Source organism: Maylandia zebra, linkage group LG18 (assembly GCF_041146795.1).
Source record: "Maylandia zebra isolate NMK-2024a linkage group LG18, Mzebra_GT3a, whole genome shotgun sequence".
NCBI classification, from domain to species: domain Eukaryota; kingdom Metazoa; phylum Chordata; class Actinopteri; order Cichliformes; family Cichlidae; genus Maylandia; species Maylandia zebra.
The window spans coordinates 30,913,556-30,985,644 of NC_135184.1; the positions used below are offsets into that span (position 1 = coordinate 30,913,556).

Sequence of the window (72,089 nt, forward strand, 5' to 3'; positions counted from 1 at the left end):
TTTGTAACTTTGTCTACCAGAGACATTGGCGATGTTTTCGACCAGACCAGCTCATCACCTGCACGACCAGCCACGGCCTATGGCTTCAGACCCGATGAGCAGCCCTTTTATCAGTACTCATAGACACTTTGAGTCTGCTTTGTTCACATCGTCTTTGTTTCATTCCTCTCCACCAAGTGCATATTCACACATTATCTACAACTCCACTCTCATTGTTTAATTTATTAAAGTGACAGCCCCTTGCAGTGTAGCATTTCATATGCCTCATCTTGACATGTTAAGAATAGTTGTAGTTATTCAGACAGTGCTTTCAAATGCTGAAATTAATAATACAGACCACACTAACACTGCAGATTGCATACAATTTTCACTTAGCTATTTCATCTATTTACAATCATCTCAAGCAGAACTAGTTACGTCTTTCTTTAAAATTTGCTTCTGTATGTTGGTAGGTTTTGCTTTTCTTTTTTTTTCTTATGTGATAATTAATATTTATACAAAAATATTCAGCGTCTTTATTGAACTGTTTGAGATCCTTCATTTTGGCTCCTTCAAAACCATGTCAACATGTGACATTTATTTAATGAGTTTACAGCATGTTTCTTTTATCTATGTCACTGTAAAATGGGAACATTGTTGTTACAGCCTAGGGTGCTTTCACACTGGCCAGCTAGTCTGGATCTCCACAAAAAGACTTCCTCCTTGTGTATTAGTCGGGGATAGATTTCAGTTCATGTTAAATGTTGCATAAGTAAATTTGTGACTGTTAAAAGGTCCAAGTTGATGTAGGAGCTGAATGCTGACCAACAGATAAAAGCCTGGTGCCTACATTACCTGCAGGGCAGTGTAGTTGCTGACAGTTTGTTCAAATCATTCTGTGATCCGCTGGTATACCTTAAGTCTGCAGCAGAGAGGAGAGCAGGCTATAGTCTGCTGAGCCGCATTGACATTTTTTTTTAAACTGTGAAATTCTTCAGCTCCTTAAGTGAAATTCTATGTTAGCATTATTAGAAATTAGGAAACTGCAAAGGCTTTAAACACCTGTCCCCCTGCCCCCTTGTTTTTTTTTTTGTTGTTGTTGTTGTTGTTGTTTTTTTATATTGATGTGCAATAGTGAAGTGCTGTCTGTTTCCATCTCTGTTACTACAAGCTGAAAAATAAAATTTCGTCATGTCTTTCATGATCTCATTGGCTAATGATTTAAATTGTAAGAAACAGCAATGACTTCAAATACAATTCCCAAGAAGGAAAATTGGTAAACGATGCTTGTTTCTTATTTTTTGTAGCACTCCCAGGTGGTACTGTGCCATTAGTTCATTTTCTTAGTCTTTGCCATTGTCCTCTAGTTTTCTGCATGCATTTCAAAGTGTATGTACATCACATACAAATTAATATTTAAAAAATGCAAACCCAGTCTCAAAGCGCCCTAAGATTTATTGTAGTTTGAAATTTGGCTTATAACAGATGTCAAAACCACAGCAGTATTATGGGGAGCTCTTCTTCTAACCACTACATTTATGTGATGTTTCTGACCTGCTACCCCACAGACTTGCTAAATCGAAATCTGTCCTGTCAGACCACACTTAATGCAGTGTTCATAAAATGAGGCCAGAAATCCTTTCCTTGAGGAAAGATAGCTGTGAACTGAAAAAATGTGTTTCAAAAAGAAACACAAAAAAACCCATCCATGATCATCAGTCACCTAGCACATCATTTCTCGTGGCTGTTTAAATAGAAACAAGAGTGTACGTTGGGTATTCCTCATAATGCTTCTGGGTGTTTTTTAACAGCAATGAGATCTCAAAAGAGTTGTCTCTGTGAACATGCACTTAAAAAATAAAACAAAAACAAACTCTAAAAAAAGAAGCTAAATATAACATGCCTACTTTGATAACATGGTTTAACATGTATATTTTAAATACATGGTGGCATATTAATATTAAATGGCACTGATTAAACCACATATGGAAAAGATGGTCTGTTTGAAGAAAACTTTTACATACAGTATTGGTTTTAGTCCTATTTGCACATATGTACTTGTGTTTTTGTTTACTTTACCATAAGTTTGTTTTTGTTTTTTCTCTTTCTCTCACCCTCTCTCTCGCACTTTTTTTCCCACTTCACTCAGCATGCGAGCCTTGTGCTTTACGCTGGGAAGCGGGGGGAGGGGCGGTAGCAGTAGCACTGGAACAGAGCAGGAGGGAGAGAGAGAGAAAGAGAGCCAGGGACAACAAGGTCACATTAGAAAGGTATAGTAATCATCCACAACTATTTTCAGTTGCAGATGATAAAGGATTCGGAAAGTTTATTCATGCAGGTCCATATGACAGAGAATATGCATCTTCTTTTTGTTTTCATATTATAATTTATATTTAATTGTGTTGTGGTTTGCAGTGTTTTGTGTTGTTTCACTTTAAATTTGTAAAAGGAAAAAGCTGAAAATTTAAGTAGTTAAAAGTTGAAATGTGAATAGTTGAGTTTTGTATTATGATTTATTTATTACATTTTATGTGGAGTGAATAAATAAAAGTATATTGACGATGGCCCCTACAGACAAAGCACATACAAACTTCAAATCACGTACGAACCCTGAAGCACGTACAAACTCCAAAACACGTAAAAACACGTACAAACTCCAAACACATAAAAACTCAGAAGCACATAAAAACTCAAAACACGTACAAAAGACAACAGAAGTACTCCAGGATGCTAGGGGCAGTGTTGAACTTTTGTTACCTAGTGGCTACACAACCCAGCAAGTACCAACAACCGGATTTGGTGTGTGGTAATAACAGGTAAACGAACATTTTTTTAATTTTTTTATTAAAATGGTAAATGGCCTGTATTTATATAGCGCTTTACTAGTCCCTAAGGACCCCAAAGCGCTTTACATATCTAGTCATCCACCCATTCACACACACATTCACACACTGGTGATGGTGAGCTACATTGTAGCCACAGCCACCCTCGGGCGCACTGACAGAGGCGAGGCTGCCGGACACTGGCGCCACCGGGCCCTCTGACCACCACCAGTAGGCAACGGGTGAAGTGTCTTGCCCAAGGACACAACGACCGAGACTGTCCAAGCCTTGTAACCTTCCGATTACAAGGCGAACTCCCAACTCTTGAGCCACGATCACCCATATATATTTGACTATATATATGAATGCTTGTGTATAAATACACAAACAATACACATATGCTTTCAATTGTGTAATTTAAGTGATCTAGGTAGCTCTGGTTTGGAAGTTCAGAGCTACCTAGATCACTTATGCTAGAAATGTGTTTTGGAGTTTGTACGTGTTTTGTCTCTAGGGGCCACCGCATATATTTATATATAAACATATATAAATAAAACCACTTTTTTTTTTTTTACATTAGTAATTTCTTTTGTGCATAATTTTATATTATTGTTAATAATAAATTAATTAAAGCAACAAAACAACCTGAAGAGCCGGTTCGGAGCCGAAAGAGCCGGCACTTTTTAGTGAGCCGAACCGAAAGAGCCGATTCTCTAAAAAGAGCCGGAAATCCCATCACTAGTTGTTAGAATTTATTTAATATTACTTTCTAGACCAGGATCCTTTTCTACGCAGCTGATGGCTGGTAACTGTGCAGGGGCGGATCTAGCAAAGTTTAGCCAGGGGGGCCAATAGGGGATGAACAGGGAAAAGGGGGCACAAAGACATACTTTTCATTTTTATTCTCATTTAAAATATCTAGCTTTTAATAAATAATTATCTGAATCTGATGTAAAATGTATAGAAGTCCATTACTGTATATAGTAACTATTAAGTCTAATATACCCTAGTAAGCTAGTATTTTTTCCTTTGGGAAGGTACCATCTGTGCAGTCTGCAATTCTTTTGAAGAAAGATGTTGAATCTATTTAATTATTCTTGAAAAATAATTGATTTCTGTGCATTTTTTTTCACCCTGCATCAAATTAAAGTTGATTACGTCGATTAAGCATCATGAGGTGGGGGGTGGGTCCGTATTTTATTTTTTTTTGCTGGGAGTTTGCAACCCTATTAGTTAGGTTGCTTACTCTTTAAAATACCAGAATAGGGAGGATGGAGTAGGTTTAAGTTTATTAGATTGATTAGTATTGAACTATGAAATGTTTTGGGTGCAGTGTACTTTTTTGCATACAGGTATAACAGAATAGCTTTAGTGTTGTTGTTTATTTAAACTTGAGTATGAACTTATACAAAATTCAGCAAGATATTAAAAAAACAGTTTTATTGATTAAAAAACACTATCGGATTCATATCGGTATCGGCCAATATCCAAATTTATGATATCAGTATCGGACATAAAAAAAGTGGTATCTAGTATCTTGCCCAAGGATATTTGGCACACAAACTTGAGGAGCCAGGGATCGAACCACCAACCTTCCAGTCAGCAGCTGACCTGCTGTACTACTGCTCCTTAGCTACAGCCAACCCAATACTTCTGAAAGTACTTTTATTGCACCATGTTCATTCACTCATGAGCTGCTCTAACATGAATCAAATGGCTGAATTGCTGCCTTATTATGCAGTCAAGTTCTTTAAAATCTAGCTAAAGACCTACTAATTTTGTTCAGGTGTGTCACAGCAAGGACACATTTAAAAGTTTCAGGACATTGGCCCTCAAGGACTGGAGTTTGACATCCACGATCTACACTAAACCTGTCATATTTAGTTTAAATCTATTTTCACAGTTACAGGAAAATCAATTCTGCATCTATCTATAATTATCAGACATTAACTTGTTTTTGTAAAACACTTTTAAACAAGAATAACAAAGAAATGTTGTAAATGACAATGCAATGAAATAATAAATCGAGGTCAGGTAGCTTTTTTTTTTTTTTTAATGTTTTAATGGAATGATTTTTATGAAATAGGTCTAGAGAGGAACATTTTTATCCTTTATAAATTAAAAATAGATCACACACCTCCTAGGAGAGGTAGTATCTTCTCTTGCTGATATATGGTATAGCAAACACACGTATATCTGTCTGAGTGTAAGGGCCTTTTGTTCAGATACGCTAGACTCCTGGCACCAGCTTTGGGGAGTCTTCACGGGGTCACATCTTGACCCCCCGCCCACACACACACACAGACACACACACACACACATACTTACACGACACACACACACACACAAGGTATTCTTTGTCCACATGAATACCTATATGAAATGTCATATGTTAATGTACCTATGCATATTCATGTAACCACAATAAAAGGAGTGCTATGGGGAACCTGGCTGAGAGTCTGATGGAGGTCAAATGGGTGGAACGACACTTGGCTCCAGGCAGGTCTCCCTCATGAGTAACACAAAGAACTTTGCCTACTTGTGTCTTGCTTTTTGCTGTGTAGTAAATTGTCTTGAACGTTCCAGCAAATAGGTGTATGCTACAAACCTATCAGCTGGCTTCTCCCTTAGAGACAAGGTGAGAGGTTCAGCCATCCGGGAGGGGCTGAACCAGGAGGGGAGAGTAGAGCCAATGCTCCTCCACATCAAAAGGAGCCAGTTGAGGTGGTTCAGGCATCTGACAATGATGCCTCCATGGGCATCTCCTGGGTGAGGTGTTCTGGGCATGTAACCACCAGGAGGAGGCCCCGGGAAGACCCAGGACACGATGGAGAGATTATATCTTGGTGTTCCCCTGGACAAGCTAGAGGAGGTGGCTGGGGAGAGGGAGGTCTGGGCTTCTCTGCTTAGGCTGCTGCCCCCCCAACCCGGCTCCAGATAAGCGGAAGAAGATGGATGGATGGACTTAATTAGCAAGATAAATTATAACAAGTTGTACAAGCAATCTTCCAGTAACAGTCATGTTCAGCATCCCAATATGTAAGCGTGAAAATACAAAAACTCTTTCCCTGTTTTGTCAACAGGAATGTCTGTTTGGGGCAGTGTGACTTTCCAGTGGCTAGACTTTAGAATATTCCTGTAGGTTTACAAAGTACCGAATGGTTTAGGCCCACAATATATTTCTGATATGTTATAAGCCTATTACTGTTAGTGTCAAACTACCTTGAGGCGACTGTTGTTGGTACTATATATTTATGAAATATAGTGCTCCTTTTTACACTTATATTTCAGAAAAATAAAATGAATACATACATACATTTAATTAGTTATTTATAAAATATAATTTAAAACTTAATTACCTTGCACAACGTTTCTGATTAAGTTAATTTTATTTTGTGTTAAACAAAAGTGTTTCATAAAAACAAATGTTGGTTGTCACATCGGTTGTAACTACAACATTAGAGGACACTGTGGGATATGGTTCATATCACACACTGGAACTGACAATCTGTTCATTGTCAGTTTTGTTCATGCAGTGGTTAGTTTGTGGAAAAAGCACAAGACTTTGAGGGCAGGAGGTATTTGGTAATTTTCACAGATGAGAGCAGGGCCAGTCTAGGTTCTTTAGGAGTTTTAGGAGTGCTCAGCTCCCACTCAGTTCCCGAGCACTTAGGTCTTCAGGTCAGAGGTTGCTTTTGGTCTCGTGTAATAGGTTCAAAACACGGGGATGGGGCTTTTCAGGCAGTGGCACCAAGATTGTGGAATTCTTGTCCATTGTCTTTACGCTGCACAGACTCCACTGACTCTTTTAAAAAGCAGCTGAAGATTTCAATACAGACAAGCTTTTAATTAATTTGTTTTATTTTTTCTATTTATTGTTTTTATTATTATTTTATTCTTATTTCTGATTTTATTTATCTATAAAAAGGGCTATATAAATAAATTTTACTTACTTACTTACATATAATCTAGTGCATACAATGTCTTCCAATTAATATAAAAGGAATATGCCACTAGTAGTCAACTCTGTTCACATTTGCAAACCTCATTTTAGCTGGTTACATACTATGTTACTACTTCTTAAATAGTTGGCTGACCTATTGCTGTCTAAGAATGGTTCAGAATGAATAATCACAGTTTTTATTACAATACACCAGTTTTGGGGTGAAGACCTTTGTTATCAAGGCTTTCGGTTTTTCAGCTGTATTTTTGCATCTTTGAGAATTACAAAGCAGCTGCTTTGTTTAATGGCTACAGTTAGTAATGTTTTCCTGTGGCATTGTGTGGCGCTTCATGGCTGAATGAGTCTTTTGCTGAGCACTAGGGTATTTGTAATCCTCCACCATCTCCAAACAAACAAAACAATTATGTATCATCTGATCGTATTACTAAAATACTGCAGGAAGAATGGTAAATGGACTGGTTCTTATATAGCGCTTTTCTACTCTTCTGAGCACTCAAAGCGCTTTACACAACTTGTGCATTCACCCATTCACACCCATTCGCACAAGCACATTTTTCTAAGTGCTTTCTAAGTAACTAACTCACACACACACTCATACTCCGATGGATGCATCGGAGAGAAATTTGGGGTTAGTATCTTGCCCAAGGATATTTGGCAAGCAGACTAGGGGAAGCCAGGAATCGAACCACCAACCGATCAGTAGATGACCTGCTCTACCGCCTGAGCTACAGAAAAATTCATAAGAGATGCTGAATTAGATTAAGCTGCAAAAAACCAATCTACCAGCATAAAATATAAGCTTTTTATTCAGAGTAGTCCAAGGATGTCACTTAACAATAGTGGTTATCAAAGTTTTCTTAAATGCTGGCCTTTATACATCTATTTCCTGCACAAGAATATGTGAAATACAACTTAAATTAAATGATTAATTAATTATTTAAACAGACTTTAAGTTATAATTCAAATTTAGATCAACAGGACATTTATTGTTTGCATTTTTATGATAAAAACAATAAAAATATGTATGCCTTTTGCATTCAATGTGATTAAAAGATGAAATGTACAATGCATCTGTTCAAATGTTCGTCAGGAAGAAAAGAATTGATTGACTTATTCATTATGTCTCAGATTTAGGGTCTTCCACACATGACTTGGCCAATGTCTTGATTGCTCTATAAAGTATAAACAGTCTACTGGCAGTAGGCTGAGAAGGCAAAGTCATCTTAAAGTTAAAATAGTGTGTTTAAAATTTACTAGTTAAAGCAAATATGACTTTAAATCGTCAAAGGAGCTTGCAAAGAAAAGCGTCTGGATTTCTTTAAGTTGCTTGAAGATGTTTCACCTCTCATCCGAGAAGCTTCTTCAGTTCTAAGGTCAAATGGTGGAGAGTCCCAGATATAAACCTAGTGGGAGTAACCCCCCACAGAGGGACAAAAGGACCCCCTGATGATCCTCTAATCGCCTGAGCCAAGGTGTGAAACTGGGCGTGGGTCCCAATCAGCCAGAGTTTTGGGTGTGTTCATTGTGAAACCTGGGATGGGAGTCAAAGAGGAGGTACTGGTCCGTGTGTGTGGGCTTCCGGTAAACTTCGATGTTGAGTTTGCCGTTCTCTTCAATGTGCACAGCGCAGTCCAGGAACGGCAAACAGTTGTCCTTTGTGTCTTCCCTGGTGAACTTGATGTTTTTATCCACAGCGTTAATGTGCGCAGTGAAGTATTCCACTTCTTGTGTCTTGATTTTGACCCAGGTGTCGTCCAACATATCTGTACCAGTGGCTGGGTACTCTTCCTTTGAAAGAGCCAAGAGCCTTCCTTTCCACTTCCTCCATGTAAAGGTTGGCTACAATAGGTGACACGGGGGAGCCCATGGCACTCCCATCACCCTTTAGAACACAAACTTGGAGTAATTAGGACCCTAATTACTGGGGCGACCGTGGCTCAGGGGGTTGGGAAGCGTATCTGTAACCGGAAGGTCGCCGGTTCGATCCCCGGGCTCTCTGTCCTGATCGTTGTGTCCTTGGGCAAGACACTTCACCTACCGCCTACTGGTGTTGGCCAGAGGGGCCGATGGCGCGATATGGCAGCCTCGCTTCTGTCAGTCTGCCCCAGGGAAGCTGTGGCTACGTAGCTACCTCCACCAGTGTGTGTGAATGCGAGAGTGAATGAATAGTGGCATTGTAAAGCGCTTTGGGTGCCTTGAAAAGCGCTATATAAATCCAATCCATTATTATTATTATTATTATTATTACACCACCGGGCAGAACATGTTCCCTCTAAGCCTGAAGGAAAAAAGAAGGAACACACACATGTAAAGGAAGCACTCAAAACGTGCGGCTATCCTAAATGGGCGTTCTTAAAGTCAGCAAAGAGGCACAGAAAAGAAGACCAGACACCAGCGAGGGAGGATAAGAAGGACAGACGCAACAACATTGTCATCCCCTATGTAGCCGGTGTATCAGAGAAACTCAGGAGAGTTTTCTCCAAGCATGACATCCCAGTGTATTTCAGACCCAGCAACACGCTCAGACAAAAACTGGTTCACCCGAAAGACAAAACGCCAAAACACAAACTTAACAATGTGGTGTATGCTGTACAGTGCAGCGAGGAATGCCCAGACCTCTACATTGGAGAGACCAAACAGCCACTTCACAAGCGCATGGCACAACACAGAAGAGCCACCTCCACAGGACAAGACTCAGCAGTCCATCTGCATCTTAAGGATAAAGGTCACTCTTTCGAGGATGCCAATGTTCACATTTTGGACAGAGAGGACAGATGGTTTGAAAGAGGAGTGAAAGAAGCCATCTATGTCCACTGTGAGCGACCATCTTCGAACAGAGGCGGGGGTTTACGACACCAACTCTCTGCCATCTATAATCCAGTTTTAAGATCCCTTCCCAGACGCCTTAACGCCCACTCACATCCTGGGCCATCTGACCTCAGGAATTCGCATGATAAGGTGGGGCCAGGTTTCACAATGAACACACCCGAAACTCTGGCTGATTGGGACCCACACCCAGTTTCACACCTTGGCTCACGCGATTAGAGGATCATCAGGGGGTCCTTTTGTCCCTCTGTGGGGGGTTACTCCCACTAGGTTTATATCTGGGACTCTCCACCATTTGACCTTAGAACTGAAGAAGCTTCTCGGATGAGAGGTGAAACGTCTTCAAGCAACTTAAAGAAGTCCAGACGCTTTTCTTTGCAAGCTCCTTTGACTACGATGACCTGGATGACTGAGAACCTTCACAGACATGACTTTAAATCAAAACTTCAATCTTCATCTTAATCAATCTTGTTTTTTACAGTTCCTGGAGTGGCATGCAGGTAAGCCAACACTTAAAGGAGGCACAACTGTCATATTTGGAATATCAAACTATTCATGAACCAACTTTGCATTTCATTTGAAATTTCGTGTTTCAAATGTGTGTCACCTTGTGTGTTGACACACGAAATTCAAGGTGCTTGAAGACCAGTGTGAAGTTTAGGTAGTCTGTTTTGTGGTTTGCATGTCATCTTGCTAGCATTGGTGGGAGTTGGTCCACTGTGTTTTCTCGAATCTAAGGCCATCGCAGCTGTCCACCAGGAGATTATAGAGCTCTCCATGCTTCAGTCTACTGACAAGCTTTATAGAGATGCAGATTTCCTTTCCAGCAGGGCTTTCCGCCTTCTCATAGTGCCAAAACTATTACCAAATGGTTTGCCGGTCATTTTATCATTGTGCTTGATTGACCATCCAACTGAATTGACCATCCAACTGAATATTCATCCTGGTACACCCCAGGAGTGGTTACATGCCTGCCACAACAGCTTTAGAAAGGTCTCAGAAAGATCTCCGTGCATTAGTTGGAGCTTATTGGTTAAAGAGGACCAAATCAAATGAATTATTAAAGCGACTTTTTAAAAAAAAAATCACAAGTTTAACATCTTTATTTGGATGATTCAATGCAATTGTTATAGAAAATATAGAATCAAAAAAAGCAACAAAAGAGTTACAATAGAATGACAAACTATTCCATTTTTCAGTTTACTGTTGTATGAAAACACAGCACATTAATTAAATCAGCACAAATTTCTGTCTGGAATAATTAGAAAATGTAAGGCTTATTGAAGTGACTTTTATCTGGTTGGGAATCATTGGTCTGGAACTGCTCTTGCTGTTTTAATGCTTGTTTCAGAGATTGTTGCTACTGTCAGCAACAGGGGAGACTGTTGTTTCTATCTCAATAATCTCAACCACAAGTTCTCTGATGCAAGCCACGCTGTCCGAAGGTAGCTCATTAGCACTCTCTACTGGTGTATCCTCTTCTTTTTTTTCTTCTGTAGAATCTCCTTTCTCTGTGACTGCTTCATCTTCATCCTTTTTATTTTCAATCCTGAGTTCACTGCTTGGCACTTCTTCCTCCATCATCTCTTTATTCTTTTTCTGCTCTGTGTTTAAGGCAGTGGTGGTCTCCACTGGTGATCCAGATGAGCTGTCATCAGCAGGCTCACCTCCTGTTTGGATCTCCATCTGCCCCTCACCTGTTTCTTTCTCTGTTACCTCTTCTTTCTCTCTCTGTTCTTCCCGTGCTTGAATTGTCTCACGCCCCTCAATTTCTGCTTCATCTTTGTGTTTCTCCTCTTTTACTCTCTCCACCTCCCAATTGTCTTTAAGTTCTCCTGTCAAATAGACTGCTCTGTCAGTGGTCTGCTGTCCCATCATTGGCATAACAGAAGGTTCTGAGGAACTGCAAGCAATTGCCTCACTTAGTGATCCGAGGCTGATTTGTACTGGACTATCTGCATCAGGTGGGTGTGATGGTAAGGCAGGCTGGATGGAAGAATCCTCTTCTGATGGCTGATTTGAGACTGAAAGGTCAGGCATAGCAGGTTCACTTTGAACTTGGATCTCTGTTGTCTGAGGTGAGACCAGAGGGGACGACTCCAGAGAGTCTGGGATGGTCGGTCCTTGTTCAGCAGATAACTTGGGTGCATTGACTTCATATGTAACATTTGCATCTGTGTCTGATCTGTTTGCTATTGTTGGCTCTGTTGCTGTAGAAGATGCATCAGTTGTGATCTGAACTTCTATGGTTTCCTTCAGGAACAGGTCCTCTTTGCTGCCAGTTTCATCCAACTGTTGTGTCACGATAATAACTGGAGAAAGAAGCACTGTGCTCTGGTCAGAGACATGTGTCTGGTCACATTCACTATCAGTGTTACCTTCTGTCTTCCTCTGGGGGCAAACATCAACTGTCTGACTTTTTTCTTCCACTGCAGAAATTGTTTCTTGATCATCAGTGGGCATGGCTGAGGAGGACCGTCGGGCATGAACAGATGGGCTGTCTGGTGCAGAGTTTGGAGGCGTCTGTCCCAGCAAACTGTACTGACTAATTGCAAGATCTGAAGTGTCCAACAGGAGATTGTTGCTTTTCTTACTAGCTGCATCCTGGACAGCTGATAATGAGGAAGAGACAAAATCATAATTTATGTTTGGACCAAACAGGAATGTTCCAGTTCATATTCAGTATTTGTCACAGGTTTCATTATAGGACAGAGCACTTCATTCTGTCAGCTGCCTAATGGATGTACAGGTTTTCAGAACCCATTTTTTTTACACGGGAATTTTCTACACGGAGTAGAAAATTCATTATTGTCAGGCTGTCCTAAAAACACCTTGAAAAGCCTTCAGTCAATCCAAAATGCTGCCGCAGGAGTACTGACAAGGGACTACAAATGTAGCGTGGTATAAGCCACCAAGTAACCACTGTGGGCCTCTCTTATGACTAGTACGAACTTTCAGACCAAAAAAAACTCTCACAGGATTGAATCCAGAATAAACAGGACAAGAGGGTCAATATCAGTAAAAGATGTTCAACAATTTATTAACATGACAAGACACCAAAGTTTTGAGAAAAAGAAAAAAAACCTAAAACATCGCTACAACAAAAAAATAGTAGCGGTGCAACCTTGCCAGCAACGAAGCTATCACCTGAGGGTTTGTTCCTCCTTGGCGGTCCCGGGTGCTCGTCACTCTAAAAGAGACAAATCCACCTCAAACATAAAAAGGCCCAACCGAACACTTATAGCAATGCACTAAGTGCTAGTTCAGGCAATAGACGGTGGTAATACAAAAGCACTCTTAATAAACCTTAATCACGGCAAATCCACACACAGAGCACCACTAAAAAATCCTCATTCCCCCGAGGTATGAGCCCCACTCAGGGATTGCACGTTGCCCGCTTAGTATTGCACCAACCCAATAAAAATAAACAAAACCCGAAATAAAACAACAAAAATAATTAAAAACGGTGACCTGCTAAAACCAACAAAACACAACCATACAGAGAAGGAGGAAAAAAACAGTGACAAGGTCGCATGTGCAGCCTGCCCTCGAGTAGGCAACTGTATTTGCTGCACACCTGATTTGTCTTGGCCTTTTCTTCCACAGAAATCACTACTTGAACCTCATCTATAGAGGTTTAAAACCACAGTTTGCGTCGTAGGCGATTAAACTTCTCGGCTCTTCACCTACTCACGCATCCATTACTCACAGCCGCTTGTCAGTGGGAATCGTCAGCACCTGTTACTACGCCCTCTTTTATGCCCTCCATTGAGTCCCCTGGGTCCTAAAGCCTTCCCCATTACAATTGCCCTCATTTTAAAAGGTCACCGTCCCGGCGACCACTTACTGCCAGGGCCTAAATACATTTTGGGGCAAACCATTATGGACAGGGGAACTTTGTGAATCACCGGTGAGAAAAACAACCGTCGAATTTACTGACCGCGGGAGGTTAAAGGGGTTTGAATGTTTTCCTGCTGTACTTCTTTTAGGCCGCTCCTGAACTCTTCCCGGGTCCTGCTCTGGAACATTCTCCCTATTATCAATCCCACTTTCCCTTGGCTGTTCTGGAACTAGGGTTACAGGGTTCAGGTTGCTCAGGCCTAGACTCCTAGTTTCACCAACAGGCTCTGAAACCGATACCAAGGGTAGCTGATCTCTGGGTGGGTTTGGAGCCATGGCGAGTATAACTCCACCCACCTCACTGTCATCATCTGGTATATCCGATATTGATTGCTGGGGTGACTCAAGTACCAGCCCTGGGTCACCGAGGGGATGTTGGTCTGGAGCAGGTGCCATAGTACCCAAAGGTATTACTCTCAACTCTGCCCGATTTAAGTTTTTGTCAGGGCCTGAATGATCTCTAGGGCGTATTTTATAAACCCTGCCTTCTTTGTCCATACTCTGCACAACAACATACACCGTAGAATCCCAGGCATCATGGATCTTATGGCGGCCTAAAGGGTGACTTTTCCGATAAACCAAAGTACCTGGGGGGAGAAGGGAAATAACTGTGGGCTGAAAATGTTTATTTCTCCTCTCTGCAGCTTGTTGGAGTTGTTCTCTCGCATGCACATAAACCGAGCTTAAACGTTGTTTATGCTCCTCCACCCACTCCTGCGCAGATCTAGACATTGATTCCGACTGGGAAGCCCCCAGTAGGAAATCAACAGGCAACTGGGGCTTCTGGCCAAACATAAGCTCATACGGTGAAAAACCAGTAGACTGATGTTCTGTGGTATTGTAAGCATACAATACCTGTGGCAAGTATTGCGGCCACTTTCTTTTCTTATCAGTAGGGAGTGTGCGCAACAGATCATGGAGTGTTCTGTTAAATCTCTCGCATTGTCCATTGCCTTCAGGGTGATATGGCGTGGTCCTGCTTTTGTCTATGCCATACAGGTGACACAGACGTTTCAACAAATCTCCCTCAAAGCTCTTTCCTTGATCACTATGGATACGCTTAGGGACCCCATAGATATAAAACCATTTTTCAGTTAACACCCGTGCCACTGTACTTGCCCGTTGATCTACTGTAGGGTATGCTTGAGAGAACTTCGAAAACACGTCAGTGACCACAAGTACATTCTCACGCCCATCACTAGACTTGTCCAAAACACTGAAATCAATGGCAATGACTTCCAGGGGTTTAGCGGCCACCAAACCCCCCCTAAATGTGCGAACCTTTGGTTGTACAGCCTTTGCCAAGACACAACGATCGCACTCCTGACAATATTTCTCAATGTCTCGTGCCATAAAAGGCCAAAAACACCTTTCTCTCACCAGGCTGGTAGTGCGTCCAATGCCTTGATGACCATGATCATCATGTAAACTTCTTAGAACCTCTATTTGCAAGCACTGGGGTAGCAACAGTTGAAGCAAAACTTTGCTATTACCAGGTGTCTGAACTTGACGATACAAGACACCTTCCTTCAACTTGATTCTGGGCCACTGTTGCAACAACTTTTTCACTCCCTTACTTACATTTCCCATTTCCTGTTTAGTAGGCAGCCTCCCACTTTCCCAATACTGTAAGAAAGGGCCAATTACCGGGTCGGCAGCTTGAAGGGATATTAAGTCAGCTTTAGGTCGGGATGGAAATGCACCTATGGCCCTACACGTAGCAGCAACAGCATCTCCCAGCTGCCCCACATCTGTCTGGTCTTGCACATCTGTCTGTGGGATCTTCACCCCTGGAAGCAGGCCAGATGGACTCTGTGGGTGTAGCTGCCGTGACAACGCATCAGCATTGCGGTTGCTGGGACCTGGCCTGTATTTAATCTCAAAATTAAACACAGCTAGCTCTGAGGCCCATCGCTGCTCTACAGCTCCCAATTTAGCAGTCTGCAAATAACTGAGAGGATTGTTATCTGTGAACACGACAAACTTATTTCCCAACAAATACTCCCGAAACTTTTGAGTGACAGCCCATTTTAGAGCCAAAAATTCCAACTTTCTAGAGCTATAATTGGACATATTCCTTTCACTAGGTCGCAGGCCCCGGCTAGCAAAAGCAACTGGCCGTCTCTTCCCTTCTTGCTCCTGGGATAGTACTGCCCCTAACCCTGCCTGACTGGCATCTATCTCAAGGACGAAAGGTTTAGCAAAGTCGGCATAGGCCAATACTGGGGCACTAACCAGCAACCTTTTTAATGTTTGGAATGCATTCTCACATTCCTCACTCCAAAGGTGACCCATTGGCCCATTGGCCCACTGGTACCACTTCTACGTTTCTTCTTGGTACCTCCCAGCTCGCCCACCAGCCGGTGAAGCGGGGCAGCATACTTGACAAACCGCCGGTAATATGAGGCAAATCCCAAAAATGACTGTAGCTCTATACAAGTAGTCGGTCGCGCCCACCCAGCCACTGCACTAATCTTAGAGGGGTCGGTCGCCACCCCAGAAGCTGATATCACATGCCCGAGGTATTGAACCTCTGGCTGGAAAAAGTGACACTTCTCCAGCTTCAACTTTAGATTGTGCTCTTTCAGCCGCGTTAAGACCAAGTCAAGACGCTCCAAATGCTGTTCAAAAGAGGATGAAAACACCACGATATCATCCAGGTACAATAAGAGGGACTGGAAACTTTGGTCCCCAAAAATCCGCTCCATTAGCCGCTGAAAGGTGCTAGGGGCATTACAAAGCCCAAATGGCATTCGATTGAATTCGAACAACCCAAAAGGGGTACAGAAAGCAGTCTTGGCTTTGTCCTTCTCGGCCACTGGTACTTGATTATACCCACTTGCAAGGTCCAATGTAGAGAACCACTGTGCTCCCGTCAGGGCATCTAATGACTCCTCAATACGGGGTAAGGGATAAGCATCTTTCCGTGTCTTGGCATTAAGCAAACGGTAATCAACACACAGCCTAATCTCCCCATTTTTCTTGAAAACCACCACAATTGGGGAAGAATAAGGGCTACTGCTTAAACGCACTACTCCCCGATCCAACAAATCTTTAATATGAGCTTTCACTTGTTCATACTGAGAAGGTGGGAGCCTACGATACCGCTGTCGCACTGGGGCATCGTCCATTAAAGGGATCTCATGTTCCACCAATGTGGTACATCCTAAATCTCCCTCCCCATGACTAAAAACTGAACAATGCTTCTGCAAAAGTGACACTCCTTGTTGGACCTGTTCATTGGACAAAGTAGGCCATGAGAGTTCAGAAACATCAAAGTGCGAATGCGCCTGTACGGTCACTTCGTGCATCGTTATCGGCAGCGTGGAGTCCTCAGACTCTGCGATAACGACAGGGTTCCCAGATGATGGGGGGTCAACCAGATGCAACTCGCCTAGTTGTGTACAAGGCGGTAACCAAACATCCTCAGTTCCCACATTAACCACCGGAATGTCAACCACACCTTGTTCAACAGAAATGAGGGCCGGAGAAACCAAGATGCCCCCCGGCAGGGGATTACCCGTCGCTATAGGCTCCAGGAGCACTGATGGGAAATTAATATTAGCAGCAGAGGGGCAACTAGTGCGTATCCATTTCAACGACCCAGCAGGGACACAAACAGCTCGACCATAGACTTTTGCTTTACCTAAATACCCGGATGTATTCAAAGCCTCAATGCGCTGACACTTATGAAGTGTCTCTTTCCACGTCTTACTGGCATTTTCAAGGGCAGGGGATTCAAACAGACGAGGGCCGAACTGTTCCGAGAGTAGGTGGTAACAACGGCTAATGATATTCATCCCCAAGAGACCAGGCACACTCTGTGGCTGCTGAACGCTACCATCTCGAGGGTCCTCCACCACTAACACGCCCATTTTTGTCAGGATGCCGCCAAAAACAGTCACATCAAGCTCCATGTAGCCTATATAGGGGATTTTCGACCCATTAGCTGCCCTGAGGCGTAACCATTGGCATTTCTTTAAGTGCCCCACCCCCTGCGGCCTAAAGTGCTTCTCAAAGAAACTCTCTCGAATAGTGGTGACCATGGACCCAGTATCCAAAAGACAGGGAACTATAACACCCCCCATTTCTATTTCCACCACTGGACAATTTCCAATTAAGCGAGAGGGATCTCCCATAACAACTTCAGCTGAGCCTACAAACCCTGTTCCCGATGCCTGGCTCTCTGCACCAGAGGGACCTAGTTTCCCGACAGCTGAGACTCAGGGCCTTGTTCCACAACCTGACTGTGTGCATGTGCGTCAGCATGAGACCCACCACTGTTCTTCGTGGCTAGATGTTTGACCCTACAGAACCTGGCAATGTGACCAGCCCTACCACACCAATGGCAAATTGGCTTTCCATCTGCCTGGAAACGAAAGGGCCCAGTGGTGGGAGAGATCGAGGGGATGTTAGTCTGAGACGGCTGTGAGAAATGGACCGACATCTGCTTCATAAGCGTATCCAATTGAACCTGTTGTTTACGAAGGCACTCTTTTATCTGTAGAATGTCATCATTAGACCCGAGGGTGACTGCATGCATCTCTGCATTAACTCCCTCTACTACCTGGCAATTCGTATCACAGGAATAGGCTCGGGGCCTAGTTTTCCCTCCCTGCCTCCCTACATCAGCCCACTTAAGGGCAATACTGCGTAGGGCAAGAATAGACAGGTCTGGTGTTTGGAGGACCCGCTGTTTCAGCTCTCTACGCAGCATATCATCATGGACATGTTCAGTAAACTGATCTCTTAACAATATGTCAGAATTTGGAATACCACCTGGTGTCTTACAGCTTACAATGTCCATTAGAGATTTAAGAGCATGAGAGTAATCTCGCAGAGATTCCCCTTCTCGCTGGGTGCGCTGGAAGAACTGTAGCTGGGCAGCTACATATGACTGAGTGCAGCTATAGTTCTCGACCAAAATATCAAAGATCTTGTCAGGAGTGTCTCTGCTGATACTCGAATGAAAACAGACGTCCGATTTGGCACTGCCATCAAGATGGTCCATCACAAACATCACTTGTGCTGCTCTTGACATAGGACGAATCTCCAAGCACCTATGTACTTCTTCCACCCACTGGTCAACCGTTAACAAGTCCACTGACAGTTTACCGGTGAACCTTGGGCATTTACGCTCCCGAGGTGCATAAACGTAACACACATTGGAAGCTTCATTTATTGAATTCATATTTGAGGGCACAGTAGATGGACCTGGCACTGGGTCTGGCACTTGGCCAGTCACAGGAGAACGTTCCTGTAATTGGTCCCTCAACTGTTCATTTGCTGCTTTTAGCTGTTGCAGCTGCTCCAAAAGGGCCTGTACGTCATCCATAAGGTCGGCGACGGAGGTCTATTATCCCCACAGCAGTCCAAGCGTTGGCTTCCCCTCCGTAGAAAATGTCACTGTTTTTTTTTCTTTCCCTCCTCTCCTTTAATATTCTTCCTAAAATAAGCAGGGCCACCATCAAAATAAAAACCAAACACCGTAACTGATATGACCTAGAACCTGTCGACAACGCCAATTAATGTAGCGTGGTATAAGGCACCAAGTAACCACTGTGGGCCTCTCTTATGACTAGTACGAACTTTCAGACCAAAAAAAACTCTCACAGGATCGAATCCAGAATAAACAGGACAAGAGGGTCAATATCAGTAAAAGATGTTCAACAATTTATTAACATGACAAGACACCAAAGTTTTGAGAAAAAGAAAAAAAAACCTAAAACATCGCTACAACAAAAAAATAGTAGCGGTGCAACCTTGCCAGCAACAAAGCTATCACCTGAGGGTTTGTTCCTCCTTGGCGGTCCCGGGTGCTCGTCACTCTAAAAGAGACAAATCCACCTCAAACATAAAAAGGCCCAACCGAACACTTATAGCAATGCACTAAGTGCTAGTTCAGGCAATAGACGGTGGTAATACAAAAGCACTCTTAATAAACCTTAATCACGGCAAATCCACACACAGAGCACCACTAAAAAATCCTCATTCCCCCGAGGTATGAGCCCCACTCAGGGATTGCACGTTGCCCGCTTAGTATTGCACCAACCCAATAAAAATAAACAAAACCCGAAATAAAACAACAAAAATAATTAAAAACGGTGACCTGCTAAAACCAACAAAACACAACCATACAGAGAAGGAGGAAAAAAACAGTGACAAGGTCGCATGTGCAGCCTGCCCTCGAGTAGGCAACTGTATTTGCTGCACACCTGATTTGTCTTGGCCTTTTCTTCCACAGAAATCACTACTTGAACCTCATCTATAGAGGTTTAAAACCACAGTTTGCGTCGTAGGCGATTAAACTTCTCGGCTCTTCACCTACTCACGCATCCATTACTCACAGCCGCTTGTCAGTGGGAATCGTCAGCACCTGTTACTACGCCCTCTTTTATGCCCTCCATTGAGTCCCCTGGGTCCTAAAGCCTTCCCCATTACACAAAGAAAGAGCATATTTTTCTCATCCTGGATTCTGTTTAATGCCTCCCTGTTAAATCCAGAATTGAATTTAAAAACCTTTTTATCACGTAAAAGGTCTTGAAGAACCGGCCCCATCTTATCTTAAAAACCTCATAGTTATCGTATCACACCAACAGAGCACTTTGTTCTCAGACTGCTGGCTTAATTGTGATTCCTAGGGTGTTTAAAAGTAGAATGGGAGGGAGAGCCTTCTTTTGGGCCCCTCTTCTATGGAACCAGCTTCCAGTTTGGATTGGAGAGACAGACACCCTCTTGTAAAGATCAGGCTTAGGTCTAAGCTGCGGGAGGGGGCTTCCCTTGATGCACTGGGGAGAGTGTTTATTCTTCACTAACCTTTTTCTCACTATGTCTTTATACAGGTTTCTGCATTCAAATATTAGTCATAATTAATCTCTGGCTCTCTTCCTGTCTTCCTCCCCACACCCCCACCCGGTCGCAGCAAATGGCTGCTCCTCAATGAGTTTGATTCTGCTGTTTTTCCTTCCCACTGTCACCAAAGCGCTTGTTCATAGGGGGGGTAATATGATTTTTGTTGGGATTCTCTGTATTATTAAGTCTTTACTTTACTTTACTTTACTATACAATATAAAGCACCTTGAGGCAACTGTTGTTGTGATTCAGTGCTATAGAAATAAAACTGAACTAAATTGAATGGAATTAGATATGAAGCACGTTTTTCCAAACCACTCAAATTGTAAGATATATATAAACAATAATAAATACAGAGAAAAACCCAACAATCATATGACCCCCTATGAGCAAGCACTTGGGCGACAGTGGGAAGGTAAACTCCCTTTAAACAGGAAGAAACCTCCGGCAGAACCAGGCTCAGGGAGGGGCGGGGCCATCTGCTGTGATTGGTTGGGGTGAGAGAAGGAAGACAGGATAAAAGACATGCTGTGAAGAGAGCCAGAGATTAATAACAAGTATGACTCAATACAGAGAGGTCTATTAACACATAGTGAGTGAAGAAGAAATATTCAGTGCATCATGGGAATCCCCCAGCAGCCTACATCTATTGCAGCATAACTAAGGGAGGATTCAGGGTCACCTGATTACTGTCTAACTATACGCTTTAGAAAAAGGAAAGTGTGGCAGGCGTGGTTGTGGCACAGCTGGAGGAGAAGCCAACGCACTGGAGCTGCATCGGGTCATCACACCACCCTGCTTAAATACTACTGGGTCCTGAGTGTGGTTCTTGTTGTTGTCGGTATGTTAAGCTGGCTGTGGTGTGAATAGCAACGTGTGAGAGTTAATAAAGGATGCTTAAGAGCATAAAAATGTCACCAGGTCTGCTGTGTCTGCCGTGGTTTGTTACAGAAGGTTTTAAGCCTAATCATACAAGTACGATGTACTACTTTTTTACTATTTTTAAATCCTCTTGGAACCATAAGTAAGTTTGCAGTGCAAGAGCGAAGTACTCTAAAAGGGTGATATGGTCATTAAGATAAGATGGGGCCTTGTATGTGAGGAGCAGGATTTCAAATTTAATTCTGGATTTAACAGGGAGCCAATGAAGCGAAGCCAATATCTGAGAAATCTGCTCTCTCTTTCTAGTCCCTGTCAGGACTCTTGCTGCAGCATTTTGGATCGACTGAAGGCTTTTTAGGGAGTTTTTAGGACATCCTCATAATAATGAATTACAGTCGTCCAACCTAGAAGTAATAAATGCATGAACTAGTTTTTCAGCGTCACTCTGAGACTTGTGGAGATATTGAGCAAATGGAAGAAAGCAGTCCTACATATTTGTTTAATATGTGCATTGAAGGACATATCCTGGTCAACAATGACTCCAAGGTTCCTCACAGCGTTACTGGAGGCCAAGGTAATGCCATCCAGAGCAAGAATCTGATTAGATACCATATTTCTAAGGTTTTCTGGGCTGTGTACAATAACCTCAGTTTCAATTTAGAAGCAGAAAATGAGTGTTCTCTGTGCCTGATGAATGGGCTTGGATGCACTGTCATCCAAGAATAGGTTGAAGATGCTTCATGACAGGGTAAAAGTGACCAAATCCTTACAATTTATAGATTCACAATGATGCTTCTCTCTGAGGTAAAACCATGTAAATAAAATGAGTCCAGGATTTTCGTTTAATTTGTAACCTGTCTCCTTGTAGCCTAGGAGAGAATACCAGAAAAAAGAAGAAACAAAATCTATACCAATGCACAAACAAAGATCAATATCAAGATCAATATTTACCTGTCTCTATCTGCTTGCTGAGAATGGTTTTCAGAACATCATCGTAAATGTTATGAACCAGGATAAAACTGCTGTAGTCAGCGAAAATGTACTGCTCAAACTGTTGCAGCTCCTAGACACAGAAAACCAGACAGTCCATGCTTTGTAGAATATAAAATATCAATAACACACGATAGAGTCAGACAGAGTGAAGTAGCAGCAGGTTGACCTACAGTTTTCCACTTGCTGTCCATCTTCCTGGTGAGAGTAGGCAGAGTGATCTCCAGCAGGGCTTCCTCGTACAGCCTCCTCTGGACTACCCTGCTGTCATAGTCCAGCTGCTACTCACACACACAAGCAAGATTTTTTGTAATACTCACTTTTGAGCAAAGATTGTATTGTATTTGTGGGGCACACTAGAAAACAGGAACAAGTTACTTATCACTGTGACAGGTTAGTTTACTTTGCTGTCTGAATCCGCAATTGAACTTGTAGTGTGTCAATTTGCAACTGACCCACATAAAAACACAAGTTGTCAGTGACACAAATACTTTTTCTTTGTAGATTTCAAATAGTCTCTCAGGGCTTTCCAGGTTTAACAAGCTGCGCACTACACCTGCTACAAAGACATGTTTTTAGGGTTTGGGACCAGAGTCCAGGGTTCCCACTAGAATGCACACATCATTTTGTTTCAGTGTGTAACATTTTAATGGTGTATCTAAGCATATTTATTCCTTATTTTATGAAAATCACATATCTTTCATTTATTTGGATTTCTAAAATACACGGTCTATACAGTTCCTTCAGAAATCTTCTGATCACACATGATAGATTTTTTATTAAATAAAAATTTAATTCAAAATAATTAACTTATTTACCTTCAGCACTCTTTCTGTAGCCCTGTTCAACTTAACAGGAACCTGAGTGGGCTGCAGTCTGGCTGATGACTGGAGGAACTGTTCCAAGGTGTAGACAGCACTGTCCAGCAACTGTAACACACACACAGCAAACACTAAAAAACGGCTCACGTCAATCTTTTCTACTTTTAGGCTCCTTGAGAGGCCATGTCTATACTGAAGATTGTGCTTCATACCAGCTCCATCTCCAGACTTGCATAGTGAACCAGTCTATGAATGCTGCTCAATCCAAATCGCTCTTTTAAGGCTTCGAGTTTCTCTGTCAGGTTCTCCACCTGCTTGTAGCACTGATCTAGACGCATTGATCGTAGACTGGACAAGGCCTAAAAGAAATAGAGCAAATGCTTTCTGTCAGCACTTTTGAAAATTTGGGCAAGCAAAAACTTCAGACATCTTCAACTTCAAACATCTTGTGTTTCTTGATTTCAAATGAGACCCTCTTCAAGATGGCACAAAAGCGGCACAATGGGTGCCTTCCAAAAGTCTAACCTTAATGAAAATGTCCCAGCTGTGTTGAAACTACAATATGAGGAAGATGGAGTACAAAATGCCACACTGTGTTCTGTTTTATGGAGATTATGTAAATGAGAACAGCCTGTGAAAAATATCCCTTCATTACAAAGGCTGGCACTTTAAAGAAGAAGGAACATTTATGGCCAGATTTACTAACATCCATCCATCCATCCATCCATCCATCTTCATCCGCTTTATCTGAGGCCGGGTCGCGGGGGCAGCAGCCTAAGCAAAGAGGCCCAGACCTCCCTCTCCCCAGCCGCCTCCTCCAGCTTATCCGGGGGAATACCAAGGCGTTCCCAGGCCAGCCGAGAGATATAATCTCTCCAGCATGTCCTGGGTCTGCCCCGGGACCTCCTCCCGGTGGGACATGCCTGGAACACCTCACCCAGGAGGCGCCCAGGGGGCATCCTTGTCAGATGCCCGAACCACCTCAGCTGGCTCCTTTCGATGTGGAGGAGCAGCGGCTCTACTCTGAGCCCCTCCCGGATGGCCAAACTTCTCACCCTATCTCTAAGGGAGAGGCCAGCCACCCTTCGGAGGAAGCTCATTTCTGCCGCTTGTATCCGGGATCTCGTTCTTTCGGTCACTACCCACAGCTCGTGGCCATAGGTTTACTAACATTTACTAACATCTTGCATGAAATCAAATGCAAAAAAACCCAAAACAAACAAACCATAAAATCATGTCTTATGCCCATTGTGGTTGTGATAGTTGCTACTAGGAGAGTTTACTTTTAGAAGGGGTGATGTTATCAGAATGAATTCGTAATCTGCACTTTGCATGGATGGCTCAAAGTTGCTATTGCTCTTGTTACTGCTAAAACCTCAAACTCTTCACTCAGTCTTCACATTGAGTGTTTAGAGGCTCCTGGTGATATTCAGTTCTGAGCTTAACAAACTGTTGGTAAAAATTGTAAATATATCAAGAGGTTTGGAATGAAATGGAAAATGCAGCTACTGTACAAATAACATTTACATGATCTGCTCCACTTATGTCGACTGTGTTCATAATTGTCAGATAGTCCATTGTAGTAAATTATGGGAGTGTTTTCACCTCCGTTTTCATAAAGGATGGTGCACTGTATCCTATGTTAAAGGAAACGATAAAGGCAGCATTCAAACTTCTTTCTTCAGTATTTGGAGAATTGGAACAGCTCTTATTTTGGCTGCCACACAAATACTTTAGGGTAACTAAAAACAAGTCCTCTCTCACCTTCTTTGTCTCCTGTGTCCCTTCGTTTTTGTGTAAAAAGGCCGAATCCATCTGTGTTTTCAGCGTGCGCTGCATCCCAAGAATACCTCCGCTTATGTTCTCGGTAAGTGCTTCAAGGATGGAGGACATGTAGGGTGCTACAGACTCACTGCACACTTTCTCTGCCTCTTCACATACACATGCTGAAACAGATACAGATTCACAAAATGTGCACAAAAGCTGAACCATGGCTAGACGCTCAGTTTGTAGCTTAATATGGATTTAGCTGAGTTTAGCCATTAAAAACAGTCACTCATTTTCTAGGCATTTTCAGATGAGATTAGTCAAACAATGTGTACCTCTGACTTTTTGCTCCAGGAACAAGTGAGAGGACATTATCTGGTCCAGATTGGATCTGATGAGTGCCTGATTGTCTGATGCTGTCTCACGGCACTCCTTCTTCAGAGCCTCCAGACCTGCAGTCAGCTTTTCCAGCACCAACGTGTGGGTTGCTTGCACTGTCTATACATACGAACAAATTAATACACTGTGCAACAGAGAGATTAAAAACTGATGCTAAAACTGCCACACACAATTTGTTGGAACACGGGGTAAAAGATAATAGTGTTGTAGTTCAAAGATACTTGCTGTCAGATAATTCCCTTAATTCTGATAAGTTAGGTAGCATTCTGAGAAGATCAGATTGGTATGGTATCAGATTATATCATTTCTAAAGAAAGAAAAAGTCTTGAAGTTCACTTTAAAAAATGCTATTTTTTGACCACGTGGGGGCAGCATAACAAGGAACTTTTGCTTAAGATCCCCAGTTGATTACAATAGGGACTTTTGTAATACAAGGTTTATATTTAAATATGCCAATGACACATTACATTATCTTTAGACAGCTATCTAAATATTTGTTTACATTTTTGAACATTGTTCTAATTTGCATAAATGGCCATGGAGAAAAAGTGTAGTAAAAGAAATACCCCTATGTATTGCTAAATATAAATATATTGTTAAACACATCTTACAAAGCAGCTCATTACCTCATATGTTCGCAAGCTGCTCAGAACTGCTTGATTAGATGATAATTCCTGTGAATGTTGCTTAATGCTTTGATCATCTTTTACCGTACCATTCAGTAGTGTTAGTTAGAATATTGCTAAATGCTACACATACATGCTAAACGAGTGACATAGTACTAAAACAATCCTGAACAGGAACATTTCATAAATAGATAGACTCAGAATTTGCAGAGACTTGGTGTCATATTATTACTTACTGCGAGCCATTGCCGTATCTTTTCAGTCTTCTTGCCTTTTATCCTGGACTGAAGCTGACTGTGTAACCATGGCAACACTTCCTCCATCACCTGGGAGGCAAGCACCTACATACACAAGCACACTGTTTATGGCTTTGTCTTTACAACACTTTGCATTTAATCATAAATTATTGCTAATCTCTGTCTTTTTTCCACAGTTTGTCTTTTCTGCTGTCTCCCTTCCCTACACTCTAACTGGTTGCAGCACAAGGAGGTTTTCCCTCCTTGTGCCTGGTTCAGGGAGTTTTTCCTTCTAACTGTCACCAAATGCTTGCTCGTAGTGGGACATCTGATTATTGGAGTTTTCTAATTCTTGCATGTTATTGTAGGGTCTTTAGAAAAAAAAGTGCCATGAGATAACTATTAATGTGATTTAGCACTATAAAAATAAATTGAACTAAAGTGAAATGAAGAACACAGACATGCTTAAAGTTTTAATGTGTGTGTGTGTACAAACTTGTTCCTCAGTGCCCAGCAGCATTTCCCAGGATTCATAGCATCCTTTGTCTTGTCGGTAGAGTCGGAGGGCTCGTGCATATGCTTGATTCTCATATGATGAATTACACCACGGGTCTGCAGGAAGTAGGGATTTTGTTATTATTCTGAAAGAATCTGGTGGCATGCTCATCCTGTCCCTTTATTTTTGAAAGTTGAAATCAGTATCCCATTCTTATTAGAACACCCGTGGCTTAAAATGATCTACAAGTGTGGTAAGTATTAAAATACTTAATTCTTAGTATTTTGTCATTAGTCATTTTAGTTTGGTAGAAATTGTGCTGATCCTGTATCCTCGGTGGATCCCTGACATCAATATTCCATTCTCATTACAACACATCTGACCATTTTCACATCTCTAATTTTTTTGTTCTTTTTTTCTTTTTTTTCTTTTGCTAATTCACTAAAAAACATGTCTTGTAGTGTAGTTTCCCTTGAGCTGTTTCAGATTTTTTTTTCTGCAGAAGTTTAAGGAACAGAAAGTCATGAATCATATCCTGCTAAAAATTAAAAATAAATAAATTTAAAAAAAAAAACAGCATGCGGCCATTTCCTATTTGACTTTTGGTCAGCCTCAAAGCGATTCTGGTAAACCATCAGATATTTCAGGAGAGGAAGAGACATTTTACACATGGGATGCTGCTGACATCGACTGAAGATATAGTTTTGATTAGATAGCATAGATTTTACTTAAAAACATATAGACAACATCTTATCTCAAAGTATAGTCTTCACATACTTTATACAATATCCATTCTCTGTTGATTGATCTGCTAATTATATTGACAGTATTCACTAAATGTGTCTCTAGGGATTCGCTTAGATTAGCTCATAGCAGACTCTCTAGCAGCATGGTCTTTTCACCTGTTCCTCCTGCACTTTCCTGCTCATTGTGTCAGATGTTTACTTACTCCTTGGCCTACTTTAGTAACAATGATACTTGTAATTAAATGCCTATTTGCAGCTCTGGAGGCCAGGATCACTGAATTGGAGACCCCGTTTAGCCCCCTGTTTGAAAACCCTGACTGTCTGAGTCTGAGTGGTGTTCAAAAACTCTTCCACTCCAACTTGTTAATTAACCAAACACCCAGACAGAGTTTTAATTAATTTGAAAGCCTGGTTCTTAGCCTTAGCTGGAAATAGCAAAAAACAGTTTTACTTGTTGTTATCTGTCATCCACCTGGGCCTTACTAAGTTTCTGAACGATTTCTCAGACTTTTTATCTAAATTATGTGCTCAGCTCAGATAAAATAATTGTTGTGGGTGATTTTAACATCCATGTAGATACTAAAAATTACAGCGTCAATTGGCTTCTTTTAAAATATAAAACAACCCACCCACCACTTTAATGACATTCTAGATCTTGTTCTGACATATGGCATAGAAACTGAACATTTAACAGTTTGTTCCGAAAACCCTGTCTGGCTCTTTTCCACAGCTTGTCTTTGTCCTGTCTTCCCCTCTACACCCCCAGCCAGCCACCGCTCTCCGAGTCTGGTTCCGCTGGAGGTTTCTTTCTGTTCCAAGAGTTTTTTCTTCCCACTGTTGCTGAAGCACTTGCTCATTAGGGATCGTATGATTCTTGTTGGGTTTTTCTGTTGTGATTTGGAACTATATAGATTGAATTGAATTGAATTGAATTGAATATGATGCATGTTTTTTTTATACTCCTCAACCCACTGAGTGATTTTTTGCACCTATTGTTGTGATTTGTTTAAATTGAAATCAAATTAAATCTAATTGAATTGAAGACAGAGGTGAGCATAAAAGCAAAGCCATCAATCCTACGCTCCAGCCTTCACCTATGGTCACGAGCTCTGGATAGTGACTGAAAGAATGAGGTTAAATATACAAGTGGCAGAAATGAGTTTTCTTCAATGAGTGGAAGACTCGACCAGGGACTTGAAGTAGAGCCACTGCTCGTCCACATCAGAAAGAGCCATTTGAGGTGGTTCGAGCATGTGACTAGAATGCCTCCCGGACACCTCCTAGGTGAGGTATTCCGGAAATGTCCTACCGCAAGGAGGTAGACCCAAGGACTCACTCAGTTGGTTTGGATGGATGGATGGATGGATAGAAATAGTTATGTGTTTCAAATGATAGGTAGTCCCATCACTACCTATCACCCCTGAATTTGCTCTGACTAACATACCAAGTCTGCATCTGTGTCATTGCTAAATTCACAAAACAGTGTGCATTTTTTCTCACTGCAGCTACTGACAGGTTTCCTAATTTTAGAAAAGACTATGTAAAACCTAGTTTGTATGCACAAACACTAAAAATAATAGCTATCCAAACAATCTTCAATAATGATTGCAAAATTTCTTTCTAAAGTCCAATATTTAGACATCTGTAAATACCCTCCACATGATACTTTTAAACTCTCTTAATTTAATTTGCAAACCTGGCCAAAAATATTCTCCATTCCTTTAAAAGCCTTATCCTAGCTACCATGATGTGAAGGGCAGGGTAAAAACTGGACAGACTATTGTTTAATATTGTTACCATACCAATTTAAATTAAGTCTTCTAATTCTGCCAAGATGAGTGGTCAAATATCCAACCACAATTTGCCAGAAGCCTGTCAACAACTACCTGTTCAAGTTGTGTTTTATTTATAAGGATATGAGTGCATATATGTGTGTTTCAGCCTGTATGATCCTGTGTGGATTAGAGAAAATACAAATTCGTAACTCAAATGAAAAAAAAAAAAATTAAAACCCCCTAAATTAACAAGATATTCATGCCTATTCATGGCATTCATGAGTTTATGTAAACATCTGACCACAACTGGCAGATTGCAATAATCTAAAATTAACATTATGTGTTATATATCATACAAGTGTACAGTGGGGGCAGAAGTACTTCAGGTAGGCTAGCTTTTTTTTTTGAAGGGACACCAGAACATCATCAAATGTTTAAAAAAGTCAAAGACTTAAAATTCCAAGGAAGTGTTTAAATGAAGAGATATGGTTATTGGAAGAAGAGGTTGATATATCACTTTGAGATGAATAAAATCAACATCACTGTAAGTGCTGTGGCTTTACACATCTAAAGTGAAATAGACAGTGGCGGCCATCTGTGTGCTATTTCCTGCTGAGGATATCTTTGTGCAGATATGATGTGCTGTGTTTTTGCAACCTTATTGCTTAAAGTTGAAGGGGTTTGTTTTTTGGTTTGTATCCTAGCTAACCACACAGGAAGTCAGCAGCATTAATATTTATATCTGTCACCCGGGCAACTGTCACAACATGAATGACAAACTAAAGACGAGCCAACCAGAAGCAGGACTCTGCTACAACAATTTGAAATATTTTACACTCACATCTGATATTAGACAACTGTAAAAAGTATTTGGATTTAATCAACAGCATGTAGCGCTGCACACCATGACAAAATATTGAAAATCCTTTTGAGCTCTTAGCTCAAAAATATTAGCAAGGACTACCAGCTTAGGAGAGAGTTAGAAAAATTCAGAGCTACTGAGCAAGAAATGGACCCAAACTTGTTGTTGACCTTGTAGTAGTTAGAATGATGCATACTTTGTAAAACTGTTTTCATTTGATATGAAAACACATAATTCTGAACTAGGACATCCTCAGAAATTAGAAGTCATGCACATAGACAAATTGCACTTGGTCATACCAACATATAAAGACCTTTTAAAGACCTTTGGGGAGAAAAAGTGAGGTAACTGATGGGTCTGGTCATTTTTTTAAAAAAAATTTGGATATTTCAAATAATTTGAAAGCGAGCGATTCATCTTTTAAAATTATCTACACGTGTGATGGCTTTGACTGCTTAGGGAATTTCTTAGCTTGCAGTGATTGTGCAAGCAGGCATTTGACATTGTTTTGTCTTTATTTTGTGTTATTACCCTGCACATCTGAAGCAAGGCTAAGTGGGCCACGGCAAAAGCATACATATGAGTGTTTACCAAGGTTGCGATGTCTAATACAGGTCTTCAGGCCAGACAGGAAGTGATCTCGCTCCTCCTCTTGTTGAAACAGGAAGCAGGTGTGGCCTGTGTAAGCCAAGTGGAGATGCACAGCAAATGCATCTGGATTAACGACTGCAGAAGAAGAGTCCTCCTTTCCTCCTGGAAACACAAATAAAACAAAATTACTGATGTGGGTTTGACTGTATTCTCTATTAATTTGTGTCCAACAAAGAAGCTTTTGTTTATGTTACACTCATAAGCCTCTGACTGTTTAGTAAATTATCTATCATGTAATTAAGTGACTAAAATCGAATCTATCAGATACTGGACATCTTCAAAGATACTGGTGACCTTTTTTACTTAATAATGATGAATCATGGTATTTGATTTGACAGATTGCTATGAAATCAAATTCCAACCCAGCCTGAACATGTGAATTTGAGGTTCATTAGAGATTCTGTTGAGCTTGATCATCTTTAGCAACTTTCCACATTTTCTTCTATTCTGATCAAATTGTCCTGTTATGTGAGAGGAGTAGTACACACTCTTGTATAAAATCTTGTGTTTGACACTTAAACGGGTCAACACAATCTGATTTTTCAGACACCTCATTATTGTAAATTTCATTTACAATATTATAACCCTTTTTTTATTTAAATGTTCTTAAAAAAACACAAAAAAACCAAGGACATTTACAAGTGGTTTCGAACAGTTGATAGATAGCGTGTATCACTGTATAATCTTACTTTCCTCGATGTTTCCTGTTTCCATTTTCAAAATATCTCTCTCCCTCTAGAAGAATTTAGTACAATCTAGGCTTTAATACAAATGACGGACTGCACTGGTGGATCCTTTATGAAAGGAAAGAAGAAAATGCTATACCATAAGTCAATGTGGCACAGTGTTAGACATTCACAAACACAAGCAGTCAGCATCACTGATTGGTAATCATCCTAATGGCTGCGGTGTTTTCCGCCTTTTATCACAGCTTGCTAAACTTCAAATATGTTTTGAACGGTCAGGAATTTGTTAAATCCAGCGGAAAACCTTGAAGGTTACACTTCTTTATTAAAACCTGCTTGTTATCAAGTTGTTGCCTTGTGTGAGGTGTTCTACATATATAAATAATTATCTGTACTAAAATGATTAAGTTTGTAGTGTTACTCAGTTTGCTGTACTCATACCCTCATCATGGAGCATTTCCCTACTGACAGTCGTTTCATTTTCATTAACTGACTTCAGAGATGCTGAGTTAAAGCAGATCATATCTTCATTGGGAAGACAAACTATGAGTAGTATCAGTCATGCTGTTGCACATCTAAAATACCATTCAGTATTCCGGCACAGGTTTTCTCAAGGTGAGCTCTTGATTCGTCATCTTTGGTGAAAACAATTGCCCCCGTCAGCTGGAGGACCATCTTAGCCACACATCCACGGTTGAAAGTCTAAAGATTGGAATCACAGATAGCAATGTTCATCACAGGATGCAAATCATTTAGACTGCAAATTTCACGTGCTGTGTGTGAGCGTATTAATCTGTGTGTTACCTCCATGCTATCATGTATCTCTGCTTTGTAGTCTCTTCGCAGAATTATGTATCTCTCTCTGCATTTCTTTAGCTGCTCATCCCAGTTGGAGAACTTAATGCTCCCTTCATACAGCACCTCCTCAGGAGCATACTGAGGCTGTACAGTGCACAAACACACAAGCACACACTGGTTAAACTTTAACATAATTAGAAATTTAGACCAATTTTCCAGCTGCATCAACATGCATAAATATATATGTAGTCGAATTGAGTTTGAAAAGATTTAACTCTTACCCTCCGTGTAAGCAATAACCCCCTCCCCTCTCTCTTAGGCTCCACCTCCTGGTGTAAGTGTCCAAGGTAGGCTACAGAGTACTGCTGACGGTAAAAGTCACTGAAGCTCTGGAATGTACCATCAACCAGTCCTGGATGCATACAGAAACACAGCTTGTTGTTGGGATTATTATAATGTTTGATGTTACTCAAACTTGTTTAGAACAATTTTTTTCATAATGACACATATTTACATGTGTATTCTTTTATAACAGTAATCAGCATAGTTTTCCTCTCTGTGTGCATTGTTACACAGATATTAAAAACTCCATGATATTAAAAACTAATTTCAAAACGAGTGTTTGAACTTATACATACCCTTCACTGAAGGAAACCATTGCAAGTGCAGAGTAACTGGGAATGGTAAATTTAGTTTTAAGGATGGAAATGTACATATTAAAGCTGCACTTGTCAATATTTTTATACTGACAAATGTTTAAATTGCTAGGCCAATGTCTTTCATAGCCTGCTTCAGATATGGGCTACATAACTTAGCTAGCTTGTTCAGCATGTTAAAGTCTGTCTGACATTCAGGCATGGACCAAATGTAAGTGTTATTTTAAATTTCATTAAGAGTTAGCGAGACACCACACTGTTATATACATATTGTTGAAAATAATCCTGATGTTATTGAGCTGAGCATAAAATGCACAAGATACATGTGGAATTATAATGTTGTGCATGCTCGTTTATTAATATAACTACGTGAGTTAAAGGGTCACAGGTGAGAATGTCATTGTAGTTAGATAGCACTTAAAGGCATAGAACACAGCACTGCATGAATGGCTGTAAATGGTTACAAGGCGATTCACCATTCAAATCCAGCCCAGCAAGTCTCTCATTGTGACTTTTATGGGAAAGCAGTGTGACCACTAAGACATCAGGCTGACATAACTCCAATATCTCTGTCAGCTCACTGTTTTGATAGTCATCCCTAACCTTTTTTTAATGTTTTGAGCAAAAAACTTACAACCGTAAGGTAAGGTCTAGAAATTGCCCTAGCACTGGACTCCAGGGAGATTTTTTTTAAATTTAACGCAGTTAACAAAACACTTAAAGCTGCACAATAATATTCAATATTTAGTATTTACTGTTATATACTCATAGATTATCGATCTATCTACCTATATATATATATATATATATATATATATATATATATATATATATATATATATATATATATAATACCAATGGCCGTATTGGTCCATGGTCCACTTGGTATAGTAAATCCGTTGGACATCTTTCTTGGCCTTCAGACAATAATTCTGATGGCAAAAGAACCAAACGGGACAGGCGGCGGGAAAAAAAAACAGTAATAAATGGTAAGTAAAAAGTAATCTTGGAGAGGTAAAACAAGACAGGCATATTTGAAGAAATAATGTACATGTCTGAAAAGGGTGAGAGGATATATCAACTACCTCACACATATACAAAGGCCAAATATAAACAATGCCACAGTGTGCAGGTGTGAAGTAATTTGTCATGTGGCCGAATTTAACAAAAGTCCTGCTTGTGTACGCTGGTGTGTAAGTGGGTTTTGACTGTGGTTCCGGGTTTTTAATCCGGTGTCTTCAGTGTAGATTGATCATAATCATTTGTTTACAGTATGAGACCACTATCCAGCCTGACTTTCATCTTACATACTGACACACATAGATAGACAGAGATCTGACAACCCATAATAATATAATAGTTGGAAATAGCTGTAATTACATTTGAGTTTGCAAGGGAGATTAGTGACAGGATGTGACTGTGCTGATAACATGTATAGGAATGTACACATGGAGAAATAAGCAAAAACATTTACAGAGCACATCAGTTTTGTTACTTTTTTCTATTAAAGTTAAAATATTCATTAAAATAGATATAATTTAATTAGACTTTAAAGCATAATGTCCTTTGCTTGGTTACTGTCACACTCTTAGCTTGGTGGTCAAGGCTGGTACCCAGCCCAAAATAACCGCAATTTCCCCAGTCAACCCATTATTCCGGGGACCCTTGTAACACACCGCACCTCTAACCAGGTTTCCTGTCAGCCTTTTGCTAAAAGTTAGCAACTAGAAGACTAATAAAAATATATTTATGCTGTCTAAAAGCAATCGAACAAAAGTAGCAGTTTGGTTTATTTTTAAATTTACTACTACATTGATACAGCTGCAATAACCACATCTATTGCTTTTATTACTGCTACTACTTTGACTACTACAAAGCCAAAGTAGCTGCTATCATTGTGCCCATACATTTATAGGTTCTGTTTCACTTTTACTCTCTCCCTTCTATTTCTTAGGATTAGAAAACTGACATTCAAGTTTTTCTGAGCTGCTCTGAAAAAGAAAAGTGATTTCTTAGTTACCTTTGATGTAGCTGATTTTGGCCTCATCCAGCAAGCCAGAGGAAGATGCTCCCATGATGTCTACTTTCTTTCTTTTGAAGGTTGTTAAGAACAGGTGACTGGGGTTATTTAAGGATCTGCGCACAACACACATAGGAAACACATGTCAACTGAATGAGCTGCTCTGATGTGTCAAGAGGCTTTTGCTCAACTCATTTCCTCTGTGCTCTGTGAGTCAGTGTGTGGTGAGGTGGGGCGGGGCCAGCAAAATGTGAGGTGGAATCTGTCACTGCGGCCCCTACCAACTTTAACATTGTACCCAAGTGTCACAGCCATCCTTGCAAGGCCATCTGCTGGTATGCACAAGAGTGACATGTTTAACATAATACCCTTACCTAACAACATAAGTATTTTTTTATGTGATGCATTTATTGAACAAGTTAGAAAAGATAACAAGCATTTAGTCCCTCATCTTTGGGTTATCTGTGGCAGTTCACGGAGAGATCGTTATTAATCAGTCTATGTTCCTGCCCCCACCTCTGAGCTAGAACTGTGGGTAGTGACCAAAAGAACAAGACGGCAAATGGAAAAATGAACTTATTTAAGTAATAATTATTTGAACCTTTCTCAACTCTGCTGAATCTGTAAAACTTTGAAGTCAACCTTATATACTAAGATGAAAAAAGTACCTTTGTAGCAACCAATGAAAGTCTAGACCCTAACCTTCTACATTTCAAAATATACAGTTTCCAGATAATAGCAAATTTAACTAAATCTCTTAAAGATTATATTTTGTATTATGTTTATTTAAAGTTCAATTTGGCTTTATTCTTGGACAGTGAAGGAGTAGCTTTTAAAAAATAAACTTCTTCATCTTTTACCGGCTTTGTTGCAGAGTGTCTGAAACAAGCTGTTTTAAGCCCCTCCTCTTTTAAATCAAATGGGTGGGGCTTCTATGCTCAGCCAGGGTGGGGCTTCTATGCTCAGCCAGAGCTAGGCTATTCACACTCTGACAAGGAGTAAACACAGGACCAGTTTAATCAATTCCAATACCGTCAACCTATGAAGGCAGCTTATGTAGGCGACAACATGATTTTTTAGATAAATCATCATCAATTTGCAAATTCTAAACACATTTTAATGAGCACTGTGATTTCCACAATATTTAGCTAACACAACAAAACATAACTTTCAGCTTTTGGTGTACTTTATAACTGGGTTTTTGTACAGAACACTTAGAGTTTGTTTGCAGTCTTATGAGTTTGTGGCTCATAGGGGTTACTTTTTCAAACACTGACCTAGAATTTTGTCCATACTTAATATGAACATCATTGAACAGCATGTACATGGAAGACAATCACAAAAAGCACAATTCCCTACTACAGCGAAAGTGCCTTTTCATCATGCACATCATTTTCGTGAGTCCAACTCACAACCCTGAAATGGATAAGCGGAAGTGAACGGATGGGTGTATATTTGATGACATTCTAATGGCCATGTGTTTATGAAAGACACAAAGAGTTAGGAATGATACAATAGTTTAACTTGTTTGTATAATTTTTCATATACGATATGACGTATTTTTATATAAATATTAAAATATAATTTGAAAAAAGTCTCTATATTTCTAATAGTTTTTGTTACAATAAGCAGGATCCGTTTTCAGATATTCTGGTTAAACTAAATACCTTGTAGCATATTTCGAGACATTAATAGTAAGAAAATTGTTTGACATCGGTTTTAATGGGAACCTTATTAAACGTGAACATACCGTGAGGTTTACTGGTAAAGCAAAAACAGTTGTGACATGATAAACCGCTCGGGACCTTTGCAGTGCCCAGTTAGGCTACTTTGATTGGCTGGCAAGCTGCAGTAAGCTGTGTGTAATGTTAAGTGTTCAACCTGGAGCCATTCTGCTCTCTCTCTCTCCCCTCTCCCTCCCCGCCCATCTGTCCCACTCCCACTTCAGGCTCAGGCTCGAGCGCAGTTAGTCCAGTTCTGATTGGGGCCGGTGTTGAGGTCCGTCGGTGCCATTCAGCTCACCGGCGACACGTCACACTGACCCGAGTTAAAGCAACCTTTTTTAAAAAATTATTATTATTTTAGCTTTTAATTCGTTTCTTTTACAACAATTATTTTAATACGAGTCTTCATAAAAAAAAATAACAAGTACACGAGATCTTTCTTTCTTTTTTAAGTTTGAGTACTTTTTTTTTCAAGCTAAACCGTTTTATGGACTCGTTTTTACCCGGACAATAAGCCTACTTTCTAGTGAAGTAATTTACTGCACCGTTTGATGCGTGGGTGTTTATTCATTCGTACTTGCTCCGCAATTTTTGGCTACAACTACCTGATAAAGACTAGTTTGTATACAGAGTCCTTCTTATCCTTAGCTGCTGTGCAGAAATGTGGCGCGGACTTTCACTGCTGATTTTCTGCTGTGCTGTAAGAAGCCTGGCGGTGGACGGAAGCATTCGGGAGAAGATGCTGCTAGCTGAAACCGACGAGCTGAGGCCGATTAAAGATGCCAACTCCACAAGCAAAGCAGAGGGTAGTCACCAGTTCCCGGAGAAAGCCACTCAGGGGAGAGTTCCACAGTTCCAACCCACTGTCGAGCCTCTGGAGGACGAGCTGGAAAACCAAGAGAATATAATAAGCCAGGTTTGTGAACTATAATGTGCGCCTTTTTATGATTAATTGTATTCTATGTTAAACTACACTGACAAAGAAGTTTATGTATATTCACATACTGCGAATGAGTTGGGAGAACAGAAATTCCTAGTTTTAATAATTAAGGCAGTTATCAAATTTAAAACGTTTTAAAAGTTAAAAGCACAAGATGATGTGCTGTTTGACCTATTTTTACATTTGACTGAACTGAAGTAAAGTTCTGCAAAGCCATGCTCTTTTATGCAAATTATAAAAACTAAAACTTCAATCCATGACCTGTGACCTGCTTAATTCTTCTTCCAGGAGACTTCAACTGAGTAACAGCAGTTAGTACCTCAGCAAAACTTTCCATCTACCTCACCAAGGGAAAACCACATGAGATCCCACAGCACTTGTGCTGTTAGGACTTACTTTGCTTTAAACAGTGAACCCTGAACCTCTCGTTTTCCATCTTGAGTTGGATTTCAGGGGTTGTTTCTGACACAGCGATTCCAAAAGTTTAACTATACGGGAAATTTCCTTTTACCTCATACTGTCATGGTAAATCAAGCCCAGAGCTGTGTGTGTGTGTGTGTGTGTGTGTGTGTGTGTGTGTGTGTGTGTGTGTGTGTGTGTGTGTGTGTGTGTGTACACTATGGTAAAAGTTTGCATCCCCCTGGTGGTTGGTTATGTAATATCCTCAAACTGTAAGTGGTCCAAACCAAAGAGGGCCTGTTTGTAAATGCCTATAGCTGTCTTCATTCCACACAGCTCACCACTGTTGCAGCTGCATATCGTCAGACATTTCAACTCTTTTTCTGATTTTAGTTCCTGCATTTCTGCTAAATAAATTATAATATAAGTATAGTATAATATACTATCAATTTTACATTCACTATTTATTCAGGTTTCCTGCTATCTGGCCTATATTGTGGAAAAAATATACTGAGAAAGACAACTTTCTGCCTCTGTTTCAGTTGCTGGGAGATTACGACAAAGTAAAAACAGTGTCTTCAGGGTCCGACTGTGTGTGTCGCTGTGTTGTTCGACCAATTAAGCGATCCGACTGCAGCCATGTCCATGAAAGTGACCTAAAATCACCATCTCGGGATTTTTACACTGTAGAGACAATTACCAAAGGAACAGACTGCAAGAAGTGTGTGTGCATGGCTCCACCTTCCGCTGTCAATCCCTGCGAGGGAGAGTACAGGTTTAAAAAACTACAGGAAGCGAGCAAAGATGACATCAAGGTAGAAACATATACATGTGTTCTGGTTACTGATGATACACTGTTAAGTTAGTTTTGAGCAGGAAGATGTTTAACTAATAATAATTAAAAAAAAAACAATTTCTTGATTTTGTTTAGCTGGCAACTATCATTGACTTGTTGGAAGTCTCTCTGTATGGAATGGACTTGTTAAAGCTCCATTCTGTTACCACCAAGCTACTGACCAGGGTGGACAACATAGAGAAGGTGAGTACATGTTGTCCAAAAATCACCTATTAAAAATCAAAACTGATAGTTTGTATACAGTACATACTCTTATGTAGAGCATGTATATATTTTTAATGCAGAAGCTTTGCAAAGGTAGACAGACCTGCTAACACAAACAAATGGTAAAACTAAACACTTTTGCTTCTTCATATCCTCTGTCAGCTTGCTCTTTGACTGTGCTTGGATGTTAAACTGTGCCATATCATATACTTTAGGGCAATACTAGTATACCAGTTATGTGCTCTAAACTCTTGACATTGTTGCAACTTCCCTTTACTTAAAATTTCCAAGGAAAACACGTTGGCTACTTTTGCGTTTACATTTGACTGTGTCACTACTATTGTACTATAATGCTGCAAGTAGCTCACTGGAAAAGAAGGATGGCAAATGCCCGTCACTCACTTACACTTGTAAAGTTTGTTGTCTGTGAGCCGCAAAAATCAACAAAATGTATTCATTTTTTTTTAAATATCAGAAATATGATTGTTGGACATTTCCTTGAAATATGATACCCCTACATGGATGGCTGTACTGCAATACTGGAATAGCTTATTTTTACAATTAATTGAAAAAAAATATATAGTTGGTATTGTCTTTAAGCCATAGAAGTTTTACTATTAAAGAAATATTTCTGTGATTTTGTTTAGGGTCAGAGGCAGGGTACACAGGACTGAACCAGAGAGACAGATAACATTCATACTCACACTCTCTCCACTTTTAAGATTAGGCTTAAAACTTTCCTTTTTGATATGCATATAGTTAGGGCTGGATTAGGTGACCCTGAATCCTCCTTTAGTTATGCTGCAATAGGTGTAGGCTGCTGGTGGATTCCCATGATGCATTAAGTATTTCTTCTTCAGTCACCTTTCTCACTCACTATGTTTTAATAGACCTCTCCGCACTGAATCATACCTGTTATTAATCACTGGCCCTCTTCCACAGCATGCTTTTTATCCTGTCTTACTTCTCTCTCCCCAACCAGTGGCAGCAGATGCCTGGTTCTGCCGGAGGTTTCTTCCTGTTAAAAGGGAGTTTTTCCTTCCCACTGTCGCTAAAGTGCTTGCTCATATGGGGTCCTATGATTGTTGGGTTTTTCTCTGTATTTATTATTGTAGGGTCTACCTTACAATAATAGATTGTAAGATAGTCGTCTTGATTGTAAGATAGTCGTCTTGACTGTTGTGATTTGGCGCTGTATAAATAAAATTGAATTGAATATCCAGACTTCTAAAAATATATATTTGTATATTCACAGAGTCCAGACTAAGTGCAAAGTGATGTCACCTGAAATAGTTGGTTGACCCTGCATGTGTCTTTTTCTGAACTCAAGGCATTCACACAAAATTTGACTGAAAGAATGAGAGAGAAAGAACGTGTAAAGGAAAGAGCGAGGGAAAAGGATAAAGAAAAAAAGATCCAGCCGAAAAAAAAGAAACTGAATGATGAGCGCTCAAGAGTTAAAAGTGGAGCAGCTCCCTACGTCCACAAGCAGGTAAAAACCTTGTGAAAATCTGCATCTTAACAGATCACAAGTCAAGACAAACTCTTGTCTGATTTTATGCTGTGCACTCTTCTAGAAGATTGCTATCATGCATAGATAGTCCCTCTTCATTATAAACGAGACTGAATTTTCTCTTACAGAAGAATTATGACAGCCAGCTGAAGACAAACCACCAGCAAGATGGTGTGGAGGAACAGAACCCAATCAGGAATCAGACAGAAACACGAAAGCCGATCAAAGAGAAGACAGAGCCAAAGCAGCAAATGAAAGACAAAAACACTGTTGTCATCAGGGGTGTGACCTTTTACAAGGCAGAGGAAGAGAGCTACAAGGAGGATAAGAAAGGCAAAGCACAGAACAGTAAGTCTATTGCATTGATCTGTAAAATCAATGCTTTCAAGTTATGTGCTAAAGGCTTTTTTAATTTAATCAAAGGTAAAATTTATTTTAAAAATTACAGAGAAAGGCCCTTTCTTCTTTTATCTTGTCTTGTAGCTTCTGTAACCACAAAATCATCAGTGGATTTGCAGGTGTCTGAGCAGCTGCCACCTAACAGGCCTTCAAAAACTACCATAAAGCCAGACCTCAAAGACATACCTTTGACCAGATCTTCACCATCCCATCCACCAACAGCTCCCCCATCTACCAGCCAACAAACCATAACTGCAACCCAACCAGTTCGCTCCTCCACAACAACTCCAAACCCAACGGCAACTACCCAAAAATCCTTAACTACCAGAACTGCTATTCACCCCACTGCGCCTGTCAGCCAGTATACCACTTCACCCTCAGACACCAATATCACTCCACCTATTGGTGCAGCTCCCACCTCAGCGCCTCATTCAAGAACCAAAAGCCGCCTCAGCTGGACAGAGAGCCCCGCTGACCAACCAGTGGTTACCAAAAAGCCAGGTAGAGTAAGACTAATGAACCTATTCATTTCCATATGAAGCTAATAATGTTGATTATTTCATAAAAATGAAATGGTAACCTCCAGGGCTCCAGTGGCCACTTGAGGGAGATCTCACAAAATCCTGTGTTAAAATGCCTTCAGTTTCAGCTTCCCAGCCTGATAAAAAAATGTGGTCTTGGTCTCTATCAATAGTTTCCCTTTTCAACATAACTGTTTAGTCTTATAGATATTAGACAGACAAAATAATTACTAGAAAGGTGTAATTATAGCATTTTGGCTGATCGGCGTATTGTAATACCTCATCTGGTAGTAGGTGTATCCTTACTGACACCTAATGTGTATTTTTACAGGAGTGTGTAAGGACACAGTAGCCAGCATCTCTGAACCGGTCCAGAAAAATACTTATGGCCTTAGTGATGGAGCCTGGATGAGAGATGCTCGTGGTCATGGGAACGTCATCTACCTCACTAGTGGTCACTATGGCAACAACCTACTGGAGTTCCGAGACATGGACACCTTCAAATTAGGTACAGAGGTTTGTGTTTGTGAAAAAAATTATCTTCTAATCTCAAACAGTGTCAGGTACCCTAATTAATCTCATAAAAGTTCTATCAATGTTTTAGCAATCAGAACAGATTCCACTGACAAATGCATTTCATATTTGAACGACAGAACAAACAGTGACATGAAGATCCGTAAAAGTAAAAAACCAGAAAAACAGGAAACAATATTTCACACACAATGGATGTGTTAGAAAAATATTCATGGATTAGAATCAGGTCCTTCAAGCTGAACACGAGTATGGTAAAATGCTATACACTTGTGAAATTCATTTTAGCACCTGTGTTTCAATATTACCAGGTCTAGGAGTTAAAGTTTAGATACTTAACAATCAAATGATCTTTATATTTAATCCTCTAAATCTTGGTTGCCAATTTCATTTTAAATGAGGTTTCATAAAGTACGTAAAAATAGTTTAAATTAATGGTTATTTGTGTAGTGCCAGTAGATAACAACAGTTGTTCCAAGTGCTTCATATTGTAAGGAAAGGCCCATGTAATAGACACTATTAGAGAGAACCCTGATGAGCATACGGCTCATTATGAGCTAGTATTTGGTGACGGTGGGAAGGAAGAACACCATTTTAACAAGAAGGGGCCTCCAGCAGAACCAGGCTCAGGAAAGGGCATTCATCTACCATAGCTGTCCCTTTGCAGTGATGTAAAACTGCCTTCGCCTTTGCATCTGGATGAAAAGTTAGCCTGAACATCATTTTGATGCACGAGCATGTAATATTTGTCTTCTCCTGGATATTGCAGGGATTTTCTGCCTTAGAAAATAAGGCTTCTCAATTTGGGGAAATTTTACAATGACAGTTACTTAGCTCAATATCCTAATGACGATTACTTTGACAAAAATCATATTTGTTGTTCTTCATTGGATGCTTGAAACCAAGATGTTTCTAAAAAGCTGAAATAGTTTTAAAAAATTTCTTGACAAAGACAAAGATCATCCACAGCCTGGAAACAAGTTTGTTTTTTAAAGGGTGTGGAGGCGGGTCTTTTAATTATAAGACAGTACAAATGAGAGGATAATTGTGAAACCAAATATGAAATATAAAATACAGTCTGATTTATTGCATAACATTATAAACAAAAATAATCTAGTCTCAACATTAGTGTTATTAGAAAACAAAATAAATTTTTAACCATTTGAAATACTGTTATTAATTAAGGTAAAAATCGTTGCAATGTTTATTAACCCAATTTCCCTCGGGATGAATAAAGTATGATCAATCAATCAATCAATCAATCAATCAATCAATCAATCAGTTGCAGTAAAATATTTTCTCTACATGATGGACATATCTTAGTTTGATGATCATTAAGGTTGTTCATATCTATTTTCTGTGTGTCCTTCCTGTTCAGGTCAGACAAGTAATTCATACAAGCTACCTTACAGTTTCACTGGAACAGGCCATGTTGTGTTTAATGGAGCTTTCTACTATAATCGAGCCTTCAGCAGGGACGTTATCAGATATGACCTGAGGCACAGATATGTGGCTGCGTGGACCACACTGCACGATGCTTTACTGGAGGAGCAAATTCACAAGACACAGACTGAAGTAAGACTCATTACTTTCATTTTTAAATAACGGCCCAAGAAGTACTCCATAATGATTTAAACAAGAACATTTAGAAGTCTTTCAAGCATCATTAAAATTATGTGTGGGAACATTATAAATTACTAAACTGATCACTTTTGTGGTTTGTTTCTGTCAAGAGATGTATTCTAAGACACTTCTTCAGCTGAGAATCAGAGAGGAGAAACACACAGTTTTACTTGCAGCAAGGGCAGTCACAGAGCACCCGCACGGGTCTTTATTTATATACATCAGTGGGTGTATGTTCCATACATTGGAATGTGGATGTGTATATGTTGGAATGTGGATGTTTATATGTGTGTGTGCGATTTTAGTGTGAAAATGACCATTAACAACAAGTCTCTGTTTTGTATAGTGTATCTGTTTCCAAAACAACAATGTCCACTAAGGTTAATTAGGATATTTTATTGATACACCAAATTAAAACAAGAAAGGGCAAAAATGAGACATCCAAAATTATTAGCCCCATGGCCATTAATAGTCATATACTGTACCCTTTCTGAGCCACAACTGACAACAATTTCTTAGAGTAGGTCATTACTAGGTTTGCACAGGTCTTCTGAGGGATTTTGGCCCATTCCTCCATTGCAAATTGTTCTAGCTCATCCAAATTGAATGGTTTCCAAGCATGGACATTCACTTGGAGCACTTGCCACAGATTCTCAATAGGATTGAGGTCTGTGCTCTGTGCGGGCCACTCCAGGATCTTGGTTTTGGTACCCTTGAGGAACTGTTGGACTAATGTTGATGTATGCTTTGGGTCATTGCCTTGTTGGAAGACCCAGCGACAACCTAAGCCTAGACTATGAGCGGATTTCTGCATTTTCTCTTTCAAAATGTCAACATAATTTATTTTTTCATGATGCCATGCAACCAAACAAGGCTCCCTGTGCCTGAAAACAGCCTCACAGCAGGATGTTCCCAACTGTGTTCCTGGGGTTGAAGGCCTGTGCCTTTCTTTGCCAAACATAAGCAGCAACTATGTGCTGAAACAGTTCCAGTTTAGTCTCATCAGATCAAAGCACTTCCAAAACTGATCTTTACCTTACAAATGTTCATTGGCAAACCTCAGTCGGACTGTGATGTGCAGCTCTTTGAGTAAAAGTGTTCTTCTGGGATGATGCCCCTGAAGTTCACCATGATAAATAGCCGTCACAACTGTGTTCTTTGAAACATCAACTCCAGAAGAAGCCAGGTCAGTAACAATCGTCTTGGCAGGTGTTCCTTGCTGACATCTGTGTCTATTTTCGTCTCCAGGGTTCTTGAAATCTTGAACTTACGGCCACGGCCAGGTTTGTTTCTTACAGAATTTGTCTCCTTGGACTTGGCAATGATGCAACATACAGCAGTTCTAGACACTGTGAATTGCTTGGAAATGGCATGTAGCCTTCCCCCTTATCATGAGCCTCTACTATCTTTTTTTCTGAGCTCCAGAATTATTTCCTTTATCTTTGGCATGGCCAGTAACAGTAGTTCTTCTCATGCCCTGTTCCTTGAACCCTTTTTATGCCAATTGAATGTTGTTAGGAAGCCAGTTGACTGCACAGATGTGGTTTCAAAGCTGACTGGTTAATTACTCTAGGCGTTTTGAAAGCAAACATTCACATGGGGCTAATATTTTTGACCTCCCCATTTTTTATTATATTTGATATGAAGCAAACCTAAAAAGGTATTTTATATTACAAAATGTACCGAAAGCTACTAAATCGCACTGGTGAATGTTTGAATGTATCAAGTTTCATCAATGCTGCAAACGTTGGGCAAAAGTTTAGCAAAATGTTCCAAAATTCCTGGGGGGCTAATAATTTTGGCCTCAACTGTAGTTAGAAAGAAAAGTCAGCCAGTCAGGCTCTCTTTAAACTCTTTAAAATCTCTTTAAAGATTCTCCAAATCTGTTTTTGATCTCCACCAGCAAGGACTACCTTAATCTACCTTAATCTGCTGTCTGGAGAGCTAAGAACAGTATGTAAACAGCTGCCTGCTGCAGATGAATAACTGCAGTGGGAATGAATAGATCAGTAAAATTCTAGGTTCTAAAACCAAAACAACAACCTGAAAGATTGCAGTCTAAAATTATTTTAAGATGCAAAAGTCATACAAACTTGAGCTTGTGTATTTTGCAGGTTGAGTTTGCGGTAGATGAGTCCGGCCTGTGGCTGCTTTACCCTGCTTTGGACACAGAGGGCTTCCACCAGGAAGTTATCCTGCTAATCCACCTCCACCCTCGAGACCTTCAGCCAATACAGACCTTTCGCACAGGTCTCAGAAGAGGTCGTTACGGTAACAGCTTCTTGGTATGTGGTGTGCTTTATGCAGTGGATAGTATGGAGCGTCGCTATGCAAACGTGACCTACGCATTTGACACTCACACGCTTACGCACACAGTGCCAAGCCTGGCGTTCACAAACATGCATGCACATAACTCCCAGCTGGCTTATTGTCCACTGGACAAGAAACTGTACTCATGGGATAATGGTCATCAGATGATGTATGATGTCATTTTTGCTTATTTAGAATAATGGGCAGATGGTTAGATGAATATTTGGCAATTTAGTTTGTCCAGTGAGTCAAAACAAAGCCGAGGATGGAAGAAATATGAAAACTGAACAGATATTCCGTCTGTGTTTTGTTTCGAAAAGACTGTGGATAAATTAAACACTGTGTGGTCACTGGGTTGCTGCTCTGATGTGCACGCACTTAAGTCAGTAACTGTCGGACACAGCACTTGCAGACAAGAAAAGCAGAATTGTATTGTATCTTGGGTGACATGAAGAAGAAGATACTTTTTCCTGGCAGCAGTGTTTCAAACAATCCATACTAGTTCAATTGTTTTCTTATTTCACTGTCATGAACTGTAACATTTAACATACTAATTAGGGCTTGTAGATTCTGAGATGTAGCTCTTTGGTTGCAATTTCTCTGAGCACTGTATGATCTGACCTTAGGGGGAATTGCTGGGATGTTAACTTCTGGGACAATTGGCAAATGTCTTGAATATTTTCCACATCAATAATCTTTCTCACCGTAGAGTGACTTCATTTTGTTTGGAAATGGTCTTATAACCTTTTCTGGGCAAAATGATTTATCAGAAGCAACAATTGTTTTGGTTATAGTGGATGTGGAAACAGTAAGGGACTGTAAGTTGGGCAGAGGTTTATATTTACTCATAATGACCATGAATGTTATGGTAATTTGGGGCTTTTCAAGATGTCTTTGAACTGCTCTTTTTACAGAGTGGAATGATTGTACAACATACATCTTTAATGACTTAAAAGAGAAAAAAAACAAGAAATAGGTCAACAAGTTTAAATTTATTTTGAACTTTCTTTAATCTACACAGAGTCAAAATTACACAAATCAGCCTCAAATACAGCAAATACAGCTTTTCAAATTCTTTGCTTAATGAAAGCAGATTTGCATATGATATGCCCCATGTAACCAGTATAACCAGTGATTTTTTTTTCAGATTTTGTATTGAAGTAATTGCCTGTTATTTTCTTTGTGATAAAATTTTTATTGTTTGTCCTTTTAATGTATTTCCCATTGTTGATAGAAGTGGTAAAATAATTTTTAACTTGTCTGGGTTTTTTTTTTTTTTTTACAACCAAAATAGGACAAGGGCAAGAATTTTGACTGCTTAACTAGGAGTTTGTACATTTATAATAAAACGATTCAAACGTTTTTCAGTGTCATTGACTCACTTTTCTCCTTCTCTGTGTGCCTCTGTATCCTGTTGTGGGCATTATTTGTGAGGTATGATTAAATTTTCCTGGAAGCAGCAGAGCCACTGGAAGGAACACAGGATGGAAAATAAACCCTGGGCCAGATGCTGTTGAACTTCAAACTGGAAATGCTCGGGACACACATCAGACCTGCTACATGTTAGAGAAACACACATGGGTACAAACAGGGTGATGCACTGCTCACTGCCGCTGTTCTTCCAATCTGGTTCATTTCAGCCAGCTCTTTATCTCTGCTCTACAGTCTTACCAGCTGAAAAAGTATGTGTGTGCACAGCAAAGTTGTAACAAGAAAGAAATGAAATTTAGAAAAAAAAATTGCTTGAAAAACGTTAAAGATAAGTGAATGACATTAAGTCCAAGCTGATTTCAAATGCATAAATTCTGAGCAGGAATATTCCACTAAAACTCAGTGGAACATCAGTGGAGATGACATCAAAAGTTATATAACCATCATGTTGATGTGGTGGTGGAGTGTGTGTGGTAAGTGACCACTGAGCAGGATGCAGAAGAAAGACGCCCATACACATACACTACAGACTTGCCAAACTGAGTGAATGCGTTAGTGTGTGTGTGTTCTGTACCACTTTGAATGACTTGTTCTAAACGCCTGAAAGCAAGGAGACCACACAAATAGACACACACTCACAGTAGAAGTCATATGCTAAGGATGCTCTCTTCTGACAGAGTAGTCTTTAAACATGCAATGCATAATGTCTAGTTTAAAGATAACAGTGGTATCTAGATACACATTCTAAAATACCACTGAGCTAAAACTTTAAACAAAGAAACAAAAGAACGATAGAGAAGGGCTCTCATGGAGATCAAAATCTTTGGGTTGCAATTACACTCACTTAAAGGTTATTTATATTTATACCAAAGAAAACAAAAAAGAGACTACCAAAATAGGACTTGGTTAAGAAAGAAAAAAAGAAGGAAAAGCAAAAGAAAAAAAGTTGGAAGCGAATGAGAGGTTAAAAGTTTAGAGATTATTTTAAGGGTGAAAGAATGGATAAGATGATAAAATTGAAGAAAGCAGTCCTACGTATTTTTTTAATATGTGCATATTCTGATCAAAGATTCTTCGTAGTGTTACTGGAGGCCAAGTTAATGCTACTCAAAGTTAACATCTGGTTAGATACTGTATTTCTAAGACTGTTAGTGTGGAGTACAAAAACTACAACTTTATCTGAATTTAAAAGCAGAAAATTTGAGGTAATTTATGTCTTTAAGACATTGCTGCATTTGGTGCGTGTTATCAGGCTTCATGAACAGATAAAGTTGGGTATCAGATGCATAGCAGTGAAACTGTATCCTATTCCTTCTAATGATACTGCCTAAAGGAAGCATGTATAACAGAAACAAAACTGGTCCTAGTTAGGAAACCATTGTAATTCCACAATTAACCTTAGTGTGTTAAGAGTACTCTCCATTTACATGAACAAATTAGAGTCTATTAGACAGATATGATTCAAACCACTGCAGTGAGGTGCCTTTAATACTGACAGCATGCTCTAATCACGTTGACATATTATGGTCGACAGTATCGAACGCTGCACTGAGGTCTAGCAGGACAAGCACAGAGATGAGTCCACTGTCAGAGGCCATAAGAAGATCAATTGTAACCTTCACTAAAGCTGTTTCTGTGCTGTGCTGAGCTCTGAAACCTGACAGAAGCTCTTCAAATAAACCATTCCTCTGCAGATGATCTGCTAGCTGTTTGAAAACTACTCTTTCAAGAATTTTTGATGTGAAAGGAAGGTTGGAGATTGGCCTATAATTAGCTAAGACCACTGTGTAAAGGTAATGGCTTTTTAAGTAATGGTTTTTATTACTGCCAGTTTGAAGGCCTATGTTACCTATTTGATTAATAGAGATAGGTTGACCCTATTTAAGATTGGAACATTAATTAATTCTTTGAGCAGTCTTGTAGGAATGGGGTGTAACACGTTGATGGTTTGGAGGAAGTAATTACTGAAGTTAACTCAGGAAGATCAATTGTAGAAAAAAAGTGTAAATAAATATCAATGGTATTAAAGCAGCTGTACACAGTGTTACGTCTGTGAGATGGTTATGGGTAATTTTTTCATGAACTCATTATTAGTTAAGGTTAAAGGTTGGTTCAACAGAGCTCAAACCTTTTGTCATCCTGGCTACAGTGCTGAAGAGAAACCTATGGTTGTTCTTTTTCTGTGTTCTTCAATCACTAATAAATAATATTACTCCATTACATAATCCATACGACACCTCCCCCCCCCCCCAGTTGTGGAGTTGTGGATGTGGATATGTGGCCATGCCCCACAGCTTATATGCTTGCGGCACAGGGAGGAGAGGGGCGGCGTCTAATAACCAACTGGCAAAATAAAACAAAATAAAAACAAAACAACAAACACAGAAACAGCAGACATTATGATACAGACTTATAATTTGCACCGATGTTTTTCCTCGGTGCGCCTGCTCGCTGCTGAAGTCAAACAAAACTTTATTGTCATCTCCGCTACAGTCCAGTATATAGAGAGACACAGTGTTGGGGAGTAACGGAATACGTGTACCGCCGTTACGTATTTAAAATACAAAATATGAGTAACTGTATTCCGTTACATGTACCGTTTAAAAAGGTGGTATTTAGAATACAGTGTGGAGGTAAACACAGACGACACGAGAGCTCTCGATTAACACTGCTGGTTTATTACTCATCACCACACAACTGAATACTTTTCCCTCCAAAACACAGCAACAACACTTCCTGAGAACTGGGTGTGAGTGGAGCCCTCCAGTGGTCCGCCACACATAACCGGTGGAAACGTTCGCACATCCCGTTGGCCTGCGGGTGGTACGCAGTGGTCCGGTGGACCTTGACCCCCAGGCCGTCAGCCATGGCAGACCAAAGCTCGGAAACGAACTGGGGGCCCCTGTCTGAGGTGATGTCGGCGCGAAACGCGAAACCCACGTTGACAAAAATGCCCTGGCCACTGCTGCTGCTGTAGTGGATGCCAGAGGCACTGCCTCGGGCCAGCGGGTTGTGCGGTCCACTACAGTCAAAAGGTGCGTGAAACCTTGTGACTGCGGCAGAGGACCAACCAGATCCACATGTACATGATCAAAACGCCTCCCTGGAACGCGGAAGGATTCGAGCGGCGCCTGTGTGTGCCTATGGATCTTAGCACGTTGGCATGGGATGCACGCGGCAGCCCAGTCTTTCACCGATTTACGAAGGCCCGGCCAAACAAACATAGAGCTGACCAGCTTGACCGAGGCCCGGACACCTGGATGAGAGAGGGCGTGTACGGAGTCGAAAACGCGACGACGCCACGAAAGGGGAACTACAGGGCGTGGACGGCTGGTGGAAACGTCACAGAGCAGGCTAGGCCCGCCGTTCCACACAGGTCTGTTTGCGCAGACCGAAGGGCAAGGACGTCCGGGTCGGCCTGTTGGTCAGCGGCCATAGTCTCAAAGTCTATGCCAACATAAACGGGAGAAACCAGCACGCGGGATAGACAGTCAACGCAGTTGGACTTACCAGCCACCTGCTGAATGTCAATTGTGAACTCGGAAATGGCTGCCAACTGGCGCTGCTGGCGCCCGCTCCACGGATCAGAGACCTTGGACATCGCAAATGTCAAGGGTTTATGATCGACGTACACGGTGAAGCTCCAACCCTCGAGAAAAAAACGAAAATGCCGCGTCGCGAGGTGCAGGGGCAGCAACTCCCTGTCAAAAACGCTATATTTGCGCTCACTGTCCCTAAGCGTGCGACTAAAAAAAGCGAGCGGTTGCCAGACACTGGAGACCCGCTGTTCTAACACTGCGCCCACGCCACGTCCAACACGTCGGAGGTCAACGCAATCTCCGCTGACGGAAACGGGTGAGCCAGCAGGGCGGCGTGAGCCAGCAGGGCGGTGTGAGCCAGCAGGGCGGCGTGAGCCAGCAGGGCGGCGTGAGCCAGCAGGGCGGCGTTAGCCAGCGCGGTCTTGGCCCCAGAAAATGCCTGGATGCGTTCAGGGAGCCAATCAATCGGGTCCTTAGCTCTTTTACCCTTCAAGGCAGCAAGAGAGGCTGCAGCAGGTGCGCAGCTCTGGGGAGAAAGCGGTTGTAGAAATTGACCATCCCCAAGAACTTCTGCAGCGCTTTAATGGACGCGGGACGCGGAAAAGCCGAGACAGCCCGAACCTTGTCTGGCAACAGAACCACACCATCAGCAGAAATGCGGTGGCCCAAGAAATCCAGAACCGGCAAGCCGAACTGGCACTTGGAGGGGTTGACGATCAGGCTGTGTGCCGCCAAGCGCTGGAAAACCTAATGTAGATGGGACGCGTGCTGACTCTCAGAACAGCTGGCCACCAATATATCGTCAAGGTACACGAAGACGAAAGGCAGCCCGCGCAAGACAGAGTCCATCAACCGCTGAAAAGTCTGGGCGGCGCCTTTCAGGCCGAATGGCTTGCGTAAAAATTCAAACAGGCCGAAAGGGGTAATAACGGCAGTTTTGGGGACATCTTCGGCGCGCACGGGAACCTGGTGATACCCCCGCACCAAGTCAATTTTAGAAAAAATCGAGGTGCCGACGAGGTGGGCGGAAAAATCCTGGATGTGGGGAATGGGGTAACGGTTGTTCTCCGTGACATTATTCAAACGGCGAAAATCCCCACACGGCTGCCACTGACCGTCTGACTTGGGCACCATGTGTAGCGGAGAAGCCCAGGCACTATTCGAGCGCTGCACTATGCTGAGGCGCTCCATTGCAGCAAACTCTTCCCGAGCGACGGAGAGTTTCGCGGGGTCGAGGCAGCGCACGCGTGCAAACACCGGGGGACCGACCGTCGGTATATAATGTTCAACCCCATGCTTCATTGCCGTGTTCGAGAAATTAGGAACAGTCAGTGAAGGGAACTCCAAGAGCAAACGCTGAAAAACATTCCCTGAAGTCACTAAATTAGCCCGATTCAGGGGCTCGATGGCACGAGTGAAACAGGGTATTGAATAAAAAGACAGGGCATCGATTAAGCGTCTGTTAGCGACATCGACCAGCAGTCCGTGGGCACAAAGAAAATCGGCGCCCAAAATAGGTACAGAGCTAGCGGCAACAACAAAGGTCCATTGGAAATCCTGACCATGAAAATAAACAGTCACGAACCTTTCCCCGAACGTTGCGATGGGAGAGTCATTAGCCGCAATAAGCTGCGGTCCGCAGCCCACTGCTAAACTGTCGGCTCCTGATGGGGCAAGGAGGCTCTTCTGGGAGCCGGAGTCGACCAGGAAACGTCTCCCAGAGCGCAAGTCTTCTATGAAGAGCAGTTTTTCTTCTATGAAGAGCAGTTTTTCTTCTATGAAGAGCAGTTTTTCTTCTATGAAGAGCAGTTTTTCTTTGTCGCCAGCGGTCGTGGCCGCTACAGCGCGCTGACGGGGCCCGTGTCCCAGGGTCGGAAAAGTGCAAGGCAGCTGGCAGCGGCACGTTCTAGCGCCAAAACGCTGATGGTAGAAACAGAGGTCCCGTCCATGGCGTCGCTGTGCCGCGATCTTTGCCGTCAGCGAAGGATCGGATACGTCTGGGCAGGTCAGCGGGGAAGTGGAAGGCACCACCGGCGAGGCTGGAACCAGGTCGAGATCGTGGAAAGTGCGGGTAGCCAGGAGAATACGATCTGCGTCCTCAGCCAGGGAGCGATAATCCTTCGTAGTCAAAGGAGCTTGCAAAGAAAAGCGTCTGGAATTCTTTAAGTTGCTCGCTCTGCGTCGGAGAGGGCATAGCGCCGAAGAAGCAGCTCCTTAAGGGCGGCGTACTTCCCTTGGGTGGGTGGGTCCCGGAGGAGAGTCAATGCACGACGGATGGCTAGAGGGTCGAAAGAAGCCACCACATGGTGATATTTCATGTCGTCAGCCGAGATGCCACGAAGGGCGAACTGAGCCTCCACGTGCACGAACCACGACGTCGGATCGTGAAGCCAAAAGTCCGGCAGCTCGAGCGCTACAGCAAACGTAGCTGCAGCCGGAGGCAGAGGGCTGGCGGCTGCTGATGCATCCAGAGCGGAGTCAGTGCCACCATCGGACTGCAGCATGTTCGAGTCAGGGGTCACCAATGTGGAGGTAAACACAGACGACATGAGAGCTCTCGATTAACACTGCTGGTTTATTACTCATCACCACACAACTGAATACTTTTCCCTCCAAAACACAGCAACAACACTTCCTGAGAACTGGGTGTGAGTGGAGCCCTCCAGTGGTCCGCGACAACAGTTACTTTGTTGAAATAAATGGAGTACACGGCGGTACTTTCCTGTTTCATATTGTGGCAGGTCAGGACTGTTTCGGTTTTGTTTAACAGTAGTTCCAGGCGGCAGCGTTGCGATTGCCATGGTTACAGGGTGACGCTCTCACTCTGCGTGTTTCCTGGGTGAGAGAGCGCCTTTTTTGTTGTTGTTGTGCTAAGCTAATAAGCAGAATGCAGAATGTAGCATCATGGGCAGTGTAGTCCGTGCTGCAGGGAGAATGGACTGCCATACTCGTTATGTGTCTGTGAACGCGAGGTGGGAGAAAAAGGAGAGTCGAAAAGTACGAGTTGTCATCGAGCAAAAACGGGAGCTGGAAGCATGTAAACATAATAATAACCACTGCAGCCAAGAAGAGAGCCTGACAAGCCCAGTTGTTGTTGTTTTTTTGTTTTTTTTTACTTGTGTGTGTCCCGTTTGGATCTTTAGCCATCAGAATTGTTGTCTTAAGGCCAAGAAAGATGCCAAGCGGATTTATTTTACCAAGTGGATCATCATGGCCTTGCCATATTGGTCCATTTGATTGACCTTTATTATAATTATGAATTTATTTCATTTTCAGTTGCTACACACGGGACAGGACAGGGAGAAAGAATGAAAGAAAGAGAGGGAGAGAAAGAAAACCAAAGGGGAGAAGAGACGGTGAGAAGGGGGGAAGAAAGAAAAAAATAAAAAAATAAAAACACCTGGGTCACCTGTATGGAGAAAAAAAACAGAAGAGAAAGCAAACAACAAAGAGCAACATAGTAAAAAAAACGGCACCATCACAATAAACTAGCTAGCAGTAGATATCAGTAGATACTAAATAATAAACGATATTGTGCAGCACGCAAGATAGACAGCGCACAATGTGCTTTGAGGCAGCAGCCAAGAAAGCTGTAGTCCGCGTCTGTGAATACCCGTGTGTACACCTGTGTGCATACCTGTGTGGATCAGCATGCTTGCATTCCAAAGGTTTCTCCATGTAACGATCTGCTAGGGAGTGTGGGGGGGCCACAGCCCCGTCCTCCAGGGTATGAAGCAGGTATGGAGGAGATCAAAACTCCAGACATCCAGAGGCCCCCAGAACACAAGAGACCAAGGAAGACCAACAGAGGGGCAGCCGCGCCACTGTCCCAGAAAGAGCTGAGGAGAGTCCCAGATGAGGGCTCACTCAGCAGCCGCGGAGCAGAAGCCAGGGGGAGTTGCAGTGACGCGCCCGTGAGCTCCGCCGGCAGCCAGCTGTGCCTGAGTGACCGAGCCCCAGGCCGAGAGGCCGGGGGCACCCCACCTCCGAAGTGGCCTGAGCGAGCCCCAATAAGCGGCCGCCAAGGAGTGAGCCGGTGTGTACCCGGACGCCCACCCCCACACACAAAGAACCACCAACGCACCGATACCTGAGGGAGTCCGCCACTGGCAGGGGAAGTGGTGGTGGGGGGAGATAGGCCTCCAAACCTTGGAGGGCCTGAGATGTCCCCAGAGAGGTGACGAGCCCAGTTGTAAGTAAGCTATTAAAACTCGACTGTACACTGTGTTCGTGTTTTCCTCCGAAACAATAAGTTCCGTTGGAGCAGTCTTTCAACGCCTCTCTCTGTCTCTCGCAAGCAGAGTTGACCCACACAACAAAGTAAAGCTATTTTTCGGCTACGAGCCCGACACGAACCCGTATTAGTCAGAGGTCCCTTTACTACGGTTCGGAGCCGCGGACCTTCAGTAACAGTAATAAATCACACAGCAATAGTACACTCATGTAGTTGTAAAATGCATGATAATATGTTAAGTAATCCAAAGTATTCAGAATATGTTACTCTCATTGAGTAACGTAACGGAATACGTTACAGAATACATTTTAGGGCATGTATTCTGTAATGGAATACATTTTAAAAGTAACCTTCCCAACACTGGCTAGACGAGACGACGAAGCTCCAGTTACATCAGTGCAAGTAAACAAACAATAAATATAAGAACAGTAAGAAAATAAATATACACTTTAGGACTAGAGGTAAAGGGATCAATAACAATTTAAAATTTATATTTTATATTTTGATGATTTAAAGTCTCACACACAACCCGTGGAAAGGGGAGGGAGACCTGCTGCTTCCAAATAGAGCACATTTCATTCATAATGTTGTAAATTCAAGGCCATTATGTATTCGTGATTTGAATCCTGGGTTCAACGCCATCAGGTCCTCAGTTTAGAAAAAAGAGAAAAGAGGAGGAGGAGAAACGGGCAAAAGATACAGGTAAGCAGATGTGTCATTGGATAATGGCAGGTTATCCTGAAACAATCAGAATCAGAATACTTTATTAATCCCTAAGGAAATTATGTGGGTTACAGTTGCTCCAAGAAGAAATGGTAAAAATATTAACAATAACAGACTAAACTCCAAATACATTATGTTACAGATTTTAATATTAATTAGAATAGAATAGAATAGAATTCAACTTTATTGTCATTGCACATGCACAGGTACAGGGCAACGAAATGCAGTTTGCATCCATCCAGAAGTGCTTTAGTGATATAGATATATTACAATATATATTAGCAATAATATAGATATGTAAGTATATTACAGAAATGGGTCTATTATGGTATGTTATAATGTACACGGTATGAGGTATGTTGTGAATATTCTATAACTATAAGTATGTACAGGCTGTAGTGAGTACAAGCTATGTATAGGATATAAATATGAAAAACTATACAGAATATGAAATAAATAACTTTACAGAAATCTGAGATATACAGCTATACAGAAATGGGAACTATGCAAGTTGTAAACAGTTGTAGGATTAAAAATTATCGAATGTACAGAATGATTATTTACACAGAGCTATACAGTAGTGCAGTTAAGATAAGTGAGATATAATTCCTACAGAGGCTATATAAAGTGCTAGTGGTTGTGAGTGGTGGTTCAGTCCATGTTATTATTGTGTGTTTGAGGGTACAGTTGTCCATTGTCAATTGTTGATTTGTCCTGTTCTCATTGTATGACGAATTATGATGGCTGTTTGGTAGCTGTTTACTCTCTCTCTCTCTTCACATCTGTATGTTTCTCTTGTGAAATTCAGTATGGTTCTGACAAAAGTTCTATGTTAATGTACAATCCTGTGTGTGTGTGTGGTGGTGGTGGGTGTGTGTGTGTGTGTGGGGGGGGGGGGCGCCAGAGGGAGTCTTCGCCCAGGGGCTAGGACCGCCACTGCTTCAGACCCAGCCACACACTCAGACAAAAACTGGTTCATCCCAAAGACAAAACTCCTAAACACAAACTTAACAACGTAGTGTATGCTGTACAGTGCAGCAAGGAATGCTCAGACCTCTACACTGAAGAGACCAAACAGTCACTTAATAAACACATAGTAGAACACAGAAGAGCCACCTCAACGGGACAAGACTCGGCTCTCCATCTGCAATCCTGAGGCCAAAGGTCACTCTTTTGAGGATGCCAATGTTCACATTTTGGACAGAGAGGACAGATGGTTTGAAAGAGGAGTGAAAGAAGCCATCTATGTCCACTGTGAGCGATCATCTTTGAACAGAGGCGGTGGCTTACGACATCAACTGCCATCTGTAATCCAGTTTTGAGATCCCTTCGCAGATGCTTTAACGCCCACTCACATAGTGGGTCATTTGACCTCAGTAAATCACATGATAACGTGGGTCTAGGCTTCACAATGGGTTCACCTGAAACCGTGGCTGATTGTGACTCACACCCATTTTCATACCTTAGCTCGTGTGATTAGATACAGGATCAACAGGGGGTCCATGACCCTCTTGGGGAAACTCCCATAGGGCTTAAAATTTGGGACTCTCCACCAATTGCTCTTAGAACTGAAGAAGCTTCTCGGATGAGAGGTGAAACGCCTACAAGGAAACTTGAACAACATTTCAGCTTCTTGTTAAACACACTCAAAATCTTTTAGTTCTCTCTTATACAAGACTGAAGACTTGGGGGAGCAGCCTTTCAGTCTGTGGGCTCTGGAACGTTTACCACTCCAGCTCCATTTAACTGAGTCTGTGGACTCTTTAAAAAAAACTGTTGTACATTTTTCTGGCCTTAATCAGGCCTTCAGCTGATATTCTGTTGTTATTTATATATTTCTTTATTTTATTTTTCTGGTTTAATATAGTTAATAGATTAACATTGTGATTTGTGAATTTTATTGTGACCTTTATGTCTGTGAAAAGTGCTATATAAATGAACTTTATTTACATTACTTTATATTGAATGGTAAAAAATGCTATTGAGAAAAGTGCAAGAAAAAATCTGGAGATAGAAATGAACACAGTGGGTCCTCTTTAATTGTTTTCAGTCATTTGTATTCTTGGAATTTGTTGGTGGAGTTAAATAGAACCTATTACAGAAAATGAAACTTGCTCACATGTCCTTTGTCTGCTACATATGACTTAGGGAACATCTTGGATTTTTGATACAGTCATTTTCTCATGTTGAAAGAAAATATTTTTGTGTATTTAGGAAACCTACTTCAACCATATGTAGATTATGTAAGTTTGAATATTTCTGCAGCAGATGGCTCCGTTTAGGTTTCCAGCCAGACCATCAGTGCTCTAAAAGAGGAAATACTAGAAAGCAGGGGAGACGCAAATGATGAGAACAGAAAAAGACGACGTGGGGAGAAGAGAGAGGTGGAAAATAATAGGGATTTGAGGGCAGCAGACAAGTAAAGATGAGAGATGAATGAGGGAAGTAAGAAAAGCAGACAGCAGGGAGAGCTAATGTGTCCCCCAGGCATTACGTTACAACATCTGGTTTGTTACTCTAAGCTTCTCAGACAGACTGAGAAATACAGCCAAAGTACTTGCAGGAATAACCTTGTTGTGGTTGTGGTGTGGTAATGGAGACAAGACAAAAATAACAAGCAGCTTAGGTAGCTTATGAAAGTAAAGATCTTTGAAGAACAGACTGAAAATAAGAAATTGTTGGAAGCAAGAGGATGTTAAATCACACATCAATCACTCGGAAAGGAAAATAACTTTGTTTGCCGTGTCTGTCTACAGCCAAAGGCAGAGAAGTATAAATGAGGCAGAAAGACAGAAATAGCTTGAAAAGTAGTTCTTGAACTAATCTGCAAAGATTTCATTTTACAAAGACTCTTACTTCTGTGCCAAAACAATTGTTTGCATAATGATAGCCTAAGTCACCTTTCCTCTAAGCCCAGTCAGAGCAGCAAATGCCTGCTGAGTGCTTTCTAAATAGACATCCTGCTCCATGAGCCCAGACATACAGACCACAGAGTCACACGGTTGAAGTTTGAATGTGACTCACATCCTCCATCATGTCACTTCTTTGCTTTTCCTGGAGGTCCTGCAGGTCTTGGATCACGTTACACGAAGTAGGTTAATGTAAGTAATCTTGTGATGTGATAGCGATAAATGGCAAAAGGTGACATCCACATATATTCTCTGCTTATTTGTGTGTCTCATCACGATACATCTGCTTTATTAGTCTGTGGTCATTTTCTCAAAAAAATTCTTCATTCTTCACTTCTTCATGCTCAGCTTAAGTTGTTGTTTTTCTACAGGAAATCCTCTGGGTTTGGAGTTATAGAATGACTGTTTATCATTAGCAACTTTGGACTACTGCAGAATACTGCAGCAGTTTCCTGTGCCTTAAGGCAGGTGACAAGTGACTGTGAGGGAAAAGTTGTAGCGGTGAGAGAAGTGACCAACGCCTCAACAAACTCCTACCACATCTGAGGTTTTGGTTCAGCTACTGACATTACTGCACTCCAGTTGGATTGCTTATAGTCCCACAGGCTAATCAAGCCTGTTAGCATTCCTTCTTTAGCTTGGTGGCTCCCTTCACCTCTGGTGTCCATCATCTGGTGGACAGACACCAACCACCTTTCAGCAACATCTTTGTACTTCGACATCAGCACTAGAGATGCTCAGTATGGTCCACTCAGACTCAGTGTCCCAAGCCTCCCTCTTGAAAGATGTTGAAGAGCAGCACCCTCTTGAGCACCCTCAGCAACCCTGGACCCAAGGGCTGATGGACATGATTGGGAGGAACAGCCAGCCTGATCTAAGCCTGAGTAGTGCTTTGTTATTGAAGTTCTGTGCAAACCATAGTTTGTCTATAATGAACAGAATGTTCAAGCATAGGCGTGTCCATAATTGCACGGGACCATTGGCACACCATGTCACAAGTTAATTTTGTAATTGTATCATCAGATCTGCGATTGTATGTTCTGGACACCTGGATGAAGAGAGAAGCTGAGGTGTCAGATGATCACTACCTGTTGGTGAGTTGGATCAGGTGGCAGGGAAGGATGCTGGAAAGGCCTGGCACACCTAAACATACAGTGAGGGTGCTCTGGGAGTGCTGTTAAGAGGTCCCAGACTGTGAGATCTTTAGCTCCCAACTCCAACAGAAATACAACAACATTCCAAGAGAGCCTAGAAACATGGAGTTCAAATGAACCATGGGCCACAACAATGGAGGTGTGGAACATGGTTCAAGGTGGTTGGTACCTGTTGTGGTGGTAATCCTCAAAGCAGATGGTTGGACAGCAATTGGTTGACAAAGCAATCCTATCCACCTTGATTATTAAGTGGGACTTCTGAGGGAACTGATGTGTTAAAAGCAGGGCCAAGTGCTTAACAGTCATAGATCAAATAAAATCTCACACGCACGCGCACACACATTTAACAATTGGCAGTTAATAAGCATGCCATCTCCAAAGAATGAAAGGACGCTGTATCATAATTATGGTATTGCATTGCTGTTTGCAAAGGAGTACAGAGTGAGAAGCAAAGCCTAGATGACTTTATGCTGAGGGAGATGCTGACCCCCAATTAAACTGCAGGTATGCAGCACAACAACAATAGGGAGAGTATTTGATTTTTTTCCTTCTTGTGGAATGCTGGAGTGACTCTTTAGTGGCTCACAAAATCTGAGTGTGTGTGGAGTTCATCCATCCAGTCTACTTTGTTTTGTGGACTTGGAGAAGGTATTCAATTGTATCCCTCAGGTTATCCTCTGGGTGGTGCTTTGGCAGTACGGGGTGTCTGACCCCCTTTCTTATGAGACATTTCAGTCCCTGTACAACTGTTGCAAGAGCTTAGTCTACATTGCCAGCAATAAGCTGGACTCGCTCCCAGTGTGTTTTGGACTCTACCAGAGCTTCCCTTACCACCAATTTCTAGGCGTGGTCAATTAGTGGCATGGCTCCACCTTGGTGGCCTCAGAATCTCATCCTTCCTTTTGTAGATGATGTGATTCTGATGGCTTCATCAGGTGGTGGCCTCCAGCTTGCATTGGGGAGTTTCGCAGCCTAGTGCAAAGTGGCAGGAATGAGAATTAGTCCTCACACAGAAAAAGGTGGGGTGCTGACTCTGGGATAGGGACAAGTTGCTTCTCTAAGTAGAGTTTAAGTAACTTGGTATCTTGTTCACAAATGAGTTGAGAGGGAAGTGGGAGACAGATAGACTGCAGGGAGACTCAGGCTGCACTGGTCTGTCGTGGAGGAGAAAGCCAGCTCCACCTCTTGGTTTTCATTTTGGGGTTCCCAATATGGTGATGGCAAAAATACGTATTTTGAGGCTTCACAACAAGACTTGACTAAATTAATGAGTGATGTCAGTGTGGTTGTATTTTATTTAATTTTACATATAAGGTCCATGGTTGAAAAAAAGCTGTTTAGGTGAATTACCAAAGCTGGTCATTTTTATGGAAGACTTTATGGACCATCATTGTGTTTATAAAGTCTTATAAACAGAGTTGTTATGGTTTTAGAACAAAGACATTTGATGAAAATGTGGTTGCAACACGACTCTTGAGAAACAGCGAAAAACTATGATTACTGTTATGCTGAGTGTGGGATGTGCTTTGATAAGGCAATATTATGCATAATTAACTGTGGGAAAACTGTAACTTCTTCTTTGTAAGGTAAACTGCCACTCAGCCTGGCTGCACTGAGCCTAAAATTTTGTCAGTTAAATCAAAATAGAGCTGTAAATTTTAGGAAGGACTATAGTTGACCCCAGAAACACTGCAGACAGTATTCTAAAAACGGTTACCACTCTTCTTTGGTGTGAAATAGCAGCATAAAATGGGATTTCCACCAGGACCAGACAGGCTGTTTGGCCATGAAAGGAAATATTCTGAATTTTTAAATTTTTTTTTTCTTAACAGAAGTATTTCATCTGTCATCTGTATTAACAGACATACTGCTAGAGCACAGGCTGTCTAGGTACTCCACTAACGATAACTTGAGACAGAACCACTTAAATTAATGAAATCCTGGGCATATGTGAGATCTGTTTAAAGCACTTTAAAAGGATTTCTTAAACCCTGCACTTTATGTTTTGCTCTCGCAGACCATAAAGTTAAAGAAACCATCTCAGCAGACAGATGAATGACACTTTTGTGATCAGCTTTAGTAATAAAAACAAACCTGGAGATTTCAAAGAAACAGCAGTGCTTGGTATTGTTCAGTGAGCAAATATTTTATCTTTCATTATTTCCACTGAAATAATGAAAGATGAACTATTTAGAACTAAAAATTTACTATAGGTGTCATTTATAATGTAAGTCATTATAAATGGCATCTAAAATTTAGGAAGACATTATACACTGTCTTAAGTGGGCGCAAAATGTCAACTTTGAAGAAATTATTGTAACTTGATGTAAGCATTCTGACCACAGCAGGTTCTCCCAAGTATTCTCTGTACATGTGCCTTGTTGGGACCTTGCGAGTGGTGCAGGATTTCTGTCTATTACAGATGAACACCAACGATAAGTTGGTTTTCTTAGTAACTATGGCCCCAACTGCCTTCAGAACATTAACAAGCTCCTCCCGTACAAATCAATTTAGAATTATTATTTTGGCTTACTAGAAGGTTCAGTGTACCACCTTTGTGAAGATTTTTTTTTTAAAATCTCTATTATGTATTGCAAACTGTCTTGCGATCTTCCTTGCAAACCACCTCCCCTCCTCCTTTGATGCAGGTTCTGCATTAGTCACAGTCATAAGTCATATCTTCATTCTGTGCTGGAGCTTTACATCCATGAGTAAGAGAGCTATACTGCCATCATCTAGTGCTACCATTAGCTCAAATATACAAAATTTGGCACGGTGGTTAGCACTGTTGTCGCACAGCAAGAAGGTCCTGAGTTCAATTCCACCATCAGGCCGGGGTCTTTCTGTGTGGAGTTTGCATGTTCTCCCCGTGTTTGCATGGGTTCTCTCCGGGTACTCCAGCTTCCTCCCACCGTCCAAAGACATGCAGCTTGTGGGGATAGGTTAATTGGATAATCCAAATTGCCACTAGGTGTGAATGTGAGTCTGTCCCTATGTGTTAGCCCTGCGACAGACTGGTGACCTGTCCAGGGTGTACCCCGCCTTTTGCCCTATGACAGCTGGAATAGGCTCCAGCGCCCCCGGTGACCCTGAAAAGGATAAGCAGAAGCGAATGGATGGATGGATGGATGGAAAATTAATTAGTTCATTTGAAATCATTTTTCTCTGGAAGAGGTGCCTGTTGTTGTGATTTGGTGCTATATACAATAAATTGAATTAAATTGAATTGGAAGCAATGCTAACATTGCTCTGCCACACCTTCGGGCTTATTCTTTTTTCTTCAGTGTAAGTTAACGTTAAAACATAAGAGGATGTAATCATAATTTACATAAAAAGAATAAAAGGTTTTATTGTGATGATATTGATGATATGAATGTATTAGACCAAACTACATGTTCTGTTTGATTTTGAGTTACAAAGTGGCCAAAATAAAGTCAAAGTGTCTTTATTTGTCCCCCCTAGGAGAAATTTGCTTTGGACTATACAGGTCTATTGCACTCCTCCACTTAATCATAGAAAAACATAAATACATACACTCAACAAAAATATAAACGCAACACTTTTGTTTTTGCTCCCATTCCCCATGGGATGGACGTAGAGACCTAAAATTCATTCCAGATACACAATATAACCATCCCTCCCAAACAGTGGTCACAAATCAGTCCAAATGTGTGGTAGTGGGCACATCTGCTATATTGAGATAATCCATCCCACCTCACAGGTGTGCCACATCAGGATGCTGATCTGACATCATGAGTAGTGCACAGGTGTACCTCAGACTGCCCACAACAAAAGGCCACCCTGGAATGTGCAGTTTTGTCTCACAGCAAAATGCCACAGATGCCACAAGCAATGAGGGAGCGTGCAATTGGCATGCTGACAGCAGGAATGTCAACCAGATCTGTCGCCCGTGCATTGAATGTTCATTTCTCAACCATAAGCCGTCTCCACAGGCGTTTCAGAGAATATGGCAGCACATCCAACCGGCCTCACAACCGCAGACCTCGTGTAACCACACCAGCCCAGGACCTCCACATCCAGCAGGTTCACCTCCAAGATCGTCTGAGACCAGCCACCCAGACAGCTGCTGGAACAATTGGTTTGCACAACCAAACAATTTCTGCACAAACTGTCAGAAACCGTCTCAGGGACGCTCAACTGCATGCCCGTCGTCCTCATCGGGGTCTTGACCTGACTCCAGCTCGTCGCCGTAACAGACTTGTGTGGGCAAATGCTCACATTCGATGGCGTCTGGCACGTTGGAGAGGTGTGCGCTTCACGGATGAATCATGGTTCACATTGTTCAGGGCAGATGGCAGCTGAGAATGTCCCAGTTCTTGCATGGCCAGCATACTCACCGGACATGTCACCCATTGAGCATGCTCGGGATGTGCTTGACCGGCGTATACGACAGCGTGTACCAGTTCCCACGAATATCCAACAACCTCGCACAGCCATTGAAGTGGAGTGGACCAACATTCCACAGGCCACAATTGACAATCTGATAGACTCCATGCGATGATGTGTTGCACTGCATGAGGCAAATGGTGGTCACACCAGATACTGACCGGTTCTGGGTCCCCAGACCCCCTCTTAACATTTGGACTGATTTGTGACCACTGTTTGGGAGGGATGGTTATATTGTGTATCTGGAATGAATTTTAGGTCTCTACGTCCATCCCATGGGAAATGGGAGCAGTAACAAAGGTGTTGCATTTATATTTTTGTTGAGTGTATATATACACATATATATACATACACATACATTCATATGTATGTATATGTATATATATATATATTACAATGGTGTGCCTGGTTTCAACGTAACTTTATTCTTTCATGAGGTATTTACAAGTTTCTGACCACTTATAAAATGTGTTCAATGTGCTGCCCATTGTGTTGGATTGTCAATGCAACCCTCTTCTCCCACTCTTCACACACTGATAGCAACACCGCAGGAGAAATGCCAGCACAGGCATCCAGTATCCGTAGTTTCAGGTGCTGCACATCTCGTATCTTCACACCATAGACAATTGCCTTCAGATGAGTCTAAGGGGGTCAGATCGGGAGACCTTGGGGGCCATTCAACTGGCCCACGATGACAATCCAATTTCCAGGAAACTGTTCATCTAGAAATGCTTGGACCTGGCACCCATAATGTGGTGGTGCACCATCTTGCTGGAAAAACTTTAAACTGGCATGCAATCACTGTGACAGTACTGACAACTATTAGTTGTAATAAAAAAAAAAAACAACTTAATTATCATTTTAGAGGGTGATGGAGCTGGACGCTGCTGTGAATCATCACAAGTATATTTTTGTTGATGAGGCCAGTTTCAATCTGGCAAAAACTAGACGCAGAGGACGTAACCTTATTGGACAAAGGGCTACCATCCACGTCCCTGGACAACGTGGGGGAAACATCTCAATGTGTGCAGCGATATGCTATATGGTGTGGTAGGCTGTAGACCAGTTCTAGGGTCATACAACACTGAACACCTGATAGTTTTTTTAAATGAACTGGAGCAGGCCTGTCAGGGAGAAGACATCGTCTATGTTGTTGTGTGGGACAATGTCAGCTTCCACCATGTACAGCTGGTTCAGGAATGGTTTCAAACACATCCTCGCTTCATGACACTATCTTCCACCATATTCCCCTTTCCTCAACCCAATTGAGGAATTCTTCTCTACATGGAGGTGGAAGGTGTATGATCGCCATCCCCATGAGCATGTCTCCCTTCTTCAAGCCATGTGTGAAGCTTGCGGTGATATAACTGCTGAGCAATGTCAAGCCTGGATTCGTCATGGCAGGAGATTTTTCCCACGGTGCCTGAACAACGAAGACATCTACTGTGATGTTGATGACAATTTATGGCCCAATGTTAATGACCGGCTTGATTAATTGTGTAAAAGTGATAAAAAAATAAAAAATAAAACAGAATAATATATATTTTGCTTATGTAAATGACTTGTTTTTTCTCTCTATTTTTCGTGTGTGTGTGTGTGTGTGTGTATATAATTTTTTTATGTCTGAACATAAGTGTAATATTTGCTGTGTAAAGTTTTACAGTTCAGTTACACTCATTCATCAACAAGGACAATATGAAACCCTTACCTTGTATTATTTGCTCCTGAATGAAATGATTGGTAAAAGTACTAAGTTGAAAAAAGATCTTACTGTTTTGTTTGGGTGATTAAAGCAAATGTTCTCAAAATATATCACAATGATCATGTGTTCTGAAACAATGATTAAGTGGAATATGTGCAAATACAATGAAATCATGACATCAGATTTGAAAGAATGACTAGTGGTGTTACAAATGTGATCAAATGTGAGTTTTGTACTGAGAGATTTGAAAATGTACACTTCAGTTATGAAAATAGTGCCAAACCAATTAAAAAAAACTGTATATCATTAGAGAGAGAGAGAGCGCAAGCGAGCGAGCGAGAGAGAGAGATTAACAAAAACATTAGAAGATTGCTTAAAAAAAGTAAATACATAAATTAAAAATACATTTGTCAGTATTGTCAAGACTGAAAAGTATCTTCCTCCTACAGCTAAACTATAGAAAACAGATAAAGATTGTGGGTATTGCAAAGAGGCTCGGGTTACCATGACACTTTCACGATACTGGGTCCACACTGTTTTTGTCTAAGCTCCCTTCTTGATAGTGATGGTGGTAGCATGCATGATCGAGTGTATGACCTTTTTAAATTGTTTCATAAAGTAAAGTTAAAATGGAATAGTGGAATGCTTTAAAAATAGTCTACCCCTCTCCATGTGGCTAATAATCAGGCTCAGTCATATCTTAAAGATAGTACCATATTATCCCAATAGAGCTGTAGTAGTGTGTGGGGGGAGTTGGGTGAGGGAGGTTCAGGGAGCAGTGGTAGATAGAACTGAGTGGCACAGCTTTAGTATATTCAGCTGAACTGAACTGATAAATCATTTTCCTTCACAGAGAAGAAAATCTTTACTTTTTATGACCCCGATGATTATACGATTTCACATTTTTGAAAAAAACTTGTGCACAGCCATACTGTGCATGAAGCTGGAATGGATTCCCAAATACAATGCTAATGAGAGAATGGAAAACTCAGACACATCCCCCTTTCTTTCCTTCCAACTCTTTTCATTTTCACACATTTTCACCTCAACTTTAAATCCGTTTTCCACCTCTTTTACATAACCATCTCTTTTTAGTGTCATTATTATTGCTCCTCCTGCCCCTTTGTCTCTGCACCAAATTTCCAGAGTGTGTGTTCCAGTTTTCCAGGCATCTGTTGGACAGGACTGCTGAGTTACAGTTAAACAGTCTCACTTAGGACCACTTGCTGTAACAATGCACATGCTGTAGTTTGAGTTTTCTCAAGCACATTATCACTTTCACATGATAACCTTTATCCTTTATAGTCAATTGCTTTCAGTATTGCAAGCAGTGTTGAGCAAGATCACACTTTTTTTTGGCTTTTTTTTTTTTGTTGTTGTTGTTGTTGTTGTTAATGAGGTGCTTTCCAGCAGAACTTTCTCTCTTCTGAATAATAACCTAAACAGCAGAGACAAACTGAATTCATGGGCTAAAATTATTTGGAAACGTGGGCCATACTGGTTTTTTCATTAGTATGTATGGAGGTAAGGTTGAAATTATCAGAGTAAATGGACAGACTTGTTTAAAAAAAAAAATAGAATAAGACTTGGTGTTCTCACACAAACAGAAAGGCCTCATATACAATGAGGTTATGTTAGTGATGATTTCTTACTCCAATGAATTTTGCCATTGTCAGAGCAATGTTATTTTCAGTCTAGTAAAGAATCAGTGGAACAGCTGGAAGATGTCACACATTTAGAAAATGTAAATCACACACTACCAGAAGCAGGTGTTAACTGCTCAGCAACCAGCTTGAAATAGCTCAGAGCACTTATTCGAGCAGTTACTTCAAAGCAGTATTTACCTTTTAACCAGCTCAATTCTGAAGTAAAAAAAATCCTAGGATTTTTTTCAGTTCCATCACCAACTTTGCTGTTGCAGGATTCTCCCATTGAGCTTTGTAATTTCTGTCCTACTACTGCAGGTAAGCATAAAACACAAAGCAGCCAAAAGTTTATATAATCAATTAGCTCCATCTAGTGGACAGATAGAAAAACTTCACAATTTGAGGTTTCAGTGTTGGGGCAGCTGTGGCTCGGGTGCTTGACAAGGTCCTCTACTACACGGAAGGTCAGTGGACTGATCAACTCCATTTGTTGACGTGTCCTTTGAAAAGATACTGGGAATGAGTGGTGTGTGTGTGTGTGTGTGTGTGTGTGTGTGTGTGTGTGTGTGTGTGTGTGTGTGTGTGTGTGTGTGTGTGTGTTAGATTAAAGGCATAGATACAAAACACTGTATGAATGTGTGAATAGGTTTGATGTCTGTGTGACTTCTTCTCTTACAGTGAGAGATTTAAAAGTTTCTGCAAGCTGATGTCATCTTAATTTATAACAGGTGTCCTGTCAGATAAAGCTGGCTGATGAACAGGGTCATATTGACTCTCTACTTTTGAGATATTTCTTAAAACTTTGCTTTTTTGATAGGGCCTGCTCATGTGAATCCTCCCTTGGTTATGCTGTGTGAAAGAGGTGGGACCGATAGAGACTGAAGTTCCCCTGGCTGTTTCCTCTTATTCCATCTGAGAGGAGGTAAAACGCTTTTCCCTTATTTGCTAATAGTAAATCATTTTTATTCTTAAAAAATGATTTACTGAAGCCAAAGTAGAAGTCTGATTAGTATGGTATGTTAAATGACAAATGTAGTTTGAGTAGTGGAAATAACTGTTCTAATGTCTGATTTTTGTGAGGACATGATCTGGCTCTGACCTTGGCAGACTAGTGTGTGTCTCACCCATTATGATTTTGAATAAAAGAAAGAAATAAAAGCAAGTAATCCTCTTGATTTGAATTAAAAAGGCATCATTTTAAAACTGAATGTTCATGTGAGAATATGTTGAAGATATCTAACTGAAGTAGAATTACATAAACTGAATGAAACGAAGGAGTGTACCCATATATGACTGAATGTTCAAATATCTATGTTAACAATAACACAGAAAATGTCATGAAGTGATTTTAAAGTTTAAACTTTAGTTCATGCATGTGGGACGACTGAGTCAGAGAGAGGATGATAAGGTGTGTGGATATCAGGTGATTAGATGTTAACTGAGTAATTTGATGCCCCTGTGGTGGGTGAGGCAGGATGTGATCTCACAAGATTTAGTGTCCAGAAAGAAAAGGGGGAGAAAAGGTGGAAATGTATACAAGTGAGGTGAAGAAGACATACAAGGTTCTTTTTTGTCTTCTGATGATCAGAAGATTGGATCTAAAGAGGTCACAGTTGAAAATTCCAGCAGAGATGCCAGAGGAACCAATCACTGACCAAACCATACACCTGCAAGTTGGTTTTGTATATTTTGGGGGTTTTCCTCTGCTAAATTTGAAGCCGTGTTAAGATGATTAATTCAGAAGGTCTTTCATTCACAGCATACTTCCACTGAATGCCCGGGGGATCCTGTTTTTCCTTTGATCTGCTTTATCCTGTGGGGGCGATCGTGGCTCAAAAGTTGGGAGTTCGCCTTGTAATCGGAAGGTTGCCGGTTCGAGCCCCGGCTTGGACAGTCTCGGTCGTTGTGTCCTTGGGCAAGACACTTCACCTACCGCCTACTGGTGGTGGTCAGAGGGCCCGGTGGCGCCAGTGTCTGGCAGCCTCGCCTCTGTCAGTGCGCCCCAGGGTGGCTGTGGCTACATTGTAGCTGCCATCACCAGTGTGTGAATGGGTGGATGACAGGTTGTGTAAAGTGCTTTGGGGTCCTTAGGGACTAGAAAAGCGCTATATAAATACAGGCCAATTACCATTTTACCATCCTCTCCAGCCTCTCTCCTCCACAGGATCAGAACAAAATCAGCATTAGCTCAGAGTTGGTAAATTAGAGAAGTATAATTTAGGTAATGTGATTATTATACTTTGATTTTTATTAATTTTGGATTCTGTAACCTGCAAGTCTAAATTGTGGACATTAAATGTTTAACCTTTTGTGAAATGGTTAAAGGTAAAAATCTGGGTATTAAGTCCCTTGTTTTCCGAGTGTAAAAAGTTCTTACAGGTTACTCCAGCCATTTAAATATAACAGTACCTTGAGGCCTACTGTCATGGTCCCTAAAATTAACGATCTAGGGTCTGTAACAGGTGTGACTGGTAGGATATGAGCTGCAAGTCTAGTCAGGTCCCCCCCACAACAGTGAAAGGAGGGAAGACACCTGGACTTCGAGGTAGTCAGAGCTGGGCGAGTCCCCTCATCCACTGTTATGGCTGCAGGTACAGCCACACAGTGGTAATAGTGTTACAATAGAGGCTTACATTTACATTTTTCTTTCTTTAAATATAGGATTTAATTTACAGGATAACAAAGAATTGGTTTTGGTTTAGAATTCATTCATTTATACAATCACATAATACACTATTCTAAAATAAGTGCGCAGATTTTAGGTTACACTGTTGTGCATCTATGATTTAATCTTTCTTTGTTTTCTGAGTTACCTCAGTGGCAGCTGCTCCCAGTCCCTTGGTTGATGAGCCAAGAGGTGGAAAAGGGTGAAGCAAGCCTATATGGAGACCTGCAAATTGGGTCATACCACAACTCTGGATCATGGGGGGGGGGGGATTTGTTATGTTAGCTTCAGTTGGGCCCAAGATTTTGATTGTTGTATAATTTAACCAAGTTTGTTTTGGGGTTAAATGAAAAGCCTTTTTTTGGACTTTAACCTGTGGCTGATGCTCCTTCATTGCTTGGTTCATCACATCCACATTGGCTCCATGTGAACTCTGACCCACAGGCTCAGAGGATAAAACTTTTTTAAAAAGAGTGCCGACACAGACTTCCTGTATTGGGGCTCTGGGGCCCGTTCTTCGTACGTCGCTTACTACATCCAAGATCAAATGACACATCCAAGATCAAATGACACATCCAAGACCAAACCATCGCGCTAACCGTGAGCTCGCTAATCCGGTTCCCCGAACACACCTGCTGTTGACGATCAGTACAGCTGGATGAAGTAATGTGAGATCACTGGGTGTCGTAAAAGGGGCTACGCATCGATAGTAGAAACATTGATCGGCAACCCTCTGATTGGTCGGCGAAAATGTCGAAGGAGAGCGCTCGGTATTTTTCGGCAGCAGAGCAAGAACTCTTGAGTGAGGGATTTCAGGAGTTTCAGAGTTTAATCAGAACGCAAGGGAACACTGCAAAGGCTGCAAAAGCAAGGAGAGAGAGCTGGCAGAAAGTTGCTGACAAATTAAACTCGTAAGTAATTTAATAATAACAATAATAATGGAGTGGATTGATATAGCGCTTTCCAAGGCACCCAAAGCGCTTTACAATGCCACTATTCAGTCACTCTCACATTCACACACTGGTGGAGGCAGCTACAGGTGTAGCCACAGCTGCCCTGGGGCAGACTGACAGAAGCCAGGCTGCCATATCGCGCCATCGGCCCCTCTGGCCAACACCAGTAGGCGGTAGGGTAAATTTATTATATTACAATATATTATCCAATATTATATTACATTATATTATATTATGTTATATTATATCCCCTTACACATTAGAGCCACAACAGGACCCACTAGAACATGGGAACAAGTAAAAGGGAAATATAAGAATATTCTACAGAATGGTAATATTTATCACTTATATTGCTTTTCGTCTCTTGGAAAGAGACCCTGGAATAATCTGTTTGTTTATAACAGCAACCAAGAAAAGGGCAGAGCAAAAAAAAGACAGGTGGTGGTCCTGCACCCCCTCGTCAACAAGTTGGTTAAGTAAATAATACCCTCACGGGAATATCGACATCTCTCAATGAGCACACTGTCGCGCTGAGCTAAAGGATCCTGTCTATCCCGCAATATACGCTGAATTCTGGAAACTCTCCTTATCAATCTTGCACCTTCCGCAATGGGCTGCTCGCGTATACGGACAGGATATGACTGCGACAGACTTCCCAAATCCACCTTCGCTTTTATAGCCGTGGTCTCCCATCTTGATTACACGAAGTAATTTCCAATTACTACTCTGAAATATGAATTACATCTGTAATAATCACATGTAATAGAATGTTAATAGTACATTTCCCTTTTTTAGGAAATGACCTGTATGTATCTGTATGAAATCAATAAATGGATCAAGTGCTGCAGGATCAAGTGCTGCATTATCTTTAGTTACATTGATAATATTTATTTATGGTGAAACAGTGGTGGAATATCGCTGTTGCTTTCGTATAAATGAAGCAGACATACCT

The 72,089-nt window shown here is 41.3% G+C and overlaps 3 protein-coding genes across 4 annotated transcripts in view; 2 read left to right on the forward strand and 1 right to left on the reverse strand.

Annotated features, from left to right (window-relative positions):
- The window catches only part of LOC101476805 (kinesin-associated protein 3), a 16,968-nt gene extending 15,785 nt beyond the window's left edge, over positions 1-1,183 (forward strand). For both annotated transcript variants that reach the window (XM_004573973.2, XM_004573974.2), the window contains exon 20: positions 21-1,183. In XM_004573973.2, the coding sequence (XP_004574030.1) occupies positions 21-123 (103 nt within the window). In that variant the 3' untranslated portion in view covers positions 124-1,183. The remainder of the gene's footprint in view (positions 1-20) is intronic.
- Positions 1,184-10,678: 9,495 nt separating this feature from the next.
- LOC101477462 (protein Niban 1) lies at positions 10,679-34,903 on the reverse strand. The gene is made up of 14 exons (XM_004573976.4): positions 34,755-34,903; positions 32,360-32,490; positions 32,085-32,222; positions 31,865-31,982; positions 30,535-30,696; positions 26,561-26,676; positions 26,065-26,169; positions 25,139-25,301; positions 24,801-24,982; positions 23,249-23,395; positions 23,034-23,144; positions 22,389-22,496; positions 22,177-22,288; positions 10,679-12,203 (listed from the first exon to the last, which is right to left on the reverse strand). The coding sequence occupies exons 1-14, from the start codon at positions 34,885-34,887 to the stop codon at positions 10,939-10,941; spliced, it is 2,991 nt and encodes a 996-aa protein (XP_004574033.3). The 5' UTR covers positions 34,888-34,903; the 3' UTR covers positions 10,679-10,938.
- A 1,815-nt stretch (positions 34,904-36,718) lies between these two features.
- olfml2bb (olfactomedin-like 2Bb) lies at positions 36,719-47,136 on the forward strand. Its single transcript, XM_004573977.5, has 9 exons — positions 36,719-37,394; positions 38,360-38,632; positions 38,749-38,856; positions 40,208-40,369; positions 40,519-40,738; positions 40,874-41,290; positions 41,642-41,818; positions 43,220-43,416; positions 45,579-47,136. The coding sequence occupies exons 1-9, from the start codon at positions 37,140-37,142 to the stop codon at positions 45,972-45,974; spliced, it is 2,205 nt and encodes a 734-aa protein (XP_004574034.2). The 5' UTR covers positions 36,719-37,139; the 3' UTR covers positions 45,975-47,136.
- The last annotated feature ends 24,953 nt before the right edge of the window (positions 47,137-72,089 follow it).

Coding starts and splice junctions, on each gene's coding strand:
- olfml2bb (XM_004573977.5), top strand. CDS start 37,140: ATGTGGCGCGGACTTTCACTGCTGATTTTCTGCTGTGCTGTAAGAAGC. Junction 37,395..38,359: donor AAGAGAATATAATAAGCCAG/GTTTGTGAACTA, acceptor CCTCTGTTTCAG/TTGCTGGGAGATTACGACAA. Junction 41,291..41,641: donor AGTGGTTACCAAAAAGCCAG/GTAGAGTAAGAC, acceptor GTATTTTTACAG/GAGTGTGTAAGGACACAGTA.
- LOC101477462 (XM_004573976.4), bottom strand. CDS start 34,887: ATGTGTGTTGTGCGCAGATCCTTAAATAACCCCAGTCACCTGTTCTTA. Junction 31,983..32,084: donor AGATACATGATAGCATGGAG/GTAACACACAGA, acceptor TCCAATCTTTAG/ACTTTCAACCGTGGATGTGT. Junction 26,170..26,560: donor TGCTGGGCACTGAGGAACAA/GTTTGTACACAC, acceptor TTGTGTATGTAG/GTGCTTGCCTCCCAGGTGAT.